Source organism: Mizuhopecten yessoensis, unplaced genomic scaffold (assembly GCF_002113885.1).
Source record: "Mizuhopecten yessoensis strain PY_sf001 unplaced genomic scaffold, ASM211388v2 scaffold10185, whole genome shotgun sequence".
Taxonomy (NCBI): domain Eukaryota; kingdom Metazoa; phylum Mollusca; class Bivalvia; order Pectinida; family Pectinidae; genus Mizuhopecten; species Mizuhopecten yessoensis.
In genome coordinates, this window is record NW_018408421.1 from 260,432 (window position 1) to 332,520 (window position 72,089).

The 72,089-nt window shown below is 37.0% G+C and overlaps 3 protein-coding genes across 3 annotated transcripts; 2 read left to right on the plus strand and 1 right to left on the minus strand.

The window, feature by feature from the left end:
- Window positions 1-28,750: 28,750 nt before the first annotated feature.
- LOC110459704 lies at window positions 28,751-35,748 on the plus strand. The gene is made up of 2 exons (XM_021512079.1): window positions 28,751-28,773; window positions 34,574-35,748. Exon 2 carries the CDS (start codon window positions 34,578-34,580, stop codon window positions 35,193-35,195), a length of 618 nt encoding a protein of 205 aa, XP_021367754.1. The 5' UTR covers window positions 28,751-28,773; window positions 34,574-34,577; the 3' UTR covers window positions 35,196-35,748.
- A 4,503-nt stretch (window positions 35,749-40,251) lies between these two features.
- On the minus strand, window positions 40,252-58,721 carry LOC110459699 (solute carrier organic anion transporter family member 4A1-like). The gene is made up of 12 exons (XM_021512074.1): window positions 58,525-58,721; window positions 54,773-55,108; window positions 52,859-52,973; window positions 52,121-52,223; window positions 50,290-50,411; window positions 49,344-49,511; window positions 46,899-46,988; window positions 45,436-45,643; window positions 44,848-45,004; window positions 44,354-44,517; window positions 43,666-43,730; window positions 40,252-42,978 (listed from the first exon to the last, which is right to left on the minus strand). The coding sequence occupies exons 1-12, from the start codon at window positions 58,687-58,689 to the stop codon at window positions 42,497-42,499; spliced, it is 2,175 nt and encodes a 724-aa protein (XP_021367749.1). The 5' UTR covers window positions 58,690-58,721; the 3' UTR covers window positions 40,252-42,496.
- Window positions 58,722-68,233: 9,512 nt separating this feature from the next.
- On the plus strand, window positions 68,234-71,550 carry LOC110459677 (S-antigen protein-like). The gene is made up of 2 exons (XM_021512046.1): window positions 68,234-68,347; window positions 69,940-71,550. Exons 1-2 carry the CDS (start codon window positions 68,234-68,236, stop codon window positions 71,548-71,550), a joined length of 1,725 nt encoding a protein of 574 aa, XP_021367721.1.
- The last annotated feature ends 539 nt before the right edge of the window (window positions 71,551-72,089 follow it).

Sequence of the window (72,089 nt, forward strand, 5' to 3'; positions counted from 1 at the left end):
CTTATTGCCCAACAATAAGATTCACTGTAGGCCAAATCAGACGTGTGGTTGTTTTACAGGTTAAATAATTATACCTGAATATCGTGTTTTATGTAGTTAATGGGACAAAATGCAAATGCTGAACTCGATCCAATATTTCCAAATGGTAAACAGTATTGTACAGTAAGTAAAGTCAATGTGTTACTATTGGACATTCAGATCAATGAACATAACCGTAGTATTACAGCGCGGACATTTTGCTAGGGAAATATCTGTGCAAACGAGCAAACGTCGTGTTTTGCAGATGTCTGCCTCGGAGGATACCGTCGCATTCACAAGTATTTCCTTTGTACTACATGTATATGTATTTCAAAAGCATGTTTGGTGTCATGTTGTCTGTGAAACTGTGGTGGTATTAAAATAATGTGCATTGCATTACAAGAGCTTTAAAATAGTCATAGTAAGAAAGAATATCTTCAAATATTTTTTATGCAAATATTTCTGATATCAAATAATCTATCTATCTTATACATATTAGCACGTGTCATGTGTGGCTATTCCATTCAGGGGGTTGTTTGTTTTGTATTTATATTTGGACATCTATTTTGGGATTCATTATAACAAATGATGTTAATTTGAAAAAATGCTAAACAAAAAATTAATTCTGTATTGATGCATGTTATATAAACTGTAGTAATATATCAGGATGGCAATTCAGACATATTTATATACATGTACCAAACATGCCTAGCATTAAGACACTATATCGCGATTGTTAATATTGATGTTGTTCAGTCACATACATAAGCATTTATAAGGCGATAGCATTGCCTTCATCTATAGTGGAAGTTTTAAAGAGTGTCTGAACGTAGTTGTGTTACAATCCAGGTAAATAAACGTATAATACATTGCATGTATTACTATAACCTACTGTTGTAAATGCATTAATAAAGTACATGGTTGTGTAAACATTATAATTAATGCTTTAACCTGGGTCACTTAGCTGTTATGGTAATAGTATCAAGGGTTGCATCTTTTCCAATCAATCACACAAAATCACATTTTTTTAAACTGTCTGCCTGTAGATTAAGATCAATATAGTATCCATTATAACGCTAAATGGGGCAGTTCATTGTATAGGAATTCAATAAATGATGTTATTCCAAGCACTACAAGGTACGGAGAAGCAAAGACTTTAGATGCCAGTAGCAAAACAGGTGTTTTTTTCCGAGTACGCTTCTCAAACGTTTGACATACTAACTCATTTAGATAAAACCTGGAAATTTCGAGATAATAACTCGAGACATTTTACTAGAATGTTTGAATTAATAACTTCAACTTCTACAAATATCAAGTCGAAGGGTAAAGTTTGCATCTGGAATGTTTTCCTGTTTCAAGTTCCGTTTAAGTCAAATTCCTTGTCAGAAAACCTACATTATATAACAGAAAAAAAGACTGGCAACACTACCTGCTCATTATTTTTACTATATATGCATATCAGGAATAAGGACCTTCTTAAATGCGTAATTTGAGCTCAAGGACTGATTGAAAGGCCAGATATGTTTTTCCTGAAGTTAAATTCAGTTCCAAATTCCGTGTATCGGGTTTTAAACAGAAATTAATTCTGCTTCCCGGTTTTTCCTTTTTCTTTCACATAAGCAGGAACTCAAAACCAAACGTTGAATTAATTGACCTCGTGCATTTGTCAACGAAATACAGCTTATTGCAAATTTTTAATGATCTGTATTAAATGGTATTGTTTGCAGAACGCCTTTCAAGAGCACATCATATCATATCTTCCTTATTAACTGTGATCACTAGCAGATAAGGACATTGACAGGTGTTGGAAAAACACATCCATCAGTTCCTGTTTAACAAATAGTATGTGGCTTTTTGGCTTTGACTAACTGATCAAAATCTCACAAAGGAACATAACCAGTCTCCGTATAGACTTTATAGTGTTGAACATAATAATTTCTTCATTGATTGTGAAAAAAACAAAAATACATCCTCGTTTAAGAAGGTTTCAATTTGACACTTGCTATTTCTTGCAATGTCGACATCACCAAATATGATAATATGTAGCTTGAATTTGCATATAAGACCTATAAAATGTACGGGAAATACACCAACGAAGTGTAAAAAAACAACCAAACAAAATGAGGTCTGGATTTTTAAAGTCTTATCCAAAATGGCAAAGTAATTATTTCAAACAGACCAAATGTTGATCAGTCAGGACAGGTCTCGTTCAACTCTCGTCGAATCGATTGTAAACTAAGACGAAAATGTGGACTAGGGTTGCATCACTCCTCGGATTCTTCTTCTATGCCATGGCCATGGCTTCTATCCCTTAAGGCCTCATCGATTCTTCCAGATAATTGTGACAGAACCTGAGATGATTAAACGCGGAGGCCAAGGTGGCCAAGTTGTTAAGGCGTCTGACATTCTGCTATCACTAGCCTTCCTCCACTGGGTCGCGTGTTCGATACATACGTGGGGCAGTCGCCAGGTACTGGCCGTAGGTCGGTGTTTTTTCTCCGAGAATACCGGCTTTCCTCCATCACCATAACCTGGCACGTCCTTACATGACCATAGCTGTTAATAGGACGTAAAACACAAACAAATAAAACCAAAGATTGAACACCACGGCCCTGTTTGTGAAAAAAAACACAAGACAACACCATGTCGTCACGGGCATTCAACCTCTCTATGTTGTGGTCAAGCTCCACACAACGCCAGAACATGAGGAAACAAGCGTGCACGAAAGGGTCAACAGCCACTGTGCTCGATAAACCAGATGGGAGGTCAAAATGTTCGCCAGGTTCTGGTTTCGGCACATCAGCATTTGTATTGGAAGAGGAAGAATCTATGTTTCGAATAACAAGAACAGACTGTCTCTTATTGATAGCAAATGTAAATTGCTTTTATCTAACAAAAAATCCACCATACGCACTAAAGCAGTTGGGTCGTTAGCGTTGACAAATGAGGTGACATTGGTCAGTTAATAAGGTAAATGTTTCAATTTTTTAATTAGCGTTCGGATTGCGAATTGTGATACTTTTCACTAAATTCTCATTTCTGTGAATATCTGAAACAACAATAACGTTATGCTTTTCGCCTTAAATAAGAGTTCGCCATACAAATCTCTCTAACATAGATCTAACTTGCTTTGATATAATTTGTTGTGAAATATGAGTTTGGAAAACGATGTCCTTAGTTTGCAACTTGTTGTTTTGCAATACTTGTTGTTATAAATAAATCAGGCTAACATGATAACAATAATCGTATTAGGATACCAATAATGGTAATGACAGAACTACTAAAAATGAAAATATTTGTTCTGTATTGCTAACCCAGTCATCTCATAATCAACAGTTCGTAACCTCTGCCATATGTTATCACTGAAAATGTCTTTGAAAGGGGGAGTTTTACACAGCAACATCCCAGTGATCTGCCTAGCTCTGAGACACGTATGAAGGACGGTCTGCTTTTCTGTACGTGTGTACCTCGTCGCTAGAGGATTGCAAGTACGGATGAAATAAGTAAGACAGAACTCATTTAACACAAATGAGAGCAGCTTATCAGGAAACAGTTGCACCGAAGTCGATATGGGACCCAAAAGTTGGAGGAAGATTCCTCAATCATCCAGAAAACGGTAATTTCCAGAGTGTATTACGAGACGGTAACGCCTATTTAATCGTGAAATATTTGAATATTTGACTAGGCGACAATGTCCAGGTGTACGGTGTGTCGTCATCGCGTTAGGAACATGTAATGCAAAGTGGTCACACTAGTCGTCACCAGTGACACTATTATTAGGTATACGCTTTCGTTATAAGCCATGACACTAGTATGAATAGATATGATAATTATTGACGCTAACATTTATCGTTCAGAACCTACTAAATGATCCGTACATGACTGCTAAGATGTAACTTGATTGAATAATAATGTTATGAATCAGACATTATGCGATAATTCCGGTACTAACATTAGTCAGAACCTGGAACTCTTTAGTGTCATAGGTTAATAAAGTCAGTCATCATTCTACCTACAAATGGCGTCTGTTTCGTTTGTTATACCAGGTCACTCAAACCCACATACACAACAAATGATACCGGGAAACAGTCAACAGTGTTCCGAGTGTAAAATTGCAAAGAGGCCATACCGATACTCGAATTGTGGACCTCTTATCGTAATGCTATCACTTTAATCAACTAAGCTTACTAGCCAACGGTAGAACTCTAGCCTAGTCGTCTATAGTGACATTCAAAACGCTATTCAGGAGAGACCACTCTTTGTACCAAAAACAACAGTAGAAATCTCGGGTGTTTGTCTACAGTAAACTAGGGATCCTTAAAATAAACAATTTACAATACGTTTATATTGTGTATTTAGATCCGGAACTTACTAGTTGGTTTGGTACTTAGTATTGCCTCGCGCATGAATATTTGTATATACCTTGGGCATGATAAATGAAAGTAGTTCGTAAAATGACTACAAGCGTGTTGACGTGTTTACAGACACATTTATTGGCGACGAGGATGAGCACATTTGCATCCTAAACGAAACCATGGGTAAGCCTGCACCACCAGCACGGTTAATCGGCAAAATTGGCCAATTCGACGAAGCTGTCGAAACTTGGGAAAGTTATACGGAGAGAGTTGAACTGTATTTCACGACCAATGGGGTGAGTAACGAGCTGAAAGTTGTCTCATTCTTAGCTAGTATTTGCCAAAGTCGTATAGCTTTCTTAAAACCATCGTCGCACCAGCCAAACCAGTAGAACCTAACATATGCTCAGATACTGGAACACTTGAACGAGCACTTAAATCCGCAACCCTCAGTGATAGCTGAACGTTTCAGATTTCACAAGCAAGATCAGCGCCATGATGAAGGGGTCATGAGTTACGTAGCTGAAATAAGAAAACTTTCGCTACATTGTACTTGAACGATACTTTAAGGGAGAGATGTGTTTGTGGAACAATAAAGAGAATATTCAGAGACGTTTATTGTCAGAACGGAATCTCACACTGGAGAAGGCGATTCAGTTAGCGGTCGCCATGGAAACCGCCAGCAAGGATGCAGTGGAGCTACTCGAACAGAGACACGTGGCCGGCCAGGTTAACAAATTACAGAGCCAAGGTGGAAGGGGAAACAACTCTAAAAGTTCGTTCCCTCAGCAGTAAAACACCGACTCATACAACTGCTATGAAACCATGTTGGAGATGTGGTGGAACACACAAAGTGGAAAACTGTCGTCATACACAGACCATATGTAACTACTATTCAAAGAAAGGACACATCGAAAAGGTATGTTTGTCAAAGAAAAGAGGCTTTAATGGTCGACAATTTACACGAGGTAAGAATGTTAAGTTTGTTGAAGAGCAAGTTCCAGTTCATATGAACCAATACTACCTGTTCACAGTTTTAACAGTGTGGATCCAATTGTCATACATCCATCTCTCAATGGTTATACTCTGTCAATGGAATTGGACACATGTTCCTCAGTATCGTTGATTCCTGAACAATTTTACAAGGACAATCTCAGTGACCTTTCCCTGAAAAGGACAAAAATGAAATTTAAAACTTACACAGGTGAGAACCTATTGCCATTATGAGCTGTACATGTGGCTGTGACTGTAAGCAACCAGACAGCAAACTTGGATCTTATTGTAGTTCACCAAACAGGACCAGCACTATTTGGAAGGGATGGACTTATTAAGTTTACATGGACTTATTAAGTTTACATTAAACTGGAAAGAAATCAAAGTTCTGAAGGTACAAAAGTCTACAGAGACTCCTAACAGGAAACTTCAGGAAATGTTAAACGGTCACAAAGCAGTATGCAGTGAAAGGGTTGGAAAAATGAAGGATATTAATGCTACCCTTTACTTGGAAGACAACGCTACACCAAAGTTTCACAGGGTCAGACTTGTACCTTACGCACTTAAAACTAAGTTGGAGGAGGAATTACAGCGGCTAGAACAGGCCGGTATCATCAGTCCTGTAAAATCGAGCAAATGGGCTTCACCAGTTGTGCCTTTAATAAAGACAAATGGTCAAGTTCGACTATGTGGAGATTAAACCCAGTTTTGAAGGTTGAACAGTATCCGTTGCCACGGATTGAGGAGAGTTTTGCATCTCTAGCAGGTGGAAAGCGATTTTCTAAGATAGGTCTTATTCAGGCTTACAACCAGATGGAAATGGAACAGTTCTCAAAGGAGCTTTTGACAATAAATACTTACAAAGGGTTGTTCCAGTGTAACCGACTACAGTGTGGAATAGCTTCTGCCCCGGCTATATGGCAGCGTGCCATTGAGCAAGTCTTACAGGGAATTTTTATTTACATCCTGTATTTTGGACGATATGATCATAAGTGGGAAGACCGATGAAGAACACTTGAGTAACTGGAACGCCATACTGGAGCGACTCGGGAGTTATGGGTTGAGAGCCAACATAGAGAAATGTGAGTTCTTTAAAGATAGTGTTACCTATAATATTGTGGACACGTGATAACAGACCAGGGCTTACAGAAATCTTCGGATAAAGTGGATGCTGTGTTGAATGCACCAAGGCCGGAAAATCAACAACAGTTACGCTCATTTCTAGGGCTACTCAACTACTATAGGCGATTTTTGCCTAACTTATCATCAACACTTGGTCCAATGAATGAGCTACTTGAAACAAACAAAACATGGAAATGGACACCTGAGTGTGACAAATCCTTCAAGGAGGTAACAGAACTCGACATCACAAGAGGTATTGTGTCATTATGACCCGCAACGACCCGTGAAACTGGCATGCGATGCCTCACCTTATGGCTTAGGCAGTGTACTTTCTTATGTTATGGACGACGGCTCAGAAAGGCTGATAGCTTTCGCTTTCGCTTTCTGATTCTAATATAGAATACTGGAGTAAATTTGAACAAATCCTTGATAAAGCTAGTGAAACTTCCATGGATATACTAATTACTGGTGACTTAAATGTTGATATGCTAAGAACCCCACCCACTTCTCACTTATCTAGACTCCCAACTAAATTCAACCTAAAAAGTATTATTAATAAACCTACTAGAGTGACACCTGATAGTGCAACCTCTATAGATGTTGTCTTTACAAATAATCCTTCCATCGTGAAAAATACACATGTTGACCCTGCTTTCTGTAGTGACCACTCCCCTATATATATTGAAGTGTGTTATGCTATCTTTAAACATAAAGCATACAAAAAGACTATGGATGTATAACAATACTGACTATAATATTATGAATGACAAACTAAATGTTATTGACTGGAACTTAATTGCTGCTGATATGGATACCCAAGAATTTAGTATGTTTTTAACTAAATCTATTAGTGATGGATGAATACCAATATTAGGCTAAAGATTAGACAAAGAAATAGGATACATAAGAAAGCCAGACATACTGACAAAATAGAGCATTGGAATAAATATAAGCAAATAAGGAATGATGTTATTAATCAGGTAAGAGACGCAAAACATTATTATCTTGATAAACTTCAAAAGTCTCTAAGTAATAAATCATTGCCCCCTAATAAATGGTGGAAAATTGCTAAATCCATAACTAATTTTAACAATAAAACTGAACCGATTCCACCATTGAATGTTAATAATACACTGATTCAACATCCAACTGATAAAGCTGAAGCCCTTAATGACTATTTTACTTCTATAGCCACAACATCAGATACACTTGCTGAACCTCCAGTATTAGATATTTCCACTCTATCAAAGTTAGAAAACATAATAATCTCTGAGCAAGATGTTGATGATCAAATTACTATATTAAATGAAAATAAACCAGCAGGACCTGATGGCATATTACCTAAAGTCATAAAAAAGTTAAAACCTTCCTTAATACTCCCACTTACAATTTTATTTAACAAAACTATATCTAACGGGTGCATACCTGGGCCATGGAAGATGGCTAATGTTAGTGCTGTATACAAAGGGAATGGTTTAAAAAATAATTATTCCAATTATCGACCAATATCTGTAACATCATGTTTTAGCAAAATCTTAGAAAAGATTATATTCAAATATTTATATAACTATTTAACAACTAATAATATACTTTCCAAGGACCAATCAGGTTTTAAACCAGGTGATTCAACAGTAAACCAACTTCTCTCTATATACCACACCATAATTAGCAACCTGGATAAAGGAAAAGAATTAAGGTTTGTATTTTGCGACATCAGCAAGGCTTTTGATAGAGTTTGGCACAAAGGGTTACTACATAAACTTAAAGCATATGGTATATCGGGCAATGTTTTTAACTGGTTTGAGAATTATCTTGAAGATAGAAAGCAGAGATTTCTATCTGAAGATCATTTTTCTACTTTTAGGGTTGTTAATGCCGGTGTTCCTCAGGGATCAGTTCTCGGTCCTTTTTTATTTCTATTATACATTAACGACATCACTGATATAGTCCAGAGTAACATTAAGCTGTTTGCAGACGATACATCATTATATGTCATCGTAGACGAAAACCCACAACTAGCAGCAGATTATCTTAACCAAGACCTAGATAGAATTAACAACTGGGCTAGTACATGGGACATTAAATTTAACCCCTCTAAAACCAAATCATTAATTTTTTCTAGAAAAAAAGAACCTATCCATCCTCTAATTAATTTCTCTAATACTTGTGTAGATAATGCCCATGATCACAAACATCTTGGATTAACTTTTTCTGAAGATGGCACTTGGTCTACCCATGTTCAATTAATATATGAAAAGGCTAGTAAAAGAATAACAATACTTAGGTATCTGAAATATAAGATTGATAGGAAATCACTATGCAAAATATATACAACATTTATCCGCCCAGTGCTTGAATATGCAGATATTGTCTGGGACAACTGCTCTGACAATCTTAAAAATTTATTAGAATCTGTACAACTAGAAGCTGCAAGGATTATCACAGGTCTAAGGAAAGGTACATCACACCAAACTCTATATAAAGAACTAGGTTGGGAATCCCTGTCTGATCGAAGGATGAACCATAAGCTAACTCAGATGTATAAAATAACTAACAATTTATCACCCACATACCTCCATGACATAATTGATCCTCTTACTCATAACCCAGAAAATGATAGGTATACTCTAAGAAATGTAAGAATGTTTAACCCACCACTATGTCGTACAGAATCCTATGCTAAAAGCTTCTTCCCAGTAATGTGCAACAAGTTCAATGGACTTGAAAATGATATAGTACATTCCCCTACTCTTAATAAATTTAAGGCCAAGGTGTATAATAAAATATGTTGTAATAATGATATCTCGGATGTATTTAAAAATTGTGAAAGCAGAAAGGATAACATAATCCTATGTCAACTGAGAAATGAGGCGAGTAACCTGAACTATGATCTATTCAAAGATCACTTGAAAGAGTCTCCATCTTGTCTGTGTGGTGATGCTTATGAAACTGCTACACATTATCTTTCACAATGTCCAATGTATACTAATGAGAGACAAACTTTAATAAATGAGATTTTTGAAGTGTGTCCGGTTAATCTTGATACTAAAACACTTCTTAATGGAAGCACTGTGTTAAACAATACTGAAAATAAATCTATACTTGATAGTGTTCTAAAATATATATACAACACAAGAAGACTTGTTTAACTAATTAAAACAATCTATAAATTTTGTTATATATAGTCATAAATGATAAAATTACTGTCCTTAAACCATTATGTGATTCTACTGATTGTTATATTTACATTGATGTTTTAATATTATACACCTAAGGGATTAAGCTTTGTAAGCTGTTTTTACTGATGGGTGCAANTTCATTTTTTTCATATTTTGATGTTGTTGCATCCCTTACTTTTTATCACTCCTACCAATGATATATATATTGATACTAAATGGTTCTAAACTTCTAACTACTTCATGCAACAGCAGCAGGGTATGAACAGGGGGCACCAATGACTTGCAAAACAAAAAACAAAAAAACAATTGTAGCAATTTCTCTGTTTAATATATCATAAGGGCATTGCTTTCCTATTACTGATAAATTATGATTGACTTTTTAATATGAGCATTGTATAGCTAAAAATATCAATCAAATATTTATATGTAATTGAAACATACATGGAATTATCTCCCCTATACCATCTGCTATATATGCTACTTATCATATATGATTTGCATCAATATTTTCTTACAAACCATTTCATTCATCTTTGTCTTTGTCATGTCAACCTAAGGAGAGAACTTATATAGGCCTAGCCTGCTGTTCAATCCTATTGTTTACTCAATAAAATATGATGAAATGAAATAGCTTTCGCTTCAATATCCTTAACCAAGGCAAATAAAGGCTATGCACAGATCGATAATGAGGCTCTGGGATTGTATTGGGCGTCATCTCACTCTAGTTAGTGACCACAAACCCCTAGTCAGCATTCTTAATCCTAAAACAGGGATTCCAGCTATGACAGCGGCACGCCTACAGAGGTACGCATTATATCTATCAGGACATACATATGACATTGAATACCGCAATACTCGAGCACATAGTAACGCGGATGGCCTCAGCAGACTACCACTATCCATTTCTGAGGAAGACTATAAAGATACAGCCTTTACACTTCGCAAATAGACAAGTTACCAGTGACAAGTACTCTGATTCAAAGAGAAACAATAATGGACGCCACTCTATCACAAATGTTTTTGGAAGTGTTATGTCAGGTGAAAATAAACTGTATCAAGCGGAACAGTTTCTTCCATACCACACAAAGTTCAAAGAACTGTCTTGTCATCAAAATTGTCTGATGTATGGAAATCGTGTCGTTGTGCCGCAAGGTTTTACGAGAACTTCACGGAGGACACATGGGAATGGGGATGATGAAGTCAGCAGCAAGGTCATATGTCTGGTTGCCTAATATCGGAGGACATCGAGGATGAGTGTTTGTCATGCCCAGAGTGTCAGCAATACTTGCCCAAACCCAAGGCCGCACCTGTACGTCCCTGGGAGTGAACCTCGCAACCCTGGGAACGTCTACATGTAGACTTTGCAGGACCGTTTAAAGGTCACATGTACCTAATTCTGGTGGACTCACATTCCAAGTGGCCGGAAGTTATCCAGATGACCTCTACTACAGCTTCAGCCACAATCAGTGTACTGAGAGACATTTTTGCAAGATTTGGACTACCTAAGCAGTTAGTGTCTGACAATCGTCCACCATTTCTTTCCGAGGAATTTGAGACATTTCTGAAAAACAATGGTATGAAGCATATCCACATCTTCACCTTATCATCCGCGAACGACCGGATTAGCAGAATGATTTGTAGAAACTTCCGAGAGTGCCATGGAAAAAGGAGGGCAAACCTATCAACCAGATATTGAGTACATTTCTTTTCACCTATAGAAATACGCCTCGTCAAACTACAGGAGAGACACCTGCTAAACTTTTGATCGGTAGAAGTCTACGGTCAAGAATGGATCTCTTAAGGCCCGATGTTCAGAGTCGAGTTCAAAGGGAGAAAATGATGTTTTCAAAGCATACTGGACATGAAATACGCACATGTGATGTTGGGCGGTCCGTAATGGTGTATGGTGGAAAGATTCCGTGGATACATGGGACAGTGAGTGAAAAAAAGCTAGGGCCACTTTCATGCAGAGTCAAAACTAGAGAGGGCGCTTTGTGGCGTACACATGTAGATCAAATGAGAAGAACACAATCCGTAGGATCAGACCTCAGTAGCCATCGTACTGAACCCCCTGTGCTACTTTCAGATGTAAGAGGAAATACAGTTGTACAAAAGTCAAAAAAAAGGATATCTCTGGATCACAGAAACCATGCACTTCTGCGTCAACTTCTACTGCTATAGCTGTCACACCACCAGTAATTCCAGAGGGACACAGAAATGAGGTTATAGCTCCAAAACCAGTACCAGTATCAGTGCCTAGGTATCCTACAAGGCAAAACCGGCGCGCTCCAGATAGACTTAATATTTAGTGTTGTAGTTATAATCACATTTTGTTAAAGGGATATGATAATGCCCTGTGTAATTATATCAGAACCCGAGGTTCTGTAGCATTCTATTGGATTGTAGTGTTGATTTTGTATTCTGTGTTAAATTTAGTTAAAAAAAAAAAGTCAAAATTGAATCTTTATGTTTTATTTCAAAACAAAATGACTTCAAGTTTTCATGCTTAAGTAAAAGTAACAGGTACTTTCCTAGGAACAGACAATATTAACAAAAAGTAGTACCTATGGTAATTACAAAGGATGTTCTAAGAGACTGGATTCAAAGTATAGTATTCTCAAAATGTAGGGGAGGCATGTTGTGTATTTATATCCGGAACTTACTAGTTGGTTTGGTACTTAGTATTGCCTCGCGTATGAATGTTTGTATGATGCATACCTTTGCATGATCAATAAAAGTAGTTCGTAAAATGGCTACATGCGTGTTGACCTGTTTACAGACACAACAGTTTACCTACTATGACGCTCACGATAAACGCTTCAACCGAGATCGAATATTACTTACGATAGGTGTTTCCGAAAGTCAGATTTTGTGTGTATTGTGTAAATGTTCCTGTATGTCTCTTAGACCTACAGCTAGTGTTTGAGCGGACGATATCCACATTAAGTATAGGACGTGTAAATATGATGCATTGTTAGTAAATTCATTGTGTAGGGGCAGATTCAAGATGTGTACCCCTTAGTGACACATGTTTATCGAGACAAATTACATTTTATTTAAATTTCCATGCATTTATTCCAACAATTCTTCATTTAAAAGATTAATAAAATCTACTTATCCAACGGACAACTTAATTTAAATCATATGTTATTCATGTCAATTAACATGTTCAATTACAAAAGGCATTTGATTGGGATGATTTGGAAACAAAACCGTTTACATAGTCCTTCTCATAACTCTTAACGGACAATTATGCATGTCTGCTCTGGGATATTTTCTATTAATAGAATGTTCTATCCGACTAACGTTTTCCGTTTAAGTTTTCGCAAAAGAATTCAAAAGAGTTATGCTGAACAAGTTTCCATCATCTTGCAGAATGTCACATAGCGTTTTGAAATTTAAAAAAATGAATAAATACAGATGTTAAGTTAGAAATTAAAATCTATTTCTATATCCATATACTGCAGACAAATCACTAAATAATTTGCATGGATATACTTAATTTCTGAAATAAGTTTCTTATTCCGTATTTCTAGTGATTATTTGTACGTCCTATTTCGGTTGATTCTGCTAACGGACTATCAAGACCTCAAGGTTGTCAGTTACTTTATCACTGAATTGTTTTTCGACATGGTTTACATTAAAATACTTTTTCATTTATACGTTTTCTGCTGTTTCCAAACTGGTAATATTTTAACACTAAAGCTTAAATGGTGTAAAGATTATCTTTCTTCTCCCGCACTCTGTATTTCTTCGTAGCTTTTGTAATGCTTTAGAGGTGTATTTTCAATATTTTGACCAGCTTGAGTCCGAAATGATCAAGTGGTGTTGTAAATAAATTCTTACTTTGTTTGATTTTCTGCATCAGCATCTTGAAAATTTAAATTCTTATTTTTAATGCTTTTTGGCATTTTCACGAATATTAATAACAATAAGTAATGACGTTACAAGTTGTTCATTACTTATATAAATAATGATTACAACGCTGCAAGTTGTAACCATCTGTGTTAACAACATACCAATGTTATTGTATATCTCGTTTTCAAGTAATATTATAACCGGAGTTTCCACTTGACATCTTCAAACGATTCACCATGCTGTCCCGTACGCTGAGCTGTACGAAACACACTACGATGTTTAAAGTAATCAAAGGGTTTACAAACTGCTTGCTGAGTTCTCTTCAAGTCTACCAGTAATATTTTCCTATGAATGTATTTCCCTAAAAACACATTATGAAGCATGTTTCTCAAATATTCATCTGTAGATAAAAAAATATTTTAAAGTTGATTATTAAATTCATAATATGTCTGTTTTTACATTGATAGGAGTTAAAGGGAAGCTACTTTTACGACATTCAAACCCGATAAAAACGTTTTCTGACGTGTGTGTGGGGGGGTGCGTGTGCGTGTGCGTGCGTGCGTGCGTGCGTGCGCGCGCGCGTGCGTGCGTGCGTGCGTGCGCGCGCGCGTGCGTGTGTGAGTGTGTTTGTGCATGTATACAAGTATGTTATGTTTGTATACAAGCAGAATTATTCCTAAATGGGAAAGGGTGTAACTGAAACCCTGAACAAACTTACACATACACAACTTTAACAGATGTGTACACATATTAAGATGTAAATGTCATCAGACAGGGCGTTTTTGACATACAATGTATAATTACGTGAATGTCATCTTAGTTGACAAAAACGAAACTAGATAATTGTATAATTGATGTTGTAAGGTTTCATAGTTTATACAGATATATATTGATAGCTTCCTTTAAACAATGGTTGATCCTCTTGAGTATAAATGCGAATAGTCGTAAATCTATTATTTGTGTCCCTTATAATTACATACTCTTTTCCCCTTTGTCTTCCAATAAAGACAATACCGTCACAGCCACGGAAGGCAATTTACTATACGAGTGTCGTGGCAAATAGTTATCATGAAGGTCAAAATGTATTTATTCCTCAAGTGTATACAATAGCTAATATTAAAGTTTTACTTTATACTCAAACAATGTACTAGTATACGTGTCTTGAAACTTGAAGATCGTTCAAGATAGTTTGACAAACGACCAGTCGGTCCTGAAACGTTGCGAAACGTTTCATACGTACATTGTTTGTTTATAACTTTAAACTTTGATATAACATATTTCTTATTGAAGATACATATAATCGCACCTAAGAGAAAATTATTAGTTCTCCTTGAACAAACCATTTGATAAAACACTGTAACCAGCAAAATCACAACAAATGAACAATGCTGACAGTGACGAGAAGGTTAGCTGGACACGCCTTATGGTCTATATGACGCCAAAGTGGACAATTTACATGTGATAGTAATGTTTTCATAAAACAACTAACTCTGTGAATGCTTGGCTGGAGTTACCTTAACTTAGCTATCAGATAGAAAGCGGTTATTTATGTTTACACAAAATACCAAACTCCGTCCAGGTTGACAGACAGCTCTGACACTTCGTGAGCTGCTTTTAGCAATTTACACTGCGAGGAAGTGACGTCAAACAGGAAGCTGTCACATTGCAGTTCTCTGTAACATCTCGAGCCACACAGTCCTTGGTTCAATGCCTCTGTGTCCAGGAGGACGGGCAAAATGTCCCCAATGGATCCACGCTTGGCCTCCCATCGACGGTAAGAACCTGGACGAATACATTTTATTTTTATAACAGATATACATTTTTCAAGTGAATCTGAAAATAATAAACTGTTAGATTCCTTTCTCGAGAAACAAATTCTTCAACTCTGTATATGGAACAACGGCGAGTTTGCTTACCAATACTATAATAAATATTAAATAGAGATACAGCAGCTGATTTATGCAAGTTTCGATTTCAACTTATACATGTATCAACTTTGCCTCTTTACCTCGGAGTCTTTTGTTTTCATTATTTTTAGTTTGATTTAAGCATACTTCATCGCCAAAAGTATAAATGAAACTTGGCGGGGAAAGATCAACATTATTCAGGCCCGTCTTCTTGTCACACTTAGTACTCGTATCCCTTCCGTTCTAGGCATATACAAATTGTATGTTCAACCTACCCTGATTTGTGATAGTATTGTTCCCATTGCCTACATGAGTTCGACCTATTGTTTCTTATACGAATGTGTTACACTCGGCCCTGCCATCGTCACAACAATTAATTAAATTAAGGATAAACGAGTATACCAACGATATGGGAAAACTGAATGTTTATTCTTTCTCTTGAATCCTTGATGCAGATTAATTCATATCGGTTTTCTGCGTAGAATGATTTTCAAATGTGTTCAGGGTACATAACCGTTCGAATTCGCAATTCCTATGTTCCTCTGAATTAGTATTTAATTTTGGATAGTTTCTATTTGTTAAACATATACAGGTAAAAGTAGATAACAGAGATTTTTCCTAAACTTTGTTTATTACTTCTTTTTTTTATATACCTTACTAATGTGTTTATGTCCAAATGAAAACATAATAAGGACAAATGGAAAAGTATGAAACATATCGCTACATGTTATTTTTATTAAGCGTGTCTTGTTGGATTATATTTATCGCACAACATGGAAAGAAAACATCTGTTTTTAACCTTTCGCGCTCGAGTTCCCGGGGTCTTATATGTATCTTATTCGGAGGCTCTCTAGAGCGATGAGCAAGGGGGAACCACACCTGTGTTCCGAGTAACTGTGCAGAACACAACAATTGCGCTTAAGTCTGATAACATTTATAGTTATGTTATTGTTCTATTTCGGGAAAGTGAAATATTTATGTCTTTCTGCGGAATGGAAACATGACTTGGTTGTTTCCCTTTGATTGATCATATTTTTACTTGGAATTTTCCCTCGTGATACATATTTATCTTGGGGAAATAGAGAATAACATTTTCCTAAAAGAAAGGCAATAGCGTTCATGTATGATGAAACCCGGTTTTAAATGTTAAGTGGGATACGGACTACATGAGATCGGACATCCTTTGACCTCCAGCCTCATTCCTCTGTAATCGACACCGGTGACGGATATAACCCGGATGTACTTAGCGACGACAGGTCCTTCTAGTTGATTGGTCACGACTGTATTTCGGTCGACGTTCCCGGGAAACACCTTTATTAAAGATATGACGATTGTTATCAAGATGTTATGAAACATCGAAACATGTAAAAGTGTACAAAATTTCAGCGGGAACCTACATTTTGCTTGTTTTACTAATTAGGACCAGTTAAAAGTAAGCTTCATGTCAAATATCACCACCAGATGATGGTTAGTATTATTCTGAGGCTTTTAACACATTTTACCTCTGATGTGTAGAAAACGAGTATTGCTACAGAAGTTATATGTCCAATATCCTTGCTTCATACATTACAACTCATGAAAAACGGCACTAATAATCTTCATTTCATAGTCGAGTTAAACTGTAATCCATGTGTAGAAGATGCAAAAAACAGTACGCAGAAAGATGCAAAACAACAACGTTGTAGAAAAAGGGTCGCGAAAGGGACGAAAATAATAAAATACATACAACTGAGAGGATAAATACCAACTTCTGCGTTGAAGTTCTTAAACTTGACGTCATTTCGATATGATCCGCGTCGTCACAAAAGAACACGTAATTAAATTGAAGAACAGATCTACTGCCAAACCCCAGCCTGCATATAACATTTCCTTAGGGAAATAAACAAACTGGTCGTGAAGCTTTCTAAAGCTTTTCTTTCAATTTTAAAGTAAGCCATCGGTATTTCTACTGTTTCCTTCTCTTTCCAGATATGCTCTTACTTGATGTATACGGTAGCAAGAACATCTAATATATTTATTGTTGCATTTGCAATTTTATTGCCGCTTTTCGCCAGATTCCCGCATGTAAGGATGGGGATTATGAAAACAAATTGGAAATTCTACCGTCAAATGAGGAATGTGTTTTACTCTGTAACACGATCTGATCATTTTGTGGAAAACTGGCAGCCAAATATGTGTACCTGACTCTAGCCAGGATAGGTTACGTATCCCATAACAATCAATACCAAAAAGTTAGCCATGCCACTATGCCCACCATTATATGGGTTATAACTTTCTGCATCAACATTTAGTTCTCTTTATAAATGTATGATGTACACATACTAATCTCAAAAAAGCGGCATGCGAATACCCAAGTTTCATCAAAACAATAACTTTATCTTAGAACCGATAAACCTTGTACAAAATATGAACAAAGGGAGGATTTTCATGGAGATCAATGCTTAGTGACGGAGAGGATACATATAAAACGAGGTATGGTGAACCTGTTTTGTTTCACTTACGACACAAGTCTATACCTAAACTTATTAAAATCAACAAATACCGCTTGAATTTCAAACAGGAAACAATAATTACAATGTACCTGTACATCGCCTGTGGAATCCAATAAGTACGACCAGCTGACTCCATCCATACTGATGTTGACCTTGTAAGAAGTTACCATATGATTATTAAGTTTCCGTCCAAGAGTTTGTATGGCCTTTAGTGTTGAGACAGATCGAAATGCCACCTGTCGGTGACAAGGAAACATAAAAACTAAGTTAAATATTTAAACCGAAACTGGCACTAATTCTTCACGAACTGTGTTATGTATTGCATTTTATCAAGAAATATGGTTTTAGATTCGAACGATTTCTCAATGAAAACGGTATGGTAAAGCAACAGCATCCTCCTGTGTGATAAACGTAATCCAAAAAGCGAAATGTCATTATACATCAAGGCTTCCTTCCAATATGGTGCCATAACATTTAAACATCTTTTTTCTATGTTTTTTTTATAATGATTTATCACTATTGTTATCTATTTATTTATTTATTCTCAACAATTTCTGAGTGATAAATGAGTTTTCTGCGTTTGTTTGGAACTCAAACAGGGATTGAAAACTTATTTTGTGATTTTTGTGATTTACACTGTTTGATTGACAAAGAAAACAGATGTTTTCGAAAGCTCCCGAAACAAGTTTCAATTCCTTTTTATGTTCAAAAGAAACATATATTATTCAAACCAAACTGATGAATCTTATTTCAAATTTCTGAGTGATTCATAACGGGACTTTAAATTTTAGACCTTATGGCAAACAAACGTTTTCCCTGAGATTACTATTAGAGACGATTCTATAAAAAATACAAGGTGAGAAATGTATGTTGCAAAGCAACGAAACGTAAAAAGAAACTATGTGTAAAAAGCTATATAACTTTTATATACATTCGCCCAGTCAAACTTTCGACCAGTCAACTTTCGCCCCGTCAAACTTCCACCCAATCAGACCTTAAACCCCGTCAAACTTCTACCCAGTCAAACTTCTCCCCCAATCAAACTTCCATCCAGTCAAACTTCTCCCCCAATCAAACTTCTACCCAGTCAAACTTCTCCCCCAATCAAACTTCTACCCAGTCAAACTTACGCCCAATCAAACTTTCGCCCAGTCAAACTTTCGCCCTTCCCTCTTAACTTCAACTTTCGTCCATTTTAATTTCGCCTGTCACATTAAATTCCTATGTTTATTATGCTGTCTACTTATTTTCACTGTTATAATAAATTCGCCCTCATCACGGAGGGCGGAGAAGGCGAAAGTTAAACTGATATAAAAATTGCCCGGTATACAATACAAGACAATACGAGATGTCTTTTTGAGCTTTAGCCATTACTAATTCTTATTTATATTCCTTTGTTGTATGTGAACCACGTCTCTAGTGCAACATTCCATTAATTAAGAGTGAAACTTTGATATATAGATATTAAATCAATACAAAGTGGGTTTGTTACATTTGATATCATTCATTTAGCTTTTCAGTACATACATTTCTAACCTTTAGCACACCATCCGTTATAATTTTGATTTTATGTTTTGGTTTGTTTGTTTGTTTTGTTTTATTGTATTTTTTTAGGATCTTCCTTGTTCAACAAGTAAATAATATCTAGTGATTTCCGTTAATAATGTCTGGTGTTTCAAGAAATGATGTTTAGTATTGGGAAATTTGTCATCCCGCAACTTAAGCAAAAGACCAATGCGTTGTTCAAACTTCTCCCTTAAACAGATGATTAGTTCCATACCATTTAAGGAAATCTTGATGGAAAGCGAACAAATGTTGGAAATGATGGTATAAAGTACATCAATATACCATTCAACCTTAAACTAACAGTAATAAACTCATATATTCCATTATTTGAGTTGGAGGAGTTCAAATATGTCTTCAGAAATGAATGAGTTAACATCATATGATATCCCAACACCTTGCTGGGTTCATACACGAGTTAATCTCGTGTAATACCAGCCAGTGCCTGTCTATTAAAATGACTATAAATAGCATTTAATATAAACCGGTTTGTCTTTGTAATATTATTTAATCATTTGATCGACTTTAGCACAGCGGCATACTACATCAATAATAATGTAATGGTATTAAGGGAAAATGCATGAAATTAGATTAAAACGGTATTATATAATTGTAATTTATAGAAAACAGAGTTTCTTCGTAAATCGTTATATCTCGCCATTCAAATATGTGAACTCCTGGGATCTACCAATCACATCGACTAATTAGTAGAGTTCACACAATGAGGTCTCGTGACCACTTTACCCGGACCAAGGTTTGAGATTTGAATTTGGTAAATTTTGAGGGTGCTGATTCAAATGAGCTGGTGTGAACCTCGTGAAAATGTGGGCTAACTCGGCCAGACGCGAAAATTCAAAATGGCTGCCATCCAGCGTCCGGTATATCAAAAACATACATATCTTTGCTACTAGATGTCCGTTTTTTATGATTTTTGGGTCTACATATGTTTCAAGGGTCAGGAATTTTATTTATTAGTATAATAACTTGATATAATTAAGCGTTAGAACGTTGTATGGTCTTTTATTATTTTTGCTGGCCAAAAACCAGGATAACCGCCAGCTGATAGCAAAAGAAAAGACCAGGAAGACACACTTAATGGTTACGATGCAAAGGTTTAATCTTCAACCAGTGTAAATAAGATCAAACAAACATTGTATAAAATGTCTGGTCATTGATTTTGTTTATTTCGGGTTTAACGTCCTTGCAACAACAGAATCATATGATTGGTTTGGTTTGATTTTAATTTGTTTAACGTCCTATTAACAGCTAAGGTCATTTAAGGACGTGTCTCCATGTGTGTTGTGTTAGCGTGCATGTGTGTATGATGGAGAGAGAATATGTTGGTGTACTTGCCTCCTTGTAATAGCGCGGATCTGATGTCGACTTTATAGTGCTATCTCACTGAAATACCTGGCCGAAGGCACCCAGCAAAGCATTCCGTTCGGTCTCATTATACTGACAACGGGTGAACCAGTTGCTGCCATCCCTTAAATGCTGAAAGTTCAGCAGATAATAACAACTACCAACATGTTTTATTGACCAGACAATCTGTGCAGGTTAGGGAAAGAATAGGATTGCTGAAATCTACTGCATGACCATAAGAAGCGACTAATGCGGTTTCGTCCGTGGCTTCTACGAAAGGGATATGGAAGAGACAAAAACTAATCCGTTTCCTCAATTACAACACTTACAATTTTTTCGTTTCATTCCTGCCTTTTATTTTTTCTTTTTCAAACTACTTTCTGTTTGTGGCGGCGACTCCCTAGACACCCATCCTCATATGAACCATTGGGGATTTTATTTTGTGTCCTCTTCTTGGGGACATAAAAGCGACCAAAATAAATCTGCTGCACCCATTGCAATATTTGGGATTTGTTTTGTATTTCTTTCTACTTCTAACTACCTTTTATTTCTTTTTGCTTTGCTTGACATCTCACTTTTGGCTTTAACGTTAAATGTTCGCCTGAGAAGGGTTCTGTCCCAAGGCCGGGACATCCCAAAGCCCTTAACAATGGTAGTTGTTATTCCCTGCTTATAGGGGAATGGCAACAACTGGTTCACCTGTTGTCAGTATAATGTGACCGGACGGAATGCTGTGCTGAGTGCCTTCGGCAGGGTATTTCAGTGAGATAGCACTATAAAGTCGGCATCAGATCTGCACTTTCACAAGGATGCAAGTACACCAACATACCCTATCTCCGGCACACTTACACACATGCACACTTACACAATACACACGGAGGCACGTCCTTAAATGACCTTAGCTGTTAATAGAACGTTAAACAAATAAAAACAAACCAATCCAATCATATGATTCTGTTGTTGAAAGGACGTCAAACCCGAAATAAACAAAATCAATGACCAGACATTGTATACAAAGTTTGTTTGATCTTATTTACACTGGTTAAAGATGAAACCTTTGCATTTAAACCATTTAGGGTGTCTCTCTTGTCTTTTCCTTTGCAATCAGCTGGCGGTTATCCTGGATTTTGGCAACAAAATAATAAAAGACCATATTTCGTTCTAACGCTTAGTTTTATCAAGTTATTATACTAATAAATAAAATCCCTGAACCTTGAAACATATATCTAGACCCAAAAATCATACTAAACGGACATCTAGAAGGAAACATATATTGTTTTGATATACCGGACTCCGGGTGGCAGCCATTTTGAATTTTCGCGTCTGGCCGAGTTAGCCCACATTTTCACGAGGTTCACCCAAGCTCATTTGAATCAGCACCCTCCAAATTGACTAAAATCACCTCTCAAACCTTGGTCCGGGAAAAGTGGTCACGGGACCACATTGTGGGAACTCTTCTTTGCTGTTACATGTTGAAATCGATGATAACTATGAATCACGTAAATAATGATTACACACATGATATAGTGTCTGCTGAACCGTTCAAAAATGTCCAGTATCACCTGTAAGAAACGTCCAATTTTACATGTAAGTAACGTCCAGCATTACCTGTAAGTAACGTCCAGTATAACATGTAAGTAACGTTTAGTATTACCTGTAAGTAACGTCGAGTGTTACCTTAAGTAGTGACCAGTGATACCTGTCAGTAGTGTCCAGTATCACCTGTAAGAAACGTCCAGTATTACCTGTAAGTAACGTCCAGTATAACATGTAAGTAACGTCCAGTGTTACCTGTAAGTAGTGACCAGTGGTACTTGTAAGTAGTATACAGTATTACCTGTACGTAAGGTCCAGCATTACCTGTAAGTAACGTCCAGTGTTACCTGTATGTAGTGACCAGTATTACCTGTAAGTAGTGTATAGTAAAACCTGGACAAAGGAAAAAAAGGTACAAAGGATATGTACAATGTGCTGAACAAAAAAAAGTGTAGTGCCTACTGGTCAAATAAAGTGGAATAATGTATTTGGAAATATACCAAGTGAGGATTGGAACAAAATATACAAACTACCTTTTGACACTATTACAAATTCAAAATTACAATTGCTGCAATTTAGAATTAATCATCAAATTTTAGTTGCAAACACCTTTTTGAGAAAGATTAATTTGGTTCAGTCTGATATGTGTAATTTTTGCTTCATAGAAGAAGAAACTATTCAGCATGTACTATGGGAATGTAATAAAGTCCAACATGTTATTCTTGCTTTCCAAATATGGATCCAAACTACTTGTAATGTGACTTTTAATACATGTAAAAAGATTTTATTTTTGGGAAAATAACACAAAATCAAAATCTGAATAACAGGGCAGAAAATGTCATAATTCTAAATATGAAACACTACATATATTGTCAAAAGTGTTTTTGCAAAGAGTTTTATCTACCTACTCTAATCAGTAAACTGAAAACAGCATACACTATCGAAAGATACATAGCAAAAAAATATGATAGGGAAGCATCTTTTATCAAAGATTTCAGCGTTTTTCATATAGTCTTTAGATAATTAGATATATACATATAGATACATACATATACCAAGCAACTATATTGTCATTAAGGATAAAAACTAAGTAAATCTACTTTTTTTCTCTCCTCTTTTTGCAAGTATTTTTCTGTGATTTTCTTTTTCATTTGCTGATAATTACAATAATCATCCTTTCATGAATAATTATTGCTTTCGTCGGGAATCTCTTTTCCTCTCTTCTTACTCTTATGTCTCTCTTATCCCTGTCCCTCTTTTTCTGGATAAACTTCTACTTTTTAACCAAACTATCCCCCAATCCCCGTTTCAATTAATTCCAGTCATTTTCTTGTATATTTATTTTTCTATGCATATTTTATGCAAGTTGTATTTGTGAACCAAATTCTAAGTTAATCATAAACTGGTTATTTACAATAACAAAAAGGTTTTTTTATGTGCGAAGGTTAGATACATATTTTTATTCAAATCCTTCTTGCAGAACAGAGTTGCACAGAATAATAATTATGATAAATCTTGAATATGTATGCTTAATTAAGAGAGTATTAATGTAAAGGACCGAAGCTGACGTATTCCATCCTCAGACGGTTCCTCATGTGTATGATATGTCTGGAATTAATATAAAAAAGAAGAAAAAAATACCTGGACGTAACGTCTAATAGTACCTGTCAATAACGTCCTATGTTACCTGTATGTAGTGACCGACGTTACCTGTAAATAGTGTTCAGTATTACCTGTATGTAACGTCCAGTATTACATGTAAGTAACCTCCAGGGTTACCTATAAGTTACGTCCAGTATTACCCGTAAGAAACGTCAAGTGTTACCTGTTAGTAACGTCCAGTGTTACCTGTAAATAACGTCCAGTGTTACCTGTAAGTTAAATCTAGTATCACCTGTAAGTAATGTCCAGTGTTACCTGTAAATAACGTCTAGTGTTACCTGTATGTAACGTCCGGTATTTCCTGTAAGTAAAATCCAGTATCAGCTGTAAGTAACGTCCAGTGTTATCTGTATGTAACGTCTAGTGTTACCTGTACGTAACGTCCACTGTTACCTGAAAGTAACGTCCAGTATAACCTGCAAGTAACGTCCAGTATTACCTGTATGCTAAATCCAGTATTACCTTTACGTAACATCCAGTGTTACCTGTAGGTATCGTCCATTGTTACCTGTAAATAACATCCAGTGTTACCTGTAAGTAACATCTCGTATAACCTGTAAGTAACGTCCAGTGTTATTTGTAATTTACGTCCTATGTTATCTGTAAGTAACGTCCAGTGTTACCTGTAAGGACCGTCCTATGTTACCTGTACGTAACGCCCGGTGTTACCTGTAATTTACGTTCAATATTACCTAAGTAATGTCCAGCGTCACCTGTAAATAACGTCTAGTATCACCTGTACGTAACATCCAGTTTTACCTGTACGTAACGTATAGTGTTACCTGTAAGTATTATCCGGTGTTACCTGTAATTTACGTCCATTGTTACCTATAAGGGCCGTCCTTTATTACCTGTAAGTAGTTACCGTCTCCTACGTAAGCAGGACACCAGCCATTAGAACTGTTGATTCTAGCTGTTTGTATAGGACAGTGGTCATGAGTAGACGACGCTGTGAGAGCATGGTCGGGCACACCGTAGGGTCCAGTCACAAGGTCATACTCACAAGGCGAAGAACTTCCTGAAATCATATACCTAATGTTTCTGTGAAACATTTAACACTAGTTTCAGCATAGCGTTCTATATCACATTTAAGTAATTTATATTATAAAAAAAATACGTCCTTTTCTTTAAATATGTGTTAAGGGCCTTGTGCTGAGTTTGTGTAGTATAATCTCCGTCAAAGAAATGGGATTGCTCAAATTACTTGTTCAATCTACCGCAAAGTACGTTTTTACACATTTATGAAACATGTTTAAGTTGTAACTGAGGTATATACATAAAGCGATCAGACCTATTTGTTTAGTATTAAAACTGTATGAAACTGTCATTTATTAAATTATTTATCGTGATTAAAACAAATGCAACCTGTAATAAGATTGATAATACAGAAATTAAAAACAACAACATAAAACATTCTATGCCAAACATCGTCCAAATCTTTCAAAGTGCGTGGAGGCAGACAGGAGATGTTTCAAAAAGTTTTTTTAAATCTTATTGAGAATAAGCATGACGTAATAATTGATTTTATGACGTAGTCGATGCAATGCAAAATAATAATTAAGGATGGTCACTTTAATGGTGAACAAATTACATAAAACGTTTCCACATACATTAACATGATCAAGAAAGAAAATAGTTCGAATAGTGAAAGAGTTTGGAAAGCATAGCGAAATTGCTTACAGACGAAAGGATTAGAACAAGGTAAGGCATATGAGAACATTAAACGCATGCATGAGACCACCTTGGAAACACCAAATAAGGCAGCAGGGAACAATTAGGGAAACACAAGTACTTCATCTGTTTACAATGTTTTTAAAGTTTGACATGAAACAAACGCCTAATATATACTATCGGAATCATGTAAAATCTGAAAGAAACTCATATCTCTTATCGTTTTTCTTTTGCGTTGTGGATACTTAAAAACATAGTTTAAACAGACATTAAATGCTATTATGGTCAGGCACATTTTCACCTGCTGAACAAGTTTATATGAAGAGAGACTGTAACGTAATACTAATGATATTGCGAACAAAGAGTAGTTCTTGTGAAATAAAAAGCCCATTTCCTATGAAGAGAATGGAGGAACTGTATTACTGATATCAGCCCCTGTTGCTCAAAGGTTCGTTCGAGTTAATCAGTGGTAAGGGAAAATTCAAAAAAAGTTATAAAACAAAATCAAGAACATCGGACATCATTTCACTGCTATAGATTGGTAGAGACAAATATGATTGATTTTAAGGATTCATTTTGCTTTGAAAAGCCTTGCCTCTTATTGGCAACATTTGTTTTTTTCACTTGCCACTGGTTTGAGGGAACCAATCTTTGAGCAACTGGGACATGAACGTGACTTGTCTTCATAAATTAAATTAGGCAGGGAAAGACTTTGATGGTGTACTGATTCCACTTAGTAAGTGATGAATGGTTGTCTAGTAGATTTTGAAAACCCTTTATTTCCATGCGTAGGGCAGACCCATTCACCTGATTTGGAGACGTTTGACTATTTGCGTGTAGTTATTGAAATGAGCATTCTAATTGACCGACCTTAAATGATTTAAATGACTTTAAATCAGTAAACAGGAGAGGGGTTGTTTCTCTACAATACCTGACAAATGAGACGTCACAGAGATTCTCACAGAATACAGCCAGTAATGGGGAAAATAGAAAATTGGAGCATATCATAAACGACGCTATATATGTACACTATATCAAAATGATACCAAGATGACTACGTCCTCGGTTGATATAACTCTATTTAGTTCACATAAATTTTGGCACCAGTCAATAACTGATAAATATTCAAATAGATTAGAAAAGATATATACCATTATAGTATCAGCATCAACACACAAGAACATAACCATAATTCGGGTTTTTTTGAATTACCAGGTAGAATGTAAGTGGCTACCGATCTCTGATTTAACATTTCAGCTGAAAACGTACAATAAATTCACAATAAGATATCTACACAGTTAATAGAGTTGTTCACAACATTCAGACAAGAGGCAAGTAGTATAGAATTTGACCGTAGTGGATGCCTCTATAAGAGACATACAAACTCCGCGACGTCTCCGTTTCAACTGAAACACGTGTAGAAAGCGAATAAAAGAAACAAAACAGATAGACAACATACCACAATAAATTATCACGGTTGTTAGGAGGTAAAGTTTTCGCAGAACGTCAGACATTGTATGTAGCTCCACACTTAAGTTGTGAATGTGTTCTATGTATGTACCCGAGACCTTCTAATGGTTAGGGAGTGTACAGTGTAAACTGAAAATTGGTCAATATGTTTATCTAACTTAAAGAAAAGCCAGTTGTGTCATTGATTTCACCTTCGGGAAATTGTTTTCAGAAATATCTTATTTCAAGTTCGGAATGCTTACAGTGTTCTGGAAAATCATGCATCCGAGCAAAAAAAAAAATCGTCGTGGTTTTCACAAAATTCGGTCAACAACAGTTTACGGCAACATATTTATAGCGCCAGACGCATGTCTTTTAAAAGAAACTTCTTCTCAAAAGTTTACTCCTTAAGTTTGGCATGGAGTGTTTTAATTATACAGCGAAAAACTTAAAGATTATAATTTCACACTGCATTTCCAACAAATCCAGAGCTGTTGTATTTAGTTATATACCTGTTAGTGTTTTGAGCGGCATGTTCAAAAGTCCTGAAGGAAACTGTGCATTATCAATCACTCACATTTCTTTTAGATCAAAATATATCGTTTGAATACCAATCTAGTTATAGATGGTCTCATTCAACTGATACATTATGTCAAGAAGTGATTGTGACGTAATATATTAGTGTTCCCGTGGCGTCAAAATGTTGTTTCTGTTCATGCGTTACATTGCATCTGCTATATCCTTGGGGTGATAGATAAATCTTACCTTAAGTGGTGGCGGTAGACGTGGTATAAATTTAATGAATAGAGAAAGTCTTATGATTAACCAGGATTTCAATAGATTGTTAATTAACAGACAATGATCAAGTTATTACATTGCTTTGTGTGAATTGAACATCAGGGTTAAGATACACTGAATTGTGTTTGGTTTTCAATAAGGTTTTCAAGCTGCTTATTCTTATCTGAAAGATGGCCCTGATAGATTTTACCTCCTCCGAAAGTAGATCCATTTCAGAATAGCCACATGTTGACTGTTGTATAACGCAGTTTTCCACAAAATCCAGCAATATTTCCATGTTCACATTTTATTTGATAGTAGGTGTCTCGTGAAAGTATCTCGTAACTTTACATTTTGGTGAAGGGTACTATTTGTTTGGCTGTGCTGTATTTTTAACGAGATGTAGAATAAGAACGTGCAAAAGGGGGACTTCTTTTAAATCATTACCATACCTCAACATTATTAGGGAACTTTGACGTAAATAATTACTAATAAACAAACCTAACACTATTTTAAAAATAAGTGTTGGCAATTTATAGCATTAAACAATTATGATGGTTTGGAGACGAAAAGTTCAGAACTGATCACAAGGTAAGAAAAGGTTACAATACTGAAGCGGTTGATTCTTTGTTAATTACATTGTTCAATAAATGATCGTTAGTATAGACTTGCTTTAGTTATTTCTTTGTAATTAGGAAGTGAGAGTAGTTTTGATTGGCTAATGAAAGAAGGCATTTTATTGGATGGCTAGGTATATAAATAGAGGTTCCATCAGGTGAAAAGCTTCTTTTGCTCTGGTGGTCGAAGAAGAAGGAACAACTCTAAAAAGGTAATCAGTGACCAAGCTGTATAAGTTTGGGCCTAGCTGCATAAGCTAGGGTTCCACTGTATTCCTTTATAGTACATGGTCAAAATAAATTGTGTTACAGTATAGTGTGCATAGTCACAGGGTATCACAGTACAGGGCGACGTACTGTTGATACAGGGTGTCAGGTACCAAGACACAGGGTTTACCAAGGCATAGGTTTTATAGTGGCTAGCTATAGGGTGACTTGGTCAAACGGCAGTCGCGGTAAAGGGTGACGTGGTCAAGGTGTGTCGCGGTAAAGGGTGTACACAGTCACGGGTGTCGCAGTAAGGGGCTATTTACTGTTGATACAGGGTGACGGATATATTGTGATACAGTTGTTTTAGTTGGCTTTTTGACTATATTAGTGTTAGAGGTATATTAATGTAAAATATCTACCGGGTGTAGATTAGGTAATAGTTATTTGAGTCAGAAAGACGGCCGTTATTTTGTATATATTGTCGGCACTTGTTTGTTACAACAATTACTGGGTCCAAGAAAGAACTTGGTAACGAACTGTAGGCACGCATCCGTTACATATATTTTGGTGGCAGCGTAGTGGGATCCAGTCACTGTTGTGATAGTTTTATATATTTATCTATAAAGGCATTATAGTGTGTTGGTAGTTTAATTTTACATTCTTTGAAATAATAGGATCAGTTGTTCACAATGAATGACTTGGACAGCGAGATAAGTGATTTGGAGGAGAAAATAGCAACGTTAAGGGAAAATAGTATTAGGCTCAAATCACAATCAACCCCTTTGTCCAGTATCGTTAAACAGGTAGAAGGTGATAGACCTAGGGACTCTGGTTTAGGAACTACACGGCGTTCTAGTGATATTGTTGGTCATAAAGATACTAGGGGAGATGTTACAGACCGGCGTCCATCAGTAAGGTTTGATGATACTCCCATGCACACCCGTACTCCTGATGAAATTGGACGTATGTCTCAGAGACGCAGTGAAAGAAACAGGGATATTGTACATGAGAGGGATCAGAACTACGGAGAGACTTGCTATAGTCCGAGGAGGGTGACACATGATATTCCCATGATAGAAGGACATGATTTCAACGATGAACGTGTTACTGTGCGGCAAAAGAAATCAAATTACCAGGATCAGGGGATGTATGATGAAGCTTTAGCTACGATGCAGAAGCCAATGTCTAATTATATGAAACCGGCAACATATGATGGGACAGGGTCCTGGCTGGATTATCAGGCACATTTTGAGGCATGCAGTAAAATCAATCGTTGGACCGAGTCACAAAAAGGGTTATATCTTGCTGCATCATTGAGGGGACATGCACAGACAGTGCTAGGGAATATGTCAAAGGACGAGCCAGGTCAATATACACTATTGACAGCAGCACTGGAGGCGCGGTTTGCTCCGACAAACCAAACGGAGTTGTATCGCTCAATGCTAAAGGAAAAGAGATTAGGCCCATCAGAGACAATTCCTGAATTAGGCGAAGGAATCAAACGATTGACATATCTGGCGTACCCTACAGTAACGAGAGATGTTGCAGAGATGATGGCTAAGGATCACTTCATTGACGCTTTACCAGATTTCGATATGAGACTGAGAATTAAGCAGTCAAGACCAAAGACTTTGAACGAGGCTGTTGGATTAGCAGTTGAGATAGAGTCGTTCTGTAAGGTGGAAAGGGACAGAAGGGACGAAAAGAAGTATGTTAGGTCTGCCTCTGGTGAGAACGTTTATCACGATACCAGTCAAGGGAATAAGGCTATGGAGAATCTGACAACCATGCTTGGGTCCCTACAAAAGTCTATTAAGAAACTTGAAGAAGAAATGCATGATTTAAAAGCAACGAAGAGAGATACACAGGGAAATAGTAAAAAGGACCAAAACAAGCAACCATATGATGCACAGAAAGGACGCTACAGTATACAGTGTTACTTCTGTAAGGAAGAGGGTCACATGAAAAGGAAATGTCCCAAGTATTTGGCAATGATAGCAAAGGACACGACAGATAAAACATCAAACGCCAGTCACTTGAAATGTGTACAAGGATGTAAAGGTGCAGAGGCAGGACTTTTTGTACACTTGGATATCAATGGAGTTCAGGCAAAATTCCTGATAGACACAGGTGCTACTGTGTCATTAGTATCAAAGCAAACATACAAAGCTATCAATGACCGGAACCGGCTAGATCTTCAACCAATGACGCGGGATATACTTGGAGCCAATGACCTACCCTTGGCAGTAGTAGGGAAAGGAAGTTTTCGCATAACTATAGACTATTACAGTTGTGAGTGTACAGCGGTTGTGGTTGACATGCAGCTAGATGGAATCATAGGCTTAGACTTCCTGAAAGAAAGCAAAAGCATTATTGATTGTGCGCAAGGAAAGATGAGAATTGGTCGGAATGACAGTTCATTATCATGGCAAGGTAATTTGGGATGCTACCGAGTCAGTATGAAGGAGACGCTCAGTATAGCGCCAAGATCAGAGATAATTTGTGAGGGAATAGTGCAAGTTCCTGACAATGAACAACTTCGTGGTGAAGCCTGTATCATGGAGTCTTGTGAGAAGTTTACGAAGACAGGAAAGGCTCTGGTAGCTCGGGCCGTTGTCAAGGCACAGAAGACTGTTCCTGTACGCTTACTCAATCCATCGGATCATGCTGTGAAAGTGTATCGTGCTACACACATTGGACAAATCAGTCCAGCTGAGAGAGTACTTGACCAGGACGTGGTTGATGATACATGCTGTTTTAAATATCAAGATTTACCAGAACATCTTGTGCAACTCTACAATGAAGTTAGAAAGGACTTGGCTCCAGAGCAGGCAGAGCAGGTCAAGCAACTCTTATTGAGGTCACAGGATTTGTTTGCCAAATCAGACGATGATTTGGGAAGAACGAGTATGGTGAAGCATACAATAGATACTCAGAATACAAGGCCTATTAAACAACCCCCAAGGCGATTTCCACACCATGCAGCAGAGGAAGTTAATCAGCAGGTCCAAAGTATGTTAGACAGAGGAATTATAGAACCATCGTCTAGTCCGTGGGCATCGGGCGTAGTCTTGGTACAGAAGAAAGACGGCAGTTTAAGGTTCTGTGTGGACTATCGTGCCCTGAACAAGGTAACGATAAAGGACGCATACCCATTGCCCCGGGTAGATGAATCACTGGACAGATTGTCGGGAGCAAAGTGGTTCTCAACACTGGACTTATTTTCGGGATACTGGCAGGTTGAAATGGACGAAGCAGATAAGCAAAAGACTGCATTTGTAACCAGAAGTGGGTTTTACCATTTCAACGTGATGCCGTTTGGACTTTGCAACAGTCCAGCGACATTTGAACGCCTGATGGAGACAGTGCTGGCTAAGCTTCATTGGGAAATATGCCTGGTGTACATTGATGACATCATTGTTTTAGGGAAAACGTTTCATGAAGCAATAGTCAACTTGGAAAAAGTGTTCGACAGACTACGTCAGGCAGGACTAAAACTCAAGGCCAAGAAATGTCATCTATTTAGAAAACAAGTGTTATTCCTGGGTTACATTGTTTCAGGAGATGGCATATCAACAGACCCAGAAAAGGTGAAAGCAGTGAAAGAATGGCCACTGCCTGTGACGCAGACAGATATGAGGTCATTTATTGGACTTTGTAGCTACTATAGACGTTTCATTCACAGGTTTGCCGAGATCGCAAAACCACTTCACCAGCTGACAGAGAAGGGAACATCTTTCACTTGGACAGACAGATGCCAAATTGCATTCGATACGCTTAAGAAATGTTTGATCACAGCACCAATCTTAGCCTACCCTGATTTTACCAAACCATTCATCTTGGACACAGATGCGAGTCAATTTGCTATTGGTGGAGTCTTGTCCCAGTGTATTGATGGCAAGGAGAACGTGATATCTTACAGTAGTAGAGCACTTACCAAGTCAGAAAGGAAATACTGCGTAACCCGGAAGGAGTTACTAGCAATGGTATATTGTATCAAGCAGTATCGACCATATCTCTACAAACATAAGTGCATAGTGAGAACTGACCATAGTGCACTCAAGTGGCTAATGAGATTCAAAGAACCAGAAGGACAGTTAGCTCGTTGGCTCGAGGTCATTTCAACATATGATATAGAAATCCAGCACAGAGCAGGGAAGTTGCACCGAAACGCAGACGCAATGAGTAGGATTCCCTGTCACCAGTGTGGATTCTATGAAGATTGGGAACGTGACCAAGGGGAGGGACCACTTCCTGTACGAACGATCAAGAAGGATGGTAACCCAAAAGTGAATATTGACAAACAAGATGAAGATACAAGTACATTGAAAGAAAAGCAGGAGGCCGATAGCGATCTGAAATTAGTAACTGAATGGGTAAAGAGCGGGAAAAAGCCAAATCCAGGTTCGGTAAAGCCTCTGAGCAATGTGGTAAAATCCCTTGTTGCACAATGGGATCAATTGACTATTGACAACGGTTTACTGTGCAGACGTTGGGTAAACCCTTCAAAACACAAAAAGAGTCAAATAGTTGTACCATATGAGGAAAGACGAACCATGCTGAACATGTGTCATGACACAAGAACTAGTGGGCATCTAGGAGTGCACAAAACACTGAGTCGTGTGAGACAGAAGTTCTACTGGCCTGGCTTGCAAAGAGATGTTCGACAGTATATTGCTGGGTGCAAACATTGTGTATGTAGGAAAGAATGTGCAAAACGACGAGCACCTATGCAAATAGAGCCTACAGGATATCCCATGGAAAGATTGGCGTCTGACATACTCGGACCATTACCGGAAACAAAGGACGGAAACAGATATATTTTGGTAGTAAGTGATTACTTTTCCAAGTGGACAGAAGCTTTTGCCATGCGAAATATGGAGGCCAGTACAGTTGCTGCACTCATCGTGGAGGAGGTTGTTGTTCGTTTTGGTGTACCAAACGCCATACACTCGGATCAGGGGCGACAATATGAAAGCAAACTGTTTCAAGAGATGTGTCTTTTGCTTGGCACCAAGAAAACGAGAACTACGCCATATCACCCGAAATCGGACGGTATGGTAGAAAGATTCAATCGGACTCTTGCAAGCATGCTTTGTGCCTATGTTGATGAGTGTCAGGATGACTGGGATGTTCACATACCTTACGTTATGATGGCGTACCGGTCAACAGAACAGGAAAGTACAGGGTTTACTCCAAACATGCTTATGTTAGGGAGAGAGGTTTCTACCCCAGTTGATCTGTTCTATGATCTCCCTAACGAGTCTAAACCAGTTTTGCAAAGTCAATGGGCTTGGGAACTTAGAGAGAGGTTGGTTTCGGCTCATAGGTTAGCCAGAGAAAACTTGGAAGGGGCGATGTTGAGACAGAAACATTACCATGACCTGAAACTAAAATGGGATAGTTACGAGACGGGGGAGTTGGTCTATGTGTTTTTCCCTCAAAAGAAGGTTGGCAGGTCATCAAAGCTGATGAGTTTTTGGCAAGGTCCTTTCAAGGTAGTTGAAAAAGTATCAAATGTCATTTACAAGGTTGTTAGTGATGAAAACAAGAAAGAACATGTTATTCATGTTGACAGGATGCGCAGATGCCAATCCCAGGTTCTCAAAGGTGAAAGTGAGACTCGTACAGATGTCGAGGTTGACCAAATACAAAATGGATCAGAGTTCGAGGTGAACGAGATTGTAGATCTTCCAGATAGCACAAAAGGCCGTGTCAGAAGAAGACCAGTCTGGATGACTGAATATGTACTGTAAAAAAAAAAAAAAAAAAATGATAGATGTGAATCTTTGTGTGTTATAGGAAGATGCCACAAGTGAAAACAACTCCGAGAAAGCCAGGTTTGGTGTGTCCGCTGTGTTGCGAGAGACTTCCATCAGATGAAGAGTGGAAAGCGCACTTGGTGATCTGCGGAACCAATGCAAGAGAAAAGAAGAAGTTTGAGTGTAATGAGTGTAACTTTGTCACGGAGAAGAATGTTTGTCTGAAGAGACACAAGGAGAGGAAGCACCCAGTACGAGAAGACTCGTTGGATGAACATGATCCAGGGAATGTGTTAGATATCCTAGGGGAAATATCTGAGGACGATCCAGAACCTGCATCTAAGACATCTAAGATGGAAGAAATGATTACTGTGAGAAAACCCTGTCGTCCGAACCCTGTATATACACCAAAGAGACCTAACATTCCACAAGATTCTGCACGTGTTTCGAGTATTGCTGTGAAATCCGTCACAGGTAGTGTACGTGAACCAGGACTACAGACCAGAGATACAGGGACACAGTTAGGCAATGTAAAGACATTTGTGGATGCAGCTGTCCAGGTGAACTTTTCAAACCACAGGAGAACCATAAAGACAACGACATCGTACACGGAGAATGGGAAGTCTGTTGTCAAGGTTGAGGAAGAAGAATGGTTCGACTGAGTGATTCAAAGACATTTACAAAACAAAACAAAAATATACATTTGCTCTTTTACTTACTGTGAATGCGGGACGCATTGAATCAGAGGCGTGGGTAATGAAGCGGTTGATTCTTTGTTAATTACATTGTTCAATAAATGATCGTTAGTATAGACTTGCTTTAGTTATTTCTTTGTAATTAGGAAGTAAGAGTAGTTTTGATTGGCTAATGAAAGAAGGCATTTCATTGGATGGCTAGGTATATAAATAGAGGTTCCATCAGATGAAAAGCTTCTCTTGCTCTGGCGGTCGAAGAAGAAGGAACAACTCTAAAAAGGTAATCAGTGACCAAGCTGTATAAGTTTGGGCCTAGCTGCATAAGCTAGGGTTCCACTGTATTCCTTTATAGTACATGGTCAAAATAAATTGTGTTACAGTATAGTGTGCATAGTCACAGGGTATCACAGTACAGGGCGACGTACTGTTGATACAGGGTGTCAGGTACCAAGACACAGGGTTTACCAAGGCATAGGTTTTATAGTGGCTAGCTATAGGGTGACTTGGTCAAACGGCAGTCGCGGTAAAAGGTGACGTGGTAAAGGTGTGTCGCGGTAAAGGGTGTACACAGTCACGGGTGTCGCAGTAAGGGGCTGTTGATACAGGGATATATTGTGATACAGTTGTTTTAGTTGGCTTTTTGACTATATTAGTGTTAGAGGTATATTAATGTAAAATATCTACCGGGTGTAGATTAGGTAATAGTTATTTGAGTCAGAAAGACGGCCATTATTTTGTATATATTGTCGGCACTTGTTTGTTACAACAATTACTGGGTCCAAGAAAGAACTTGGTAACGAACTGTAGGCACGCATCCGTTACAATACGAAGCAAGCATGTTGAAGAGAAAAATTGTTTGTAGCACTCATTCATTTTAAAAAGGGAGTGTTCTACGAACGCTATATTTCTGTATTGAATTAACCAATGAATTTAACATAACATCCAATCATTTTATATTAACTGTTATCTGACGCCATACCTGTTCCTTGTGATTGATCAGGTGTTTGTCTACCCATTAATGAATTCAATATGAAACACTTAATGTGACTACATATGTTTGTTTTCGTGTACTAACCATATAATGATAGATCAATATTAACGGTTTTGTAACACAAAGATACCATTGTAAGTTAAGTTCCTTTAAGTGTACCAAAATAAAATTTTAAAAATCCTAACTAACAACGGAAACAACAAATATCTCGCCAGGAGATAAAACAAACAGCGTTAATAACTAGTAGATGTTCCGCCATTGACGACAGATTGACATCAAAATGTATTGACTGTTAAAATTCAATTTATGAGTAACATGCGTATACTTTTGTTTGCAAATGTTTAGGTATAAATTCATCATGTACTGTTCCTTACATTTATGATATAATTTTACCTGCTGAATTCGAAAACTTTCGGACACCATTTTGATTATAATTGTTATAATTGCTGTGCCGTCTAGGAATCGGTGTAAAAGGAAGACTGTCGTCTTTAATTTACAGTAAACTAAGGTGTCAGTGTTAACACTTTATTTACCGTGTCCATGTATGCAGGACAAGATTCCATGTACTGCCTTCCTCGTTCTCTAGCGACCTGATCAAGATGGTGGATACTACGTTCTGTGTTGTCGAGTATATAATGGTACTAACATGAAATTTTGGAATTCAGTACACCTTCTTCGTTTTCTAGTTTACAATGGTTCTAGACATATACACAATATTTTGTACTACATTCCTTATGCTCGAGTATAAACTGGTATAGGACAAAATATGTTTACTTTCTTTTTTTATTGTCAAGTACAAACTGGTATTAGAAACAATTTGTTTACACCTTCCTCATTGTCAAGTATAAACTGGTATTAGAAACAATTTGTTTACACCTTCCTCATTGTCAAGTATAAACTGGTATAAGAAACAATTTGTTTACACCTTCCTCATTGTCGAGTATAAACTGGTATTAGAAACAATTTGTTTACACCTTTCTCATTGTCGAGTATAAACTGGTATTAGAAACAATTTGTGTACACCTTCCTCATTGTCGAGTATAAACTGGTATTAGAAACAATTTGTTTACACCGACCTCATTGTCGAGTATAAACTGGTATTAGAAACAATTTGTTTACACCTTTCTCATTGTCGAGTATAAACTGGTATTAGAAACAGTTTGTTTACACTTTCCTCATGGTCGAGTATAAACTGGTAAAGAAACAATTTGTTTACACCTTCCTCATTGTCGAGTATAAACTGGTAAAGAAACAATTTGGTTACACCTTCCTCATTAATATTGTCGAGTATAAACTGGTAAAGAAACAATTTGTTTACACCTTCCTCGTTGTCGAGTATAAACTGGTAAAGAAACAATTTGTTTACTCCTTCCTCATTGTCGAGTATAAACTGGTATTAGAAATAATATTTTGTACTACCTTTCTTGTTTATTAGTATAAACTGGAATAAGACACAATATTTTGTATTTCCCTCATCGTTGTCAAGAATAATCTGGTATAGGACACATCTTTTTGAACAACCTTCCTCGTTGTCGATTATAAATTAGTATAGGACACAATATTTTGCATTACCTTAACAGTTGTCGATTATATTGGGCGCATTTTTGATTATAGATCTCCCTGTCGTCCAGATTATTAGATAGTTGGGATAATATCCTTCTAGTTGTCTGGTACAGATAAACAGAATATGATGCTAAGTCGCTGTTTTGGAGTATACTTGTCAACCTTTTAGACTAAAAGGTTCCCCCACATTAAGACCCATTTTTTAAAAGATATCAACACAAAACCTCTGGTACAACAGAGAGTACATACTTAACGTACTGTTTGAAAATGTTTTATGTTTCGTCTCTTTTAAAGCTTTGTTTACCAAAAACATTTCCTTGTTGTTAAATTGATACAATACCTGTGTACATTTTTGATAATTATAAAAATGTTTCTCAAGTTAAAAAGACCATTCCTTATGGATGTAAAAAATGAACTACATTTTAGCAATAAAGCAAATGAATCAAATTAGATTTATGTATAAAATAGGAAAGGGAGTTCACAGCATATCTTAAGAAATAGTTTTCTTTAAATGTATGTAGCATTTTCAAATGAGGTAAGAATGATTTGAATTAGAAAATGCATTCATGTTTTGTTTCAATCACAACATATAATTTCTAGAATTTTATATCTGTTCTTCATTCTTATTTTGTCAATAAATTCAACAATCACTGAAACAGACAGTACTCCTGCAATACGTTGGCTGAAGATGTTAGTGGCTCAGATAATATTACTGACCATTTTTAAGTGTTTTGTATGTCAACTCTTCTAATATTTTTTCTCATTCTCCGGTACTCTGCAAACAATAACATGGTGAAGAGAATGAAAGCGGAGAGTTTGTAACAGAAGAAGCCAGCGTGATAAGGAGATATTTTTTCAGCACATCTCCGATTCTAGTAGCTGAAGGGCAACGTCATGTATATCCTCGATACTCCAGGGGTTACGTTCACTTTCTCTCTTTACATCCCGGGGATATGTCATAGCAATATTGAAGGCATGCGCCTAGCTATTTGATTGGTCTCTGGTAAAAAAAAATGACAATCATTAGACTCGTACCTATCCTTTGAAGATCACAGAGGAGTGATGCCCGACTTCAAAGCCAGTCAATTTTATATTTACGCGACCGCGAGGTTCTTCTGATGTACATCAAAGACTCAAACAGATTAATCAACAAGGTGGCGCACACTGAGCCTTCTCTATCACATAATCCAGAGATACAGAGACCAAAAGTGAGAGTAGCCACTGAAGCATCGAGGATGCGCCATGTAAAGATTATTAGTTTGAACTTTTAAGATGTTATTCAATCCCGTTTATGTTGAACATTTTTCCACGATGTACAGTTTGCCTGGTGATAGATCAGGATTATTTGGCTTCGAATTTATGAATTTAAATAGGAAGACGTAAAATGGGGTTATGATAGCTTTCATGAACGATCAATGGGTTTTTTGTTCGATAATCGGTATTGTCTGGAAATACATCAGGATGGTTAATCCAAACTTTCCTCTTACATATAAGCGTCTGATGTTATATAACTTTCGGCTGGAGATACAATGGAAATCAGAATTAATAGAAGGGGGTAAGCAAACAATATCTAGTCAGTATGCGTTTAACACCAGTTGTTGTTCAGTCAGTTAAAGGCGAGAAATTGACGTATGTATGAACTGTTCAAAAGGAACATTCATTTTACAAGTGACGAACAAGCACTTTTACTTGCAAACCGTTGTGTACATACATTCAGTTAACCTTTCTAACAATATAATGTTATCAATATCTGATTGAATTTGATGACTTAAGGTCATGACTTTGATACTGTGACCAGTGCTGACATTGAATCGGTAGCAGTGAAACCAACCATCTCATTATAAACGCAAACGCCAGTATCAAGTCATCATTTGCCAAATTCTTGCATCCTGAACAAGAGATAAGACCTCACACTTTCCTTGTTGACTATCATATTCACATATAGTCCGAATTTTTCTGACGTTTTATCGACTTTTGTTTATATCGGTCTGGCGTCGATTAACGTCAGAACTCCGGCCCTCTATAACATGCGGGAAATAAGCGACCCGCGCCAGGATTGCTCTTCAAACTGATATTTTAGAAACAAATCGTCACTTTCATACACATGTCGCACATGAATCGAAAGATAATGTTGGCAACCATAAAACATAGTCTTCAGCACCCTGCTCTCGCGAATGACTGTGTTGTACATTTGTCCGTCAGCAGTCGTCATATATTGGGGAAACCATCGTATTCGGACCAAACTGTTAAATACTCAATCGACTGCGACATGCTAGGTTGATGAAGCAAGTATGTTACTTTGCACGAATGATAAAGTTCCCGAACGGAAAGATCAAATATCATGCTGGTCGTGCAGCTTAGCATTACACAGTCCGTATTGCCATTTAAGGCATGTTACCAGTAACCGCTGATAAATAAAAAAAAAAACAAACATAAAAGACGATATAAGACAAGTCAAAATAACCAGCATCTTTTAAAGTAACATTTTTTTTAATTCTAACATTGCATATATGAACTAACATAAACAAACTGTGGCCATTATATAACATAACATCATTGGTCAAATTATTAATGCTAATAATGTATTCTTCCATGCTACATTTGTTCTAAATTCTATTGCATATTTTTTTTAACTATTACACCGAATCCTTGCAGGGTTACTTACAACAAAACAATATCTTGCTATATATGTCTATATACATTTACCACTGTATATCTTTGTCGCAACAACACTTTACCGCGTACAAATGGCATTCATATCAGCTATAATGGCATGGCACGATTGTTGATGCTTCATGGCTTGAAAAATGGCTGTTCTATTTGTGACAAGCATATACTATACTTACACTTGTTGGATCTATAAACTGCACAATGCTAAGTGAATTGAATGTTATATGGGACTAACATATTTCAACAATGGTAAATATAAGTACTGAACTACTTTAATTTGGCAGTCATATGCAATGTGATTGCCAAAAGGACAAAAGCAATGAGTTGACCTTCGTGCAGTTGAGATTGATATTGTCTATGAATGCAGACGTCTGAAAGCAGTTCTGTGCTTTAATATGGAACAAAATAACGTCACAAAGAGAGAGGTAAACGAATCAGAGTTTTTAAACTATCCAGGAAGATACTTGAGAATAGAGAGCGTGATATTACGGGTTGATTTAGTACTGTGTGTTTTTCAGTTTTTTAATAAATGACACTTACTTTTACAGTGAGTATAACCAACTTGAATACAATTGTAGGGCCATTGATTAATATTGCACTATCAAAACGATATTATTGACATACGTTACGGTATACAAACGAAGTCAATATTTATGTCATTGTATTTAACTTATACATTGAAATCCAGTGAAAAACAGTTAAATTTCGCTACACTGTCAAAATTATTTTCGATATAAGTGTTGATTGGCTTTATAGTGTTTTTTGCTAATTGTCCAGAGTGATTCAAATACGGTAAACAACGGGATTCTTTCAACAATGCTCATATCATTTAGAAACTACTAAAGGTGAATGGGTCACGCTTACTTTTTTGACATTAGCTCAATTGCGTCCAGATGGGTCAAACTGATGTTAAAACTTAAAGCTAACTAATGTTTTGATCATGAAGCGAGTTTAAGAGAAGGGTATCTGTTGAATGCAAAAATGTAATTTGAACATGATAAAATGTTTTATATGTACATCGTCCCAGGATAATAATAAATACTGTAAAGTAATAATTGTTTATCTTGAAACACCCACCATTAATGGTATAAAATCGCTGTTTAGGATACGTTTTCCTATGTAACTCTGAATCTTCTCTCTGTGGTCACAAACAATGATAAATGAGATTGTAGAACAAACATTTTCATCACATTGTACATAAATGTGCATTGAAAACAAATAAACATATTGATTTAAATAATCTTTACATCTGCACCTAGTCCATCACTATTAGCGGAGCTATGTATGTTTTCCGCGAACGAAACTAATCATGTGACGCCATTACTTGTTCGTGTGTGCAGCGTTTACGTACATATATGATTAACCCAGTCTTCATTCGATCTGATCAGAATTTAAATGGAGTTTACAGTAATTGATCCGACTAATGGACGTGGATGTATATTTTGTGATGTCACGAAAGGATAGCACAAGTGACATTACCTCAGCCTTAGAGTACAGTATACACCTACGTATTTAAATGCTTATGTAGACGATACGACTTTTACATTTAACATGTATACCTGTATTGATATTAACCTTCATAAAATAGAATTCAACGATCTAGTCCTCCTAGAGTCATATATAAGTTATAATTAATTTATATTCTCGGATTTCAAGCAAACAGACTGTGTAGGTGTTGGAGGACAAAAAACGTTATTCCCCTCCTATTTAGCCCTGCAAGTGCAATTAAGGTGGTAAAAGTATTTTGTTATCACCGGTATATGTAGCTTGTTATCCGTTTGCCCACTCAAGAGAAGTATCATGGCATTCGAAAGGGTAAAAAAGAGACAGATTACCCTTTCTTTAAATGAGATCTTGTGTCAGATTAACGCATTTTTCCACATTGATAGACTGGCGCAGCGAGGTTAAAACAACTGTCTGATTTAGATACAAAACCAACATCAGATATAAGACATGGAACAAAATTCCGGATAGTTTTACCAAATGTTGAAATTTCATCCACTGTACCCTCTGGCAATATTTAATTTGTCTTTTAACCGTTGTATTAAAGTTCAGTGGTTATCGATCTTGTAGGCGATAGTTCTTTCTTGGGCGACTCTGTACTTGTTTGTTCTGTAGGTAAGGATTCCCGTTTAGAAGATTCCATACCATTTGGTTCGGATTTTGTTGGTTCATAAGAATCTTGTTCATTTTGTAGATCTGTCGCAGAACTTGGTTGTGCTGTTGACACGCACTGGTTCGATATTACAGAGATGAAGGTTTCCTGCGAGGAGAACTGACTTCCATGCTGATCATTGCATTGGTGTTCTTTCTTTTCATTTTTGGGTCCCCGGATATAACACAGGTACGCGAACACAGTCCATAACGTAGTTACCGCCTTACCAGCCAAGATAATCGCTAATATATTATTACTCATCTGTTTATTGTCGTAGAAGAAACACGAACCGTCAACACCACATTTTGAGTTCCATACTAAACAAGAGAGATCGATCAGCCAGCCGAAGAGGATCGGTCCAGGAATATACCCTACGGTAACAGAAAACAGATTCAGATGAATATTGAAAAACAAAAATGCATGACATTTTAAAGGAAATTTCTGTACATCGTCAAAAGCAAGAAATACACTGCGTTCCAGGATTTGCCACGTTGCCTTTAGTATATGGTAATCAGTATACTGTAGAATCATTGATTTTCGTGGGGTCAAAATTTTGTGGTTTTCATATACTAGCCTGTTTCAAGGACATTATATTTTGGTGATTTCTGACAATCCCCTATCTATATCATACCAAATTTATGTTTTAGTAGAGATTTAATTTCGTGGTTTTTTGTTATCTACGAAGTAAACGAAATTTAATGTCCCACGAAAGTTTATGATTTTACAGCATGATGATAAACTTTTCATTACCACTGTTCTTATCGTTTCTCGGGTTTTTTAGACGCCTACCTTTTTTTATTTATTGCTGCTACGCCACTAGTCCACGCTATGTAAGTAGTTCATGCTTAAAGGCTAAACTTGAATTGCACACATTTCACATAAATATTGAGTTTAAATCTTTGCATGAACGCTGGTAAGCTGTTTTGTTGTAAATATATATTGTTTGTCTTTTGCTCCTCGAAACTGGTTTAACATTCACAAAGTAGGAATTTAAACGTCAATCAATTATTTGTGTACGTCTCTACTGACCCATTGACCCATATACACATACCACTTACCGAGAAATTTTGTGAAAGAAAGCTGGATCCCAATCGCGAATGCCCGCTCGTCTGGAGGTACACATCTGTAACAGCCAATCGTGTCTAGTATAGCAATGCATCATAAAATTCTACCAATGAAAATTACATAGGCTTTCACTATTGTAAGATCTCTTTCGAACCATTCGATGCTTGAGTAAAGTATAATGACATCCCAAAACAGCATGCAGGCATACAAAATTAATTACTTTACTTGTGCATAACTTTTTGAGAGTTGTGAACCGTTGTAATCAAAATATAAATCCTTTGTGAAGTCAAAAGGTTTGACAAAGTGTATTTAACCTTAAAAAGCTTGCGTCTGCTCAGTTGGTAACTTTAAAAAAAATGCATTCAATTTTTTTGATAAATCAAATTTTCACTTGTTTTATCACAGATGTTTAATTAATTTCTTGAGAATCATTCTAATTAAATATGCAGATATTTTCAGGGAACTTTTGGCACAGAGTACATAGATATATTTTGTTTTGTTTGTTATTACAATGAATTGATTGCCGAAGATTAAATTGGTACAAAAGGATTTAATTTTCCAATGTAAAAGGTAATAAAAATGTTAATTATCGACACACAAATTGAATAGTAGATATTTGTAAAAGAACGGGCCTAAAACAAACTTATTGATATCAAATGTTTCATGAGACTGAGTCTTTACCTGATGGTGGCGGTTAGATAAGGAATGGAGCTGACAAATGTTAGCAGCACAATGCCGAAGAATACAACCATAAACAATGGGAGGTTACAGTCGGATTCACACTTGTGAAGCACGGCGTCGTATTCTGTCATGTTGTTTCCAACGCAAGTACAGTTGAAGTATTGCTGGAAATTTACAGAGAATTCACTTCAATATTATGCAAATCATGATTATGAATTATTAGGCAGAGGGTTTTATAGGCTTAGCTGTTGCCTAATTCCCATTTTATCTTATCGATTTAATACAATATTTTGAAATTGAGATGCATACCTTGTATGTCCTGGTGGACGGGTTACCCTTGGTTAATACATCACTTAAAGCTATTTAATCTAAAGCTTATACTCAGGAATATATGATATATAACATTGCATACATGTGGTATGTGGTAGCGCTATTTTTCGGATACTATAGTGTAAATTTCCAACATTCCCGAACCTGAAGGTGATAACACTGACCATATCTGAGCCGACCATGACCATTCTTTGACAACCAGCATAGCAAGGTGAGTAGTAAGTCACTCCGTCCTGGCCACATACGGGGCTGAACTCGGACTGACTACACCCACAGTTAGCATGACAGGTGTCGGTCTGAAAACTTCCAAGGAACGATGTGCTGCAAAGAGGCGAACCTTCATTAATGCAAAGGTCATTCAATGAGTACCTGTGGGTTACTATTTTACCTTTTTGCAAAATTCTCTTTCGAGAGCCATTCCTTTCTTTAAGTGAAGCTAACACTAAACATTAACATATTTCAAGAATAACGTATTACCTCTACGTTTTATGTTGAAAAGTAAACAAAAATAATTGACGTCTGGACAGAAAAAGCACAAATGGCATATCACGAGTCTCTGAAAGCTTTTATTTGTTGAATATATTATTTGCTTATATACGTACGGAATGTTGCATAATTAACTAATTAGTTAAGTATGGTTGCAATAACAAAATTACCCAAAAAACAAAGCGAAAATTGAAAATCTATTGTAAACTTAAAAATAAATAACCCTCTAACCCCCTCCCCCACACACCAAAAATGATTATACTCACCTTTTTATATCCGTGCTTCCGTAAAGAATATTGACACCAGCGAACGAAATGCTAGGACAGCTCATGATGAATACGAGACCGAAAACGAGGCTGCCAATGATAAGGGCCATGCAAATCTGAAGTATCTTCTTTATACGCAGGTCAAACCTCTTGATTAAGTATCCTCCAAGAAGAGTGCCACCCGCTCCTCCGGGAACAACAACAGCACCTACAAATCATGACAAAATGGTCTACAAAGAATATCCTGTATACATAAATTAAGCTGGAATCTAATATCGCTCCAAAATAACCATTTTATATAACATCAAATTATTATACACATACCAGTACCAGGTATAATTATGTCAACTACAATAACCCCACACGTGTAGGGACATCTTCCATTAACGTAGGCCAGAAGTATAAATTGCAAAGATAACTATCATTGACACAAAATAGATGGTACGATTCATATTCATACAACTTCAATCACATTACAGATACTGGAACACAGAACAACACTCTATAGTCTTTCACGTATCAACTTGAACACTATTCTACAGCAAATGGTACAATAACAAATACCCCGCTCAAGTGTGGTTTGTCTTTAGTAATACATGTACAAACATTCCTGATACAGATTATAGATAGGCTTTAAGCGTCTTTGTGATATAAACTTTGCCCGAGACTTGGGCCGTTTCCGTTTATCGCAGTACAAACGGCTGAACAGGTTTGACCAGAATTGTTCATTTATGAAATAAGGTCGGACCTAGATATCGGATGCTGCTTACAGGTGTTGATACCCAAAACGTTGAATTTAAAAACAGACAAACAGTTTGTTTCACATAAACGAACAGGCCCCTGAACTGGGATCTCACAAGATGGCTCCCAGACGCTCAACATGTATCACGTGTGCATATTTCTGAATTAAAATCAATGGAGAGTTATTCGAATTGTCATGTTTATCAATGCGTACACCCGCAATGGCATAGACAACTTATACTGGCCAACAAACCACATTGTTGGGGTTCATTATATTTAATCTAGCTTAATTTAATTTGAACAATTCAAAAGAAATTGTACACAAGTTATTACAACTTAAAAACATCCTTTTCCGTTAAACAATTACATAATGGCATCAATAATGCAATGAGCAACATACTATATACAATAATATGTATACATAAAAGCAGCATTAATATACATAGACGGTAAAAAATACTATGTTCATACCAGTACCCACTTCATTGACTTTTACATGATATACAATAACAGTCTCAATAATTTGGCAAAGCAATGTCGTTATAATACAAGCATTGGCATATGAATATGTTGACTTATAACACATCGCATAATTTTCTCTCTCTCTCTCTCCCTCTCTCCCTCTCTCCTACTGTATTGGTGTATTTGTAGTTCCTGGACCTTTGTCAGAACATCTATTAATTTCGTCGTCAGCGCTGTAAGAGATATCATGGTATACTAACCGACATAAAGGGCAGCGGTGGAGGAGGGCAATCCGAACTGGGCCTCCGTGAACTTTGGCATAAATGTGGACAAGCCAACCAATAATATTCCTATAAGTGAAAACAAAACAGTGAGTAAATATTTTTGAATAATGTATACCGGGAAAGTTTCATCCAATTAAATTTTCACCCTTTGACGATAAAATTAATTTTCGCTTAATATTGAATAAGCCCTTCTCATTTTATTACTGTGTATATTATTTTGTTAACAAATGTTTGTCGTTCACATGAATACAAAACCGTGATCACGAAAGAATCCACAAGAGTGATGTTTCATATACATGTACCAGCATATGTACAGTCTGCACTGCTAGTCAATCAATACCAAACGCTTCTGTTAACTAGAGTAATAATCTCATAATCGTAACATTGATCGTGACAGGTTTCCATGACGTCGACAACAGTACATGCAGGTATGCAAATGATCCACGAACGAGATACAATACTATGATGTCATACTTTATTTATAGAACTGGTAACAAGTTAATATGTTTTGAAAATGAAAATTGAATCTGCTGATTGGTGTATTGTATAAAACAGTTATCAACCATTGGCAGAAAAATACAAACATTTCAGGAATGCTGTTCTATTTCTGTCAGGTTGTGGGATGTTTACTCAATTTAAACACGAATTAATCTATCAAAGATGGCAAGCCATTTACTACACGCGCTTAACTGTAGCTACCACTTCTTAACTAGACCAAATAATAGCATAATGAATGAGACGCATCAGTTGATATGGTTGACAAGGGAAATAGACGTTAACGGGAGTTCACTAGTTAGCACGGGAAGCAGGCAGGTGTGAGAAATTTATAGAATGAACCAATAATCATGCATGAACACAATAACCTAAAATAATCATCTTATGTGTTCTATTTATAAACAATGATAGTAGTCATAAATAATAATAAAAAAAATCAAAAAAAATCATGTGTATGCAACGTAAACAAATTACCCATCTTATCATGGCAATGTATAAACAATACTTATGTAATGTACATTTTATGTAATCTATGATCAATACTCAACTACGGATGTTGTTAATGCACGCTTAAATCTTAATTATAGGCCGGATTCAACCCAAAAACCAAGGCCCGTATTCATTAAACCGTTTTCATGCTCAAGCATGATTTTTGTGCTCAAGCCTAATTCCTTGTTCCGGTTAAAAATGATTAAATATCTCTTACTATGTCAGTGATTTGGAAAAGCAAATAAGGAGAATAAAAGCCGAATACTGTTTTGATTGTGTTTATAATTTAACTTTTTGATCTTTTGGTTTGATTTAGGTGAGTAACAAGAAAGTTGGTTTGAGTACAGAATCCACCCATGAGCATGAGAACAGTTTCATGAATAAGGTCCCAGACTTGATAAAACCTTGGATTTCTTAATGCAAATAACATATGTCGAATAAGCGGTCTTTCAACAAAGGCCAGTCTTAAAAATATGCCTTGTACTTGGTAGGAGTCATATTTCTCATCTCGGCTATAACAGATTATTGAAGGATTACATCTAAATACAACTAAAATATTTGGTCTATCTAATTTTATATAACATCAAATTAAGAGTCCCTTATAAAGAAATGGTTGACAACTTCAATGCCATAGTATTCGAGTAGATGAACGCAACATACCCACACTTTTAACATTTAATAATAGCAATGAATTCCACTGTATCATATAACTGGTTCTACTTATCGGTGATGCTAGCTAGGGGCAAAAAAGTTGGAAATCCAAGTAGGTCTAAACTACTGTTGAAAAATCATCCTTAATGTTCGATATAAAAAAATCACAGAACTGTTTAATTATTGATCAGAAACCTCTCTTAATTGTTATCAGTCGGTTTCACTCTCTTAAGCACCCTGAGATAATGTAACATTTGTTTTAGCTACCCGATAACAAAGTTTTATTAGTGACTGATAGTCTTATTGGTACTTTATTTACAATCGTGTGGCTTTGAAACTTATATAAACTCTTGACAAATTACTATGTCTAATATCAAAACAAAATACGGATCTTGTTATCAATGTTCGATAGGTACGCCAAATAAATTTGAATTTGAAACTGAATTTGGAAACAAAATGTCTTGATAATAAGCCTTATATATGATAAACTGTCAACATTTCTTCAAAACTAGACTACCTTGCAAGTAGATCAGCTTCGAAAACGAGTCTAAGACTCTTTACTAAAACAGACAATGAGCTGCGTCTAAAGTATCAAAAGTGTATGATATCAAAGTAGGAGACTCCTTAACCTCGACATCCAAATCTGATTGTGCTTAAATCGAAATAAGACACTGAATGAGTGATACCATAAAGAGGATTGTATTATAGAACTTAAACGTCATCATTGCTGATATTTAAGTGGTAACTGGTATGACACATACCTTAGGTACATACATGTACACATACCGTCTGTCGCTGAGGCTAGATTGAGAAACATGTACGTAGGGTTGGTTAACAATGTCTTCAGAGACTTCCAGATCTTAGTGAGACGAACAGTACGGGTAGCATCGTTTTGTGTTACTTTCTTGTTTTTGTACACTTCCGTATGTCGTTCGGCAGTATACTTCGTTGAACCTGAAAAAAAGCATTTGGTATAAACAGAAAAAGACACAAAAATACCGATATTGGAACAAAAATCTGACGACACTAAGGTGATATCACTCAATAAGACATGGACACAGGGTCTTGACATTTTCTAATATGCAATTATGCAATGACCGATGAATATGATAATCTGCTGGTAAAAATGTAGCTAGTAAGAATGTACATATCTTTGTCAAACACGTCCTCAAATGACCTTAGCTGTTAAAATGACGTTAAACAATATAAAAACAAATCTGTGTCAAGCTAGCCTAATGGTTTACTAAATTGCACTGTATAAAAGATGATGGTTACCGTTGATAGTACCATGTAATCCGTCAATCAGCTAGATAAATAAGTAAATAAATAATCTTTACCTAACGTCGTGTAAATTGTCAACAACAAACATAAGCTCTGCAGAGCTTTTATTCCGACGCCCCTAAAGGAACAAATGTTGTTTTGGTGAGGGAGGAAAACCCACGGGGAAAAACAACCGTGCCATCGGAGGGATAACAACTAAACTTATCATATATCACTCTATTTTTTTGCCACCGCTGGGGATCGAACCGAAATTCTTGGGAGAGTGAATGTTCTGAAGCTCACGCTTGATTGCAGCACAGTAGTAATAACTGTGAACGTTAGCGATCACGACTACCGAGGCACCAAATATTCAAAAGAACGATGCTGATTACAGAACCAGCACCAGAATCAACATTACATGTTTCTACAGCTGGGTAAACTATAATGTACCGAACTAGTTACCAACACTTACTTGGCAGTGCTGCAGGAAATCCGGCTAAGGGGATACTCATGATAACAGACAGAACGCCACACACAAGGAAGCCCACCCACCACGCACCAACGAAGCGTGAACTTGTCGAGTCTATGGTCACACTGAAATAGAATAAGATAGCTGAACTTAATGTATTTCACAAAAATAATAAAAAACAAATTAATTCATATTAATCATTCTTTTTTGCCCGGATGTTAGCTCGCAGGGCCGTTAATGTGAGAGGGAAATGAGGAACCGGAGAAAGCCCATGTTGTCGGGCAGGTGACCCCATACCTTTTCACGTCCGATCAGGGAATCGAGCCTCAGCCTTGGCGATAGGCAAGTGCGCTATCCACTGGGCCACCTGACGATTCTTAGTGTATAGAACACGATCACTATATTAAATTTATGTTCCAAAATTAATCAGAAAACATCTGAATGAAATAAAAAAAAGAATCAGAAATTCACGGTAACAATTTAGTACTTCTGCTGGACACGGAATCTGTACTTCCCTCCTTTGAAATAATTATGTATTTACATATCTTCAAATGTCATTAAAAGTAATATTACAGTATTTGAACTACCGGAGTCGTTTTGATACCGGAAGTTGATAACTGAGATTTTGGACAATATTTAAATATTTTCTTGAGCATCTACGACTTTTAGATTCGCCATGCAAATATTGCCATACATTTGAATAGCTGTACAATGTAGTGACTGATGAAATACGTGTTATTGATCAGTGATAGTTTCGCAACAAAGACAACATAAATACGCGAGTATCGACCTTGACCTCCATTAAAGTATACGTATATTGGCCTTCACCTCTATTATAACACGTGCATGTTGACATTGACATATATATGTAGACACATAAATACATTGGGAGTTCAATGGTACCTTAATATAGTGCATTATTGTCTGTGTATGTTGTTCGTTTAATAGGGTACAAAGTAACAAAACGGACGATATGTTCTCAATAGGAATAGGGGTCATGAAAGGTCACTTGCATCTGAGCTAGGGAGAAGCATGTGTATGCACATTGAACAATTTCGAAATGTGACTCCCTAACGTAGAATTCAAAAGGGCGCCGAAAAAGGCATTGTCAGTTTTCCTTTATTTTCATTTATTGAAAATAAAGCATAGTCAATTAGGTTTTCAAAACACTAAACATATTAAGATGTAGGCTACCTTAATTATTTCCCCCATGTGACTGCTAATAAAACAGGTCATACCGGTTTTATATATCCAACGATTTTACAAATCCCTTGTTTTACATTAATTACCGATTATTAGCAAAAACTGTTTTCTTCCTAAACGTTTGTGTAAATTTTATTAATTTTATGTCTTAGATTTTCACGAAAAAACATTATCTGAATTTTTTTCTTACATATAACAAAGCATAAACTAACTTTACGCTACTATTTTATGTAAGAATACCGTTATTTATACAAATACACGGGATTTATACATTATAACCCTATGTCGATGACCAACGTGTATTTTAATCAACTGTTCTACATTTTGTAAGACTGATACGGTGAGTGACGTTTTCTGAATAAATTATTGACGTCATAATCGAACCCCCATTTCCATGCTTCAATGAACCATGACAGATGAATCAATCTAGTCTAAGTATTAATCATCATGAAATGGGAGTTCGTTTTGGAATCAATAAGCCACTGCATAGAAACTTTAGCTGTAAACAATTTGAAATTATTAGCTGCGTTTCTATAATATTGAATCCAAATAAAATAACCCGTGGTCCTTATCAATGCAAAATAAAATAACCCGTGGTCCTTATCAATGCAAAATAAAATAAAGTGTTCACCTGTCCATATCCACAACGTTGAAATCAACGTATATATTCAGCAACAGGCCCCCCACGACGAACCCCAGAGCTGGGCCCAAGATACTGCAACCGTAGTAAATACCTACAATGTACAAAAGCAATGCCAGATGAATATAAACTTTAAATACTTTACAACAATTATGATACAAGTTATTACAACTTATATAAATAACTTTTGTTAGCCCGGGTGTTAGCGCGCTGGGGACTTGATGTGGGAAGAACCGGAGTATCTTTTCACGTCCAAGGCGAGTGCATTATCCACTGCGCCACCTACCACCCAGATTGCACGTGGTACTTATTCCACATACACCTGTATACAGACTTGGAGTGAGGGTGACATGCTTTTCTAAAGCCTGTTACGTGCAACTACTGGACATATAAATTGACTTGGTTAGAAGCGACAAGAACATTGTACTTTACTTGTGGCAAGGGTATGATAATTAACAAAATGTCCTTCGCGATGTCTTGAATAACTTGTAAACAGCTTTGCCTAGACATTAATTGCTTTTTTAAAATGTTTGCTACACCTCTATGAGTTGTGCTAAACAAATTGATCAGATATTACATTTTCTCGTTTTTATTTATCAACCTTAAGTCTTAAGTCTTAAAATTGACGAAATAGTATATATATTCACACGCTTATGCTAGTATAGCTCCAAATGGTTTTGGTGTTGTTAAATAATTTCCTAGTGCAATCTTCATTACTAAAATATTTACCTAAGTACAAGGAGGCGGATCGCACTGAGACACTCTCTTCCAGGAAGGCTGGCACCAGAGTGTACAGGGGGGTGCATCCGGCCCCCATCAGGATCATAGTCACATAGAACATGTACTGTAACAAACGGTGAAGGTCAACACATAGGTACTGCAATAGGTAGAGGATATTTAATTCAACAGAATTCAAGGTTAACATGTCTGAACTGGAATAACAAGGTTTTAATACGGTTAAGGTCAACAGAGATGTATTTAGCAGACGTCAAGTTTTAATACCTGTACTGCAATAGAGGTCAAAGTCAACATACCCACGTGTCTACATATATATGTCAATGTCAACATGCACGTGCTATAATAGAGGTGAAGGCCAATGTACGTATACTTTAATGGAGGTCAAGGTCGATACTCGCGTATTGTAGCAGAGGCCAGTGTCGTCATACACGTTTCCAATAGACGTCAAAGGAAACAAATAATCATATCGTTTCAACACAGGTTTAGATCAACAAATATTTCCATCAAATGCACTCTGCCAGAGGTCGGGGTCAACATGCATGTTGATGTAAATAAACTAGAGATTAACAAAGTCTGTTATATTATCTCTAAGTGAGGTGTCTAGTCATAACAGAGTGAGTGCTTCAGATAAAATCTGCAAGGCCAGTTACTGAAGTAAACATAATCTTGATAACAACGTTGAAGGGTTCTTCTATTTTTGACAATTGCGGAGGATCATTACATTGTCAAAGTCATTACCTAAGCCGTAGTTCGGCAACTTCATAGTTGTCTTACTAGACTCATGATTAATCATTGAACATTAAGGTAACTACAATCTGTTCGAATGATATTTATAAAATCCATTACTTTTGGATTTTAAATATTGCAAACTTATTTAAGCAGAATTCAAATGTTGAAATAAATAAACAGAACTAATTTCACCAATCACCTGAAACCCCGTAACTAGGTCTATTTTTGTTACATTGAGTTGGTAAGATATTAACGATTCTATCATTTTGGCAAATATCTTGGTCCTATAAAATACAGAAAAATATATTGACAATACAGCAAATACCGTCTTAAAAGGAGACGGATTTACATAAGTTATTAACTTTTTTCTGAATCCTTATGGAATATTTTGTGTATCATGAAATGTTGTTGTAAAAATAAAATAAAGTTTAAACTAAATACCGTCTTCAACATTCTTCAAGACCGATTTTTTTTAACGACATGGTAAAGTGAGAAATCTGATCACATCTTGATCGCCAGAAATACGGAGAAGGATGCTGTTGTTTACATATCTAAAATACAGATGCAGAAAGCACACGTTAGAAAGTATATGTAAACATTTCCACCGCACTATTTAACATGAAAACCTCGCGATACCCTTGAGTTTAAGTTATTAATTAAAGTTATGAACATGGATGTTATGATTCTGGAACATTTTGTTTCACGATTCGTTGATCACTATTGCTTTGATTAAAGGAATTTGGCAAAAGGTTGACTGTGCCAAATTATCACGTGTAAACGTGAGCATAGCTTTGTTGCTTCAAATGCAACTGTATGAAATACATGTTAGAATATCTATTGCTAAAACAAATTGCAAATATTAAAAACAGTCAGGATCAAAAATACATACCTCCTTTGTTTGGCCTTTATATATGTAGTAGTACCTCTGATAATTTTAAAATGAACAAAATGGCATCATTGTGCTGTCAATATATATATGGTTTAGCTCACTTCATCAATTTACTTATAAGTAAACACTTATGTATTTAAATTTGTGCTTCATTGCTTCGTGTTGAAAACATGTATTATAATGAAAGCAGGTTTGGTTTATTTCAATAAGAAGCTTTCATATTAGTTACAACAATGGAGGATTCGACTTCGACTTATCAATCTACAGTAGCCACCAGCTTACATTACCTTATAATTTGACAGTGAAATGATTTGGCCGTCACAAGATGAGGGAGCGGAACTTCCGGGTAAACACAGTCCGCCATTGTCAGTTCCATAATCGTACAAACCAGACAGGTAGTGAGGGAAAGTAAACAGGATGCAGGAAAGCCCAAAAAGTAGAAACCCAACACTGATATAACGGGGTTTCGAACCAAGACCCCCGAAGTAGCTGACCGGAAGTATAAGAATGGCGGAGGAGATATCATAGGCACTGGCGACAAGTCCGGACTCAGCACTCGTCAGATCATAGCGTCGCTCAATGGAGGATATGATCACGTTCACAAATCCACTAATGGCCATATTCTGTGGAAAAACAAATGAAAAATAAACACTTTCTTTTCTGTTGAGATAGTTCGCTACATAAACCATGTTTGCCTATCATTATTTCAATTCGTTACTTTCAGTGCTCATTGCCGTCTTTTGAATATAGACTTTATTTTACTTCAATGAGGAAAACAGTTTTCTAACTTGTGTTAATCGCTTTTGTTACATTCGTAGCACAGATGAAATTGTGCAGGGGGTCTCAATATGGAAGGAAACCGGAGTTATAGGAGAACTATCTACTACGCCACCAAACCACCATTACCATCGTGTAGCTACTGTATCGACGCTTAAACGGATAATTGTCATTTATCGCATTTGTCATCAATTTTCTTTCTTTTTTTTAAGTAGCCTGTGAATTTATGTTGTGTATGATTTAGATAAATATTCGTGATACCTGACATATTTTGAAACAAGTCACATCATCCCAGAAAATTTTACTCAAATTTGCAGGTAACATGAATATGAGTGGGATGCTCTTAAACTACATTACGAGGTCGTACGTTCACTAGTTTGTCCAGCACTAACTCCAAGTGTATCCATTTTTATATCTTAATCGATGTTGCTATATAATGATATATATGTATGTATGGTTTAAGCTAATATTTGTTCACTCCAAAGGGTGTCAATATGTATGTGTTTGGTACAGATAATTTCTTTATGAGTACGGCATGTGTAACCTGGCTGTGCTATAAAAGGTCCGACTGAAACCCTATGTCAATTTGAAGATATGTCTTTTATACAATTTGGAAAAAACAGACAAACAAACAAAAACAAATTCAAAAATCTGCAGATTGTCTATCCATGGGATTCTCTCATAAAATCTTCAAGAAATATCTATCGTAGTAAAATATTTCTCTGTATGAATAAATAAGTGTACCGCGACGAAAAAAGATTATCTTAAACAGGCGGAGATTTGACAGAGTAGACGAAGTAAGGAGAAAATACAGGAAGGTATTGTTGAGGTGTTACAGGAATCATGTGGTTACGTCAAAAAGAAGTTCAGGTTGATATATCGATAAGAAAAGGGTTTTTTAGAAAGAAAGAAAAAATTGACAACGTTTACCACTCTGGGCAAAGGGTCACGAAACTATCTCAAGTTTAAATTTGTTTTCAGTTTTGACTTTGCCGAACACAAATAACGTCATAAAGATTACGTCATACGTGATTGGCTAAGCAAAACCTTAAGTCTAAGATCGTTGTGTTTTACATAAATGTGATCAGGACACGTTAGAAAATGGAAGTAAATGGAAGAGAATGAATGAACGCAGTAAGGAATGAACCTTTTTAAAATGGGAGTAGAGTACATATGGCAATATGGAAATACCTATATATCCGATTTTTTTATGAATATTATCAAAAGTAAAATGTGCGGTATACTTATGCAAGAATGTAAACAAAACAACAGATTCATCTTCCAAGTGTTCACTGTACAAGTTTATTGGCGAAAAAATCTAATTGAAATGGGAAGGTATAACAATTGAGATTGAAAGCGCATGTGCATACTGCAACAGTGGGGACAACGAAAATGAATTTCATTTGATATTAAAATGTGAATGTTATGCAGATTTAATTAAAATTAAAGGAAATAAACAAAATCTTCTCGAAAGTGATGTTATTGTAATAGGACGAGGAATAGTGATAAAGATAGTGCCGTCGCTGGGGCTCGAACCCGCGACCCTTGGTTCTCCAGCCCGATGTGCTATCGCTGAGCTAAAGGGAAATTCCCTACAGCTGAGCTTGTAAGGCAACCTAATTAATCTTTGACAAATCTCGAAGATTTAAAAATGTAATGTTATCCATAAAAAGTTGGGTTTTACTTGTTAATAATCAGACAAAAAGGAGTTTCCAGAACACGGGAGATTGCTTCTAGGGCCTAGAAGAATATTTTTCAGCTGTGGGAGGGGGAACTCCCCCTCCCCCTCCTCCGCGCTACGCTCGAACCTCTGTAAGCATACACTCCGAACAATGATATGCTACACCACTGAAGTGTATGCGTATATGCGCGTGTGAAAGTATGGCAGATCATAATTGTATTGTTTTTTTCTTGTATATATATATTCATTTTAAACCGACGAGCCGTAAGGCTCAGGTTTATAAAGAACTCAACTGGGGCCATTTCGTTTATCGCGATCCAAACGGTTGAACCGGTTGTACCAGAGTTGTTCGTTTATTAAATAAGGTCGGACCCAGTAATCTGATGCTGCTTTCAGGCGAGCCTTGACAACCTTTTCAGGTCCGCCAGGTTGTTACATTTAAAAACGGACGTACCGGTTGTTCCACATAAACGAACAGGCCCCAGGTGCCTGATCTCGGAGGCACGGGGATATAGAGGACCGCACGGCCTCGTGTACAACACATGCATGCACATAGTAGTGTAGGGTTTTTTGTATAGTTGTTTACTCCGTCTCGTTTACTTATTGTGTGTTTGAGCGTGTTATAATAATTCGGTTAGAAAACCTATGACACAGTTACCTACTCGACTGGAATGTTATCAGACACGATAGATCTGTAAGAAACCTCAGGTAAATGTATAACCTTTTAAATAACGAGTTTGTCGACCCTATCTAGTACCATGACTTCTTATGTAGTAATAAAATAAAGGTCATTAGCCTGGGGTGAGCTCCGTCGTATCCGGTCACTGTCGATTGCGTGCATACCCGCTATTAGCCTCTGTACATTAATATTACAATGAAAACAGCATCTTAACCCTCATATTACAATGGAAAACTACACTATATCTGTATATTTCAATTGAGGCATAATTTCCTCTCATGTCACAATTGAGACCAATAATGACATCCTCAACACCCCCATATTACAATGAAAACAAATCCATACCACAATACGACATTGTGGACAGCCTCTATACCCTCGTATTACAATGGAGACAACTTTGAAGGGTTATTGTAGTTGGCTAAAATAAATATACGGACTGAGGTGAAGGAATCAATCTTAAGAAAGACAGTTTTTTATTGGTACAAGATTTATTATTAAACTGTTTACTAATTTCATATACTAGGTCACTTCATTCATTTAAACCAACTTTAAATTTAATCTCTGTTGGCAGGGTATACTTATTTTTATTTTTTTGTTTGTAATAATGTATAATAATATAACTCATAACATTTATTGAGGGGTCTTCTAGTTAGTAAGAATCCATTTGTTTATTTCTCAAACCTTGTTTAGTACAAATGCTTACAACTCGTCAAGCTGACAAATCTATGCCAGCTGACCCCAGGTGATATAATGAAAAGTGTTGTTTAAATCGACTTTTTAGATTCGTCTTTACGCAAGACAGCTTCTTATGTACGACTCTACCTGTAGTTTAATTCTCACGTCACGATGGCTGTGATACACTTACACTAAGACACCATTTGACACAGTATACGACTTACCTGGACGAAGCATGCACAGCACAACACAAACAACAGCCATCGCGAGGTACGGAATCGCTGACAGAGGGCCGGGGTAATGAATCCCCACCCACAGGCGGCATCTTCTTTGGTCCTCGGTTCCCCTTGGGAGTCGGTGCGACCCTCCCCGTCGCTGGTGACAGACATTTTTAGCTTGAACACGCGTCACGCTTGTTTACCTTCAGGTCTATCTGTTTACTATAGGGTTAATCAACCGAGACTCAAATGACGGTTAATAACGAAATCAGGTCGGCAATCTTACCACAGAAACAACAACGTATCGCATGATCAATTATTTAATCCTGGAACTGGGTTGGTGACATGACAATGACAATGACAATTGTTTTATTCTCATAAACAATACAGTGTAGAGAAAACATATATACAAATACATGGTGGAACATTAGTATTGTAAATTAATTATGTCATTAATATCGGTAATTCATTTATGTTGTGTTACATAATTGAATAATGTATGATATTCAAATGTGTTTGGTCTTTCATGATAATATCTGGACATATGTTTTCGCCTACTATTGACAATTGGTTGATGTGTACATGTAAACAGATAATGAAATTCGTCGCCAATTTCTCTTAAATAACATAAATTTGTAGTTTTGTCTGCACATATTTCAAACAAGTCCCCTCCCCATCTCCTTGTCATCGGTGGTTGACAGTCGGGCACGACATACCCTTGGCATTTTCTGTTTGTACAACGTCCGTTTTATTTATTCTGTCACTCGATCTCACCTTAGTGCTGGCAGACATTCGAGTAAGTCTTGTAGGTGGGGTTGCCATATCGCTCGTTTGCTCAGGCTGAAAATGTAAACTTTCCCTCCATCTTATATCCCAAGTTATACAAGTGATTTTATTGAACCTCTTTTACATTTGTTTTAGTGCTAAACGATCTTTGTTGATGACTGATAACTATGCAGTGGTGAGACGTTATTTCAATACAAGTGTCAATACATAAAGACTGTTCACATTTGAATTGATGCTTTACATTTATTGACTGTTTGTAAGTGATTAACTTATTCATCCTGAAGACACAATTGGACTCTTCCAATTCAAAGGTTGGAATAGTTCATTATGAAATTTCAGGGAAGAACGAGTTAAATGAACAGTAGCGTGTAACTATATAATGACAAGCCTAGTAGGTAACGGAGTAATCTATCTGTGGTACTCGGGAGAATAATATGGTATCCTAGATTATTTAACTCTGCTATAAGGGGAATAATATAAGAATCTTTCATGTACAGGGGTGTAGGATAGGGAAATCCATTTCCATTTTGAAAATTTTAGTTTTTCCCCTGAGCTTTTTAGACGAAAAGGAATTTAGCAAATCCCATATTTGCAAACAACATTTGCGCAGAAAATTCAATCACATATTTCTGACGTATACGGTAAATATATCGTAAAAGGTTATAATTTCATCACGTCGCCTTTTCCTCATTGTAGCATCGGAGAGTTCCAAATTCGTGACGTTACGTTATTGTTGAGGCATTGTGACGTCACGTCACGTGAAAAATGGGGTGTAAGATGGAAATTTCCTACATCCCTTTCTCACCCTGGACAGCTCTATCTTACACACAGGGAAATGAGAGAATAAAAGAATCTTACATAGGTCTGTTCCGTGGACAGGGATATCTCAACCCGAGTGTAAGAGTTTGGCTGGCCAGTCAAACTCTTACACGAGGGTTGAGATATCCCTGTCTATGGAATAGACCCATGTTTGATTATTTTTCTCACATACATACAAATAAACAAATTCCAGTCGAAATAAACATCGATCTTATTCTTCCGGCAAACCTCAAAGCCCTAGGGTTGAGACGGATGATTCCCCAATCCATTCACAACAATTGTATGACATCACGGAAACAATAAAATGACGTCACGTCGACAATCCATTATTATGACGTCATAGCGCGTGTTAGCTGTCTTTCCCTACCCCATGTAAGATATATAGAATCATTCACCCCCTTGGGGGTGAGATAGGGGAATCTCAACCCGAGGGGGAAGATTCTTAAGTTGCCAAACACGAGGCTTTGCCGAGTGTTTGGCAACTGAAGAATCTTTTCCCGAGGGTTTAGATTCCTCTATCTTACCCACAAGGGGGTGAATGATTCTTTTTCTCTTACCCTGTTCTTCCAATGTGTATCATATACACAATGTAATGACAACGTTACATGCTAAATTCAGGGTTGACGTGTCGTTGATGGATTGTTGACGTGACGTCATTGTATTGTTGAAGTGACGTCACACCATTGTTATGAATAGGGGAATCCCCCCGTCTCAGCCCTAGGGCGGAGACAGATAAATCTAGCACCGGCAAAACGGGAGATAAATCTGTCAGGTGTGGGAGAAAGAGATATATTTTCCCTAGCAACAACGGATCACCCTGTATATGAGAGTATGGTATCCTAGAATTTTACTGTGGTACTTGCAGAGACAAAGTGGTATACTTGATGTTAAATGTGGTATTCGGAGAAATAACATGATATCCTGGACATTTTACTGTGGTATTTTCACTCTGTCTGGACAATTTTCTTTCAGAAAATATTATATGAAATGACAGAATAACATCATTGTTCTATTGTATTATTATGCAATACCTAACTTTGTACCGGAGTAATATTAGCACCAAGAGCGTCAAGAAAATATAGCATGCATTCAACAAAGGACAATCCATATTATAAATAAACCAAATAGATATTTTAAAAACAACCAGTAGATTTTAACTGCGTTATAGATTGTTCCGGGATTCATCGATCCGGCATCGTAAAGATATTTATTTACAATCTTTAATTCTTGAGCTATGTATATATACCTGTGTACTTGTGTACCTTTAAAATGTGGAAGGATATACAGCTTGCCAAAAATTAATTATACTAAATTATACCACTGTTTTTGTCCTTCTGTGACTCATTTGTGATCTAGGGGATATTTATTTACAAATGCATTGTATTCTATTTTATTTCATTTCATACTTTTTATTACATTTTTTTTTCAAAAAAATTCTTGCAATTATATATTTATTTTATTTTATTTATTTATCACTTGAATAAGTGAACTATGGCGTGACTAGTTATCGATGTAAGATGTCTTTTGTTCGGTAGCGTTAACCATGGGTTTGATATATAGGATGACTTGTGTTATCGAAATTCAATCCAATATTAAAGTGTAGTTCAAGCCGTGCAAATATTTATCCCTACAGTGAAGGTTAATGTTATTTATTTAACTTCCAATCCATATGATTTAATAAAGGATATGTTTGCTTTGATCACAAACAGGAATTGAAAACTTAAAATAGATCAATAAATTACCCGCCCCTGACTTCCTGCAGTATTAAAGTGCAGTTGGGCGAAATGTCCCGATGCTTAACAATAAAAGCAGACGTTTTCGAAAAGCGCGCAAAATAAATTTTCAATTCCAGTTTGTATTCAAATATTTTTAGACTTTATTATTCATATAAATGTACCAAACTGATTAATCTTATTCCGCATATGATTTAATATCCATAAAGTACATGTAGTGTGACATAGATAAGTACCTGTAGTGTGACATAGAGAAGTACCTGTGGTGTGACATAAAGAAGAACCTGTGGTGTGACATGAAGAAGTACCTGTGGTGTGACATAAAGAAGTACCTGTGGTGTGACACAAAGAAGTACCTGTGGTGTGACATAAAGGAGTATCTGTGGTGTGACATAAAGAAATACCTGTGGTGTGACATAAAGAGGTACCTGTGGTGTGACATAAAGAAGTACATGTGGTGTGACACAAAGAAGTACCTGTGGTGGGACATAAAGGAGTATCTGTGGTGTGACATAAAGCAATACCTGTGGTGTGACATAAAGAGGTACCTGTGGTGTGACATAAAGAAGTACATGTGGTGTGACACAAAGAAGTACCTGTGGTGGGACATAAAGGAGTATCTGTGGTGTGACATAAAGCAATACCTGTGGTGTGACATAAAGAGGTACCTGTGGTGTGACATAAAGAAGTACATGTGGTGTGACACAAAGAAGTACCTGTGGTGTGACATAAAAACGTACCTGTGGTGTGACATAAAGAAGTACCTGTGTTGTGACATAAAGGGTACCTGTGGTGTAACAAAAAGAAGTACCTGTGGTGTGACATAAAGAAGTTCCTGTGGTGTGACATTAAGAAGTATTTGTGGTGTGACATAAAGAAGTACCTGTGGTCTGACATAAAGAAGTCCCTGTGGTGTAACATAAAGAAGTACCTGTGGTGTAACATAAAGAAGAACCTGTGGTGTGACATAAAGGGTACCTGTGGTGTAACAAAAAGAAGTACCTGTGGTGTGACATAAAGAAGTACATGTGGTGTGACACAAAGAAGTACCTGTGGTGTGACATAAAGGAGTATCTGTGGTGTGACATAAAGCAATACCTGTGGTGTGACATAAAGAGGTACCTGTGGTGTGACATAAAGAAGTACATGTGGTGTGACATAAAGAAGTACCTGTGATGTGACATAAAGAAGTACCTGTGGTGTGACATAAAGGGTACCTGTGGTGTGACATAAAGAAGTACCTGTGGTGTGACATAAAGGGTACTTGTGGTGTGACATAAAGGGTACCTGTGGTGTGACATAAAGAAGTATCTGTGGTGTGACATAAAGAAGTACCTGTGGTGTGACATTAAGAAGTACCTGTGGTGTGACATAAAGAAGTACCTGTGGTATAACATAAAGAAGTACCTGTGGTTTGACATAAAGGGTACCTGTGGTGTGACATAAAGAAGCACCTGTGATGTGACATAAAGAAGTACCTGTGGTGTGAAATAAAGACGTACCTGTGGTGTGACATTAAGAAGTACCTGTAGTGTGACATTAAGAAGTACCTGTGGTGTGGCATTAAGAAGTACCTGTGGTGTAACATAAAGAAGTACCTGTGGTGTGACATAAAGGGTACTTATGGTGTGACATAAAGGGTACCTGTGGTGTGACATAGAGAAGTACCTGTGGGGTGAGATAAAGAAGTACCTGTGGTGTGACATAAAGAAGCACCTGTGATGTGACATAAAGAAGTACCTGTGGTGTGACATAGAGAAATACCTGTGGTGTGACATAAAGAAGTACCTGTGATGTGACATAAAGAAGTACCTGTGGTGTGACATAAAGGGGACCTGTGGGGTGACATAGAGAAGTACCTGTGGTGTGACATAAATAAGTACCTGTGGTGTGACATAAAGGGTACCTGTGGTGTAACATAAAGAAGTACCTGTGGTGTGACATAAAGGGTACTTGTGGGGTGACATAAAGGGTACCTGTGGTGTGACATAAAGCAGTACCTGTGGTGTGACATAAAGGGTACTTGTGGTGTGACATAGAGAAGTACCTGTGGTGTGACATAGAGAAGTACCTGTGGGGTGAGATAAAGAAGTACCTGTGGTGTGACATAAAGGGCACTTGTGGTGTGACATAAAGGGTACCTGTGGTGTGAAATAAAGAAGCACCTGTGAAGTGACATAAAGAAGTACCTGTGGTGTGACATAAAAAAGTATCTGTGGTGTGACATAAAGAAGTACCTGTGTTGTGACATAAAGGGTACCTGTGGTGTAACAAAAAGAAGTACCTGTGGTGTGACATAAAGAAGTATCTGTGGTGTGACATAAAGAAGTACCTGTGGGGTGACATAAAGGGTACCTGTGGTGTAACATAAAGAAGTACCTGTGGTGTGACATAAAGGGGACCTGTAGTGTGACATAGAGAAGTACCTGTGGTGTGACATAAATAAGTACCTGTGGTGTGACATAAAGGGTACCTGTGGTGTAACATAAAGAAGTACCTGTGGTGTGACATAAAGAAATACCTGTGGTGTGACATAAAGAAGTACCTGTGGGGTGACATAAAGGGTACCTGTGGTGTAACATAAAGAAGTACCTGTGGTGTGACATAAAGGGCACTTGTGGTGTGACATAAAGGGTACCTGTGGTGTGACATAAAGGGTACCTGTGGGGTGACATAGAGAAGTACCTGTGGTGTAACATAAAGAAGTACCTGTGGTGTGACATAAAGAATTACCTGTGGTGTGACATAGAGAAGTACCTGTGGTGTGACATAGAGAAGTACCTGTGGTGTGACATAGAGAAGTACCTGTGGGGTGAGATAAAGAAGTACCTGTGGTGTGACATAAAGGGCACTTGTGGTGTGACATAAAGGGTACCTGTGGTGTGACATAGAGAAGTACCTGTGGTGTGACATAGAGAAGTACCTGTGGTGTAACATAAAGAAGTACCTGTGGTGTGACATAAAGGGTACCTGTAGTGTGACATAGAGAAGTACCTGTGGTGTGACATAAATAAGTACCTGTGGTGTGACATAAAGGGTACCTGTGGGGTGACATAGAGAAGTACCTGTGGTGTAACATAAAGAAGTACCTGTGGTGTGACATAAAGGGTACCTGTAGTGTGACATAGAGAAGTACCTGTGGTGTGACATAGAGAAGTACCTGTGGGGTGAGATAAAGAAGTACCTGTGGTGTGACATAAAGAAGCACCTGTGATGTGACATAAAGAAGTACCTGTGGTGTGAAATAAAGACGTACCTGTGGTGTGACATTAAGAAGTACCTGTAGTGTGACATTAAGAAGTACCTGTGGTGTGGCATTAAGAAGTACCTGTGGTGTAACATAAAGAAGTACATGTGGTGTGACATAAAGAAGTACCTGTGGTGTGACACAAAGAAGAGTACCTGTGGTGTGACATAAAGAATTACCTGTGGTGTGACATAGAGAAGTACCTGTGGGGTGAGATAAAGAAGTACCTGTGGTGTGACATAAAGAAGTATCTGTGGTGTGACATAAAGAAGTACCTGTGGGGTGACATAAAGGGTACTTGTGGTGTGACATAAAGGGTACCTGTGGTGTGAAATAAAGAAGCACCTGTGAAGTGACATAAAGAAGTACCTGTGGTGTGACATAAAGGGCACTTGTGGTGTGACATAAAGGGTACCTGTGGTGTGACATAAAGAAGTACCTGTGGTGTGACATAAAGAAGTGCCTGTAGTGTGATATTAAGAAGTACCTGTGGTGTGACATGAAAATGTACCTGTGGTGTGACATAAAGAAGTACCTGTGGTGTGACACAAAGAAGTAAATGTGGTGTGACATAGAGAAATACCTGTGGTGTGACATAAAGAAGTACCTGTGGTGTGACATAAAGNCCACAGTTATATCCACGATAAAGTGGAGCGGAGGTCACTGTACGTACGAAAAACAACAGTGTAACTCTGGTTCAGTGTTCCCATAGTTATATTCACGATAAAGAGGAGGGGTGGGCACTGTACGTACGAAAAACAACAGTGAAACTCTGGTTCAGTGTTCCCACAGTTATATTCACGATAAAGTGGAGGGGAGGTCACTGTACGTACGAAAAACAACAGTGGAACTCTGGTTCAGTGTTCCCACAGTTATATCCACAATATAGTGGAGGGGAGGTCACTGTACGTACGAAAAACAACAGTGTAACTCTAGATCTGTTTCGGTGTTCCCACAGTTATATCCACGATAAAGTGGAGCGGAGGTCACTGTACGTACGAAAAACAACAGTGTAACTCTGGTTCAGTGTTCCCATAGTTATATTCACGATAAAGAGGAGGGGTGGGCACTGTACGTACGAAAAACAACAGTGAAACTCTGGTTCAGTGTTCCCACAGTTATATTCACGATAAAGTGGAGGGGAGGTCACTGTACGTACGAAAAACAACAGTGGAACTCTGGTTCAGTGTTCCCACAGTTATATCCACAATATAGTGGAGGGGAGGTCACTGTACGTACGAAAAACAACAGTGTAACTCTAGATCTGTTTCGGTGTTCCCACAGTTATATCCACGATAAAGTGGAGCGGAGGTCACTGTACGTACGAAAAACAACAGTGTAACTCTGGTTCAGTGTTCCCATAGTTATATTCACGATAAAGAGGAGGGGTGGGCACTGTACGTACGAAAAACAACAGTGAAACTCTGGTTCAGTGTTCCCACAGTTATATTCACGATAAAGTGGAGGGGAGGTCACTGTACGTACGAAAAACAACAGTGGAACTCTGGTTCAGTGTTCCCACAGTTATATCCACAATATAGTGGAGGGGAGGTCACTGTACGTACGAAAAACAACAGTGTAACTCTAGATCTGTTTCGGTGTTCCCACAGTTATATCCACGATAAAGTGGAGCGGAGGTCACTGTACGTACGAAAAACAACAGTGTAACTCTGGTTCAGTGTTCCCATAGTTATATTCACGATAAAGAGGAGGGGTGGGCACTGTACGTACGAAAAACAACAGTGAAACTCTGGTTCAGTGTTCCCACAGTTATATTCACGATAAAGTGGAGGGGAGGTCACTGTACGTACGAAAAACAACAGTGGAACTCTGGTTCAGTGTTCCCACAGTTATATCCACGATAAAGGTGAGGGGAGGTCACTGTACGTACGAAAAACAACAGTGGAATTCTGGTTCGGTGTTCCCACAGTTATAGCCACGATAAAGTGGAGGGGAGGTCACTGTACGTACAAAAAACAACAGTGGAGTTTTATAGTGTTTTGTCCAGAATGGGACAGGTATCCGTTAGAGGTGATTTTGTGTGCTTATATTCAATACTGCATTTCAATTCACATTGTTTTTGAAGATTGTGTGTTAACGTTATCATTCATCTAACGAAAATTAAAAAGTTAAACTATATCAAGGCTAAGCCATGATCGATAGGTCTTTTATGCTAACATGTATAATGTATATACATATATATAAATAAATGTTGTGAATAGTAAGGGACAACATCCTAGTTGGTAACAAATTTGACACATAATCAGCATCAACATCCTGGTTGAAGAAATGACACATCACCTGTAACAATTTGCTAGTTTATCACACTCTAAATCAAAAGTCAAAATAAACAAACAAATGTCAGTCTTCATTGTGTAGGTCTAGGTATTGATTGCGCTTATATCACACAAGCCCCATGAAGCCGTCCCATAATTCACAAACAGGAAGTGTACGAAGGAGCATGGGATGTTCTTTGTACAGAGCCGTTTGTAGGAGCACGTACGTAAACCATTGACTTCATCAACAACAACAACAACAACAACAACACCAAGGCTACAAAATTGCACCTTAATTCCACTAAACTGATTGTTGACATCATTTGAATAGAAAACCTGTAAAATATAAGTCAATGTACAAACAATGTCTATGCAATGTACACGACATACCATGGCAACAATAATTCACGTGCAATCAACACGAAGATTTTATTTTTCCCAGTTTTCAGGTTTAAAATGTCTGATAAGTACAAATGTATTTATCATAACCTGTATTGCACTTAGAAACAATCTGAATTCAAATCAATAAAAGCGATAACTATAAGATGTGGAACTCCATAACACAATGAATAGGAAACAAAATAAGAAAAATATACGGCTGCTTTACTAAGTGTCAACAACGTCTAGTATGGGCAAAGAGTAAATAATATGAGAAAATGTATTCCTTCTGGATTTAAGAAACAAGATTAATAACTTTGTATAGATTTATACCATAATATTATTTCGATTCCTTTCATTTGTAGGACACCATTTATTATGCATGTTATTATTATGCTGATTACATAAAACACACATGCTGTGTGTGTTCAAGTGGGGGTGGGCGTGAGCGCCAGCGTGTACGAACGTGTGCGATTATGCGTGTGTCCGTGCGTATGTGTGAGCACATGCGTGCGTGTGAGTGTACATGTCTGAGGAATTGTGCAGATGTTTGTGTGCGTGAGTTAGTTAGTATGTGTGCGTGTGCATACGTGAGTGCATTTGCATAAAAACTGACAATAGTCACTATCCTGCATATTGTTGGCCTGTGTGACAGTAAGGTATATCTTGACCTTATGTTGTCAATACAGTGCATTTTGATTTTATGTGTTGAAGTTGTGGTTTATTTTATGCTACGTTTGTTAATGCTGTGGTTAATTTTAAATTGTATGATGACGTTGTTTTTTCCTAAAAACAATAACTGCACTGTGTGAACAAAGGTGAATGTATTTTGATTTTATACTTATTATCATTATTTATTTATTTATTTTAGCTTGTGTGTTGATACTATATTAAACGATTTATATTTTTATAATTCTAAATAAACGCTTGCCTCAATCAATTGGACACCCGTTCCATTACATAACAGGCCATAACTGGTGAAGTTCATCTGAAATGGTCCGGGCTCTGACGAAAAGAGGGAGGTATTTGCCATTGCCTTGAAAAGGGATGGTTTGTCATCCAAGAGAGGCAAACTGAAGCAGGTCCAATGATATATAAGTTCTATTAAGTATCCAAGGTAGGTCCATGCCAGATTGTCTTTGACTACCATCAGATAATCTGACACATCTGTAAAAACATTTCATACGTAACAGTAGTTGAAGGGTATCATGCCACGTCCTTAAAGTCAAAGACCTACAGTATTCAGACTATTAATAACTATAATAATATTGGTAGCTTTAGAGACCTGTAATGAAGACGCTGTAAATAAAAATACCTTTGTGCTCACTTTTCAATAACATTTTTGACATATGTCACACATACAGTGTATTGCATTATTATATATATCTTGTGTAAATGAATGCTTTTTTGTTTCTCACGAACATTGTGTTGAACAATTTTCATCACTTCAATCAATTTATTTATTGACAGGTATAAAACTTCGACAACCGATGGCAGAAGGATAGATAGTATAAATGAAAGTAATAGAAGTTGTCCTACAACGATATGTTCAGATATACCTGAGTGTGAACATCTGTTTAAATAAGACAATGATGTATCATATGTATATATATATAGGTGATGAATAAGTCGAAATATAAGATTTTGTTAAATATCATTATCCCAGGTCTCTAAATGCAAGTTTTTTTGAATATGCTTGATTCTGAAACATTCCAATCAATATCAAAAAAGATCTAAAATTTAATCGATCGGACAATGCGATACGAAAGGAAGAGCTACTGTTTGACAAAATACATAACTGTTATGAGGAAAAAACGTATAAATATCCACTGCCATAGTCGAAAGATTTCTCAGTATTTCATCTTTATGTTTTTTGCTGTGATGTTCTCTAACTAAAACGCAAAATGTTTGTTGTGATCTGATGTTACAAAATTAAACGATTCAACACCGTGGCTGATAAATGATTTAATACCGTGGCTGATAAACGATTCAATATTCAATACAGTGGCTGATAAACGATTCAATACCGTGGCTGATAAACGATTCAATTCCTGTAGCTGATAAACGATTCAATACCTGTAGCTGATAAACGATTCAATACCTGTAGCTGATAAACGATTCAATACCTGTAGCTGATAAACGATTCAATACCTGTAGCTGATAAACGATTCAATACCTGTAGCTGATAAACGATTCAATACCGTGGCTGAAAAACGATTCAATACCGTGGCTGATAAATGATTTAATACCGTGGCTGACAAACGATTCAATATTCAATACCGTTGCTGATAAACGATTCAATACCGGGGCTAATAAACGATTCAATACCGTGGCTGATAAACCATTCAATACCGTGGCTGATAAACGATTCAATACTGTGGCTGATAAACGCTTCAATACCGTGGCTGATAAACGATTCAATACCGTGGCTGATAAACGCTTCAATACCGTGGCTGATAAACGCTTCAACACCGTGGCTGATAAACGATTCAACACCGTGGCTGATAAACGATTTAATACCGTGGCTGATAAACGATTCAACCCCGTGGCTGATAAACGATTCAACACCGGGGCTGATAAACGATTCAATACCGTGGCTGGTAAACGATTCAATACCATGGCTTATAAACGATTCAATACCGTGGCTGATAAACAATTCAACACCGTGGCTGATAAACGATTGAATACCGTGGCTGATAAACGATTCAATATCGTGGCTGATAAACGATTCAATTCCGTGGCTGATAAACAATTCAACACCGTGGCTGATAAACGATTCTATACCATGGCTGATAAACGATTCAATACCTTGGCCGATAAACGATTCAACACCGTGGCTGATAAACCATTCAATACCTTGGCTGATAAACGATTTAATACCGTGGCTGATATACGATTCAACACCGTGGCCGATAAACGATTCAATACCATGGCTGATAAACCATTCAATACCGTGGCTGATAAACGATTCAACCCCGTGGCTGATAAACGATTCAATACCGGGGCTGATAAACGATTCAATACCGTGGGTGATAAACCATTCAATACCGTGGCTGATAAACGATTCAATATCGTGGCTGATAAACGATTCAATACCGTGGGTGATAAACCATTCAATACCGTGGCTGATAAACGATTTAATACCGTGGCTGATATACGATTCAACACCGTGGCCGATAAACGATTCAATACCATGGCTGATAAACCATTCAATACCGTGGCTGATAAACGATTTAATACCGTGGCTGATAAACGCTTCAACACCGTGGCTGATAAACGATTCTATACCATGGCTGATAAACGATTCAATACCGTGGGTGATAAACCATTCAATACCGTGGCTGATAAACGATTCAACCCCGTGGCTGATAAACGATTCAATACCATGGCTGATAAACGATTCAATACCGTGACTGATAAACGATTCAACACCGTGGCTGATAAACGTTTCAACACCGTGGCTGATAAACGATTCAAAACCGTGGCTGATAAACGATTCAACACCGTTGCTGATAAACGATTCAATACCGTGGCTGGTAAACGATTCAATACCATGGCTTATAAACGATTCAATACCGTGGCTGATAAACAATTCAACACCGTGGCTGATAAACGATTTAATACCGTGGCTGATATACGATTCAACACCGTGGCCGATAAACGATTCAACACCGTGGCTGATAAACGTTTCAACACCGTGGCTGATAAACGATTCTATACCATGGCTGATAAACGATTCAATACCGTGGCTGATAAACGATTCAATACCGTGGCTGATAAACGATTCCACTAAATTGCTAGGTTTGTTGCGGGATCAATGAGCGAACAACTGAATATATTTTTCTTATACAAGTATTTTGATTTGACCTTACTTCAGGTATTTATCATATCAGACCATATACCCTTAGTACGAAACTTATCTTTTAGTAAGTGACACATTGCTGATGTATTGGTTTCAGATCAGATACTTACGGAAGGTATCCACTAAAACACTTTTGCTCGATATATGTTTGCAAAGCTTCATCGAAAATCTGTTATGCTTCACAATTAACGGAGGCCTCTAGGTGATTCTCCGGGAAGCATTTACATGTAGCTGAAAAATAAAAACAAATCATATACCTATAGGCAGATCGATTTGTCAGTATCACATGGTATTGATGAAGGCTATAAACCTTGTCTAATTCTAATAACCGGTTAGTTGAGAAATCTTCTAACCAAGATTCCGGCAATTCTGTCAAATTGATAAAAAATCAAATAAAGTTTAGAATTTCCTAAAGTAACGTTAGAAAGCATTTTTTGTTCAGTCTCAACATCCAAAAAACGGAATGAAAT

What these genes read in the sequence shown, in the direction of transcription:
- LOC110459677 (XM_021512046.1), top strand. Translation starts at nt 68,234, where the DNA reads ATGCGTGTGTCCGTGCGTATGTGTGAGCACATGCGTGCGTGTGAGTGT. An exon ending in GTATGTGTGCGTGTGCATAC is followed by an intron (nt 68,348 to 69,939) that starts GTGAGTGCATTT and finishes CAATACCTGTAG; the next exon opens with CTGATAAACGATTCAATACC.
- LOC110459699 (XM_021512074.1), bottom strand. Translation starts at nt 58,689, where the DNA reads ATGTCTGTCACCAGCGACGGGGAGGGTCGCACCGACTCCCAAGGGGAA. An exon ending in GCTGTGCATGCTTCGTCCAG is followed by an intron (nt 55,109 to 58,524) that starts GTAAGTCGTATA and finishes GTTTTTCCACAG; the next exon opens with AATATGGCCATTAGTGGATT. An exon ending in ATCCGCCTCCTTGTACTTAG is followed by an intron (nt 52,224 to 52,858) that starts GTAAATATTTTA and finishes TGTACATTGTAG; the next exon opens with GTATTTACTACGGTTGCAGT.
- LOC110459704 (XM_021512079.1), top strand. Translation starts at nt 34,578, where the DNA reads ATGCCACAAGTGAAAACAACTCCGAGAAAGCCAGGTTTGGTGTGTCCG.